Here is a 71,416-nt window from a genome sequence, read left to right on the forward strand (position 1 = left end):
TGCGACCACGGGAATGAGGAAGCTCTGGGCAGCAACCAACAGCTTTTGGAGGATGTGGGACAGTCTTCAAGTGATGACCTCTTTGGGCCTCAGTTTACCCATCTTTTGAATTCCAGGACTACACCGCTGAGTATACCAAGCCAGCTGACAAATTTCTGTTGTTGTTGTTGTTGTTGGAGACGGGGTTTCTCTGTGCAACCCTTGTCCTGCAACTCCCTCCGTAGACCGCAAACTCAGAGGCCGCCTGCCTCTGCCTCCCTGGTGCTGGGATTAAAGGTGTGTGTCGCCATTGACTAGCTGGATCTAGGTTTCAGACCCAGGGCCCTTATGCCTGCTTAGCAAGTGCCCTACCGCTAAACTGCACTGCACTCTTAGCCCCTGGTCTCAAGTAGCCCAGGCTGGCCTGGAATTCACTGTGTAGCTGAGTATAACCTTGAGATTCTGAAGCTGGAGAGCGTCTGCCTCAGAGAACGGGGAGTACAGGTGTGTGCTGCCACGCCTGCTTCATGTGATGCCGAGGATTAAATGCAGAGTTCTGTGCGTGCTAGGCAAGCACTCAACCAGCTGAATTACAGCCACAGGCATTTCGTTTTCTGGAAATGTCTTATTTTTGTCAGGCAGCGGTGGCGCACGCCTTTAGTCCCAGTACTCGGAAGTCAGAGGCAGGCAGATCTCTGTGAGTCTGAGGCCAGCCTGGTCTACAAAGCGAGTTCCAGGACAGCCTGGGCTCTTACATAGAGAAACTCTATCTTGAAAAACAAAAGAAAATTATTTTGAATTATGTGCCTATGTGTATCTACGTGTGTGCATGAGCACCACAGGGCAGGAGGACTCAATTCCAGACAGATTCCTGGAGCTATAGACAATTGTGAGCCACCCAACACGGATGTTGGGCACAGAACTCCGGTCCTCTGCATTTCCCCAGCCTCCTTTTTAAAATTTTTACTTGTTTTTATTTATGTGTATGTGAGTTTACCTGCTTGTCTGTGTACCACATGTGCACACAGTGCCCACAGAGGCCAGAAAAGGGCGTTGGAGTTCTTGGAAGGGTAGTTACAGGTACTGAACTGCCCAATCAGTGTGGGTGCTGAGAAACAGACCCAGGCCTCTGCAAGAGCAGTAACTTCTCTTAACTCCTGAGCCATCTCTCCAGCTCTGCAACTTTTCTTCCTCTTCCTCTTCTTCAAATTTTGAGGCTACCCTCTTTTATTAATTTAATTTTATTTTATGTGATTAGTGCATTCATGTCTGTGTGAGGGTGTCGGATCCCCTGGAACTATAGTTATAGACAGTTGTGAGCTGCTATGTGGGTGCTGGGAATTGAACCCAGGTCCTCTGAAAGAGCAGCTAGTGTTCTTAAACCACTGAGCCATCTCTCCAGCCTTGCATTTTGCTTTTTTGAGATAAGATTTTGGTATGTAGTTCAGGCTGGGCTCAAATTTGAAGTTCTTATGCTATCAATTCTCAGCTTGATTGAGTGTGAGGGTTTTCCTGCCAAAGACTCGAAAGTGCTGGGATTCCAGGCCTGTGTGTACTGCCACATCCAGCTAACTTTATCTGCTATGTAAAGTCTAAATCTCTGGACCTTTCTCCAAGCCTCAGTTTTTCTATGTGTACATTAGGAGTGAGTCTCACTTTCTGGCTATTTGCCTGTGAACTGATGACCCTGGAGTGTTAACGGTAAGGTTTTTGTTTTGCAATTTGCTTGTTTGATTTTTTGTTTGTTTGTTTGTTTGTTTTTTAGAGACAGGGTTTCTTTGTGTAGCCCTGGCTGTCCTGGAACTAGTGCTGTAGACCAGGCTGGCCTTGAGCTCACAGAGATCTGCCTGTCTCCTGAGTGCTGGGATTAAAGGTGTACGCTACAAGCCGGGCGGTGGTGGCGCACGCCTTTAATCCCAGCACTCGGGAGGCAGAGCCAGGTGGATCTCTGTGAGTTCGAGGCCAGCCTGGGCTACCAAGTGAGTTCCAGGAAAGGCGCAAAGCTACACAGAGAAACCCTGTCTCGAAAAACCAAAAAAAAAAAAAAAAAAAAAAAAGGTGTACGCTACCACCACCTGGATGGCTGTTTGAATTTTGAGACAGGGACTCTCATGTGCCCCAGGCTGACCTTGGACTCATTATGTAGCTAAGGATGACCTTGAACTAACTCCTAATCCTTCTGCCTCCACGACCACCACCACCCCAGCACTGGACTAACAGGAAAGCCACTACTCCCAGATTAACAATCTAGCACTTTGTTAAAACTCTAAGTCCGTTTTCACCACATACCACCAAACAGTATAGATTTTACTCTTGATAGGTTCAAGGCCAGTGAGGTGGCTCAGCAGGTCAAGGCACTCACTTGCAGCCAAGTCTTGCAACCTGCGTTTGATCCCTGGATTCACACGGTGGAAAGGAGAGAACTGACTCCTGAAAGATGTCGTCTGACTTCCATGCATGCACCGTTGTGTGAGCACACAAACACAATAAATAAATAAATAAAATGGTAAGTTTTCTGAACTCTTGCCAGGTGCGGTTGTACATTCCTGGCATCAGGGAGGCAGCTGGAAGCATCAGGGCAAGTTCACGGCCAGCGTGGTCTACGTCTGGAGTTCCAGACAGCAAGCAGGACCACATCATGAGACCCTGCTAATAAATCATGTGCACACATGATGTTGTTGTGTGCTCCAGTCTACCATGCATGGGACACTAGGTTCCCCTCTCTAAAAAAGGAGGAGGGGCTGAGGGATGGCTCAGCACTCAAGAGCACTGGCTGCTCTCCCGGAGGACTTGGGCCCTATTCCCAACACCTACAGGCCAGCTCACAACTGTCTGTAATTCCAGTTCCAGGGGATCCTTGGCCCTCTTCTAGCCTCCATGGGCACCAGGCACACACAAGATGCACAGATATTCACATAGGGAAAACATTCATACACATTAAAAAAGAAAGAAAGAAAGGAGCCAGGTTTGTGGTTTGCACACTTTTAATCCCAGTACTCAGGAGGCAGAGGCAGGAGGATATCTGAGAATTCAAAGCCAACCTGATCTACATATCTAGTTCCAGGTCAGATAGAGCTACATAGTGCAACCTGAAAGGACCAAGTAGATGCCATAACAGGCTGCTCAGTCTTCTCTCAGAGATCAGGCCTCAATTTCAGTTTTTCTGAGACTTGAGCAAGCAGTTTCTGGGAGGGCCATGAACAAAAGACTGCTTAAAGTTCATCCAGATATTTACTTTCTGGGGCCCCTCACCAACTTAGAGTTATGTGCAGTTCGTGCTTGGCTAGCCAGCCTCCATGGTGGCTCAAGGACAAAGCCTGGGACTTGTGCTGGACTGCCCCCAAAGTAATAAATTGTAACCACCAACCAGTAAATTCAAAGGTTACATACCCTCACCCAATTAAAAGAGAACAGAGATAAAAATAAACCAATCCGAGTTGCACCCGTGCAAAATTCCCCCAATCCCCCTGAAGGGCTTGTGGATTTTGCCTTTAAAAAGTTAGCCACACAAAGAAAAAGCAAGTTCCTCCTGGCCTCACGACTACAAGTGAGTGCTTTGGATCGAGCTTCCCTGCCCGCGGCTTGTAAACAAACAGAAATAAACCATGCTAATTGCATTCTGAACCTAAGGTCTGTGGTGGTTATCTTTGGGGTCCCAATCTGGGCATAACACAACCCTATCTCAAAAAAAAAAAAAAAAAAGAAAAGAAAAGAAAAGAAAAAAGCTGGAGCTGGAGAGATGGCTCAGCCGTCAAGACTGCTCTCCCAGAGGTCCTGAGTTCATTTCCCAGCAACCACAAGGTGGCTCACAACCATCTGTAATGAGATCTGGTGCCCTCTTCTGGCCTACAGGGATACATACAGACAGAACACTGTATACATAATAAACAAATCTTTAAAAAAAAAAAACAAAAAACAAAAAAAGTAAGGAACACACACACACAGAAACAAAAACAAGATCTCTAACTCCTTTTATCCTTGGCCTGAAAGCTAAGTTTCTTTCAAAATGTCCTTACCAGCTTTCTGGAGTTTTCTTTCTTTTAGGGGTGTGAGGTAGTAATCAGGCCGTGTGCATGCTAGGAAACTATGTTGCCACTGAGCTACACCCCAGCTCTGACTCACTTTCTGGTGACCTATCTCACCCCTGATAGCTTCTGGCTGACCCCGAAACCCACCAGACAGCTCAGCAGCATCTCACCTCCCCAACCTGCCTAGGTTGATTTTCCTCCACTGTTGAGACACTCACAGATTTATTTCACATGTCCTCTGGAAGTTCTAAGAGAGTTGTACGGTGTGCAGCTGAGATAGGGTCTCATGTAGCCCAAAGCTGGCCTGGAACTTACACATAGCCCTGGATGGCTTTGAGTGATCTCTCTCTCTCTCTCTCTCTCTCTCTCTCTCTCTCTCTCTCTCGGTTTGTTTTGAGACAGGGTTTCTCTGTGTAGCCTTGGCTGTACTGGAACTAGATATGTCTAGACTGAACTCACAGAGATCCATCTGTCTCTGCCTCCTGAGTGCTGGGGTTAATTAAAGTCGATGCACCACCGCCGCCGCCTGGCTGGCTTTGAGCTCTTAATTCTCCAGATTCTACCTCCCAAGTGTGGGTGTCCAGCTGTGCCATCACTCCAGCTTCAAAATCTTTCTGAACTCAAAGACTTCTGAGAAGCAGTTCTGACACCCTTGTCTTATTGAGAATTTAGTGTTACCACATGGTCAGGGTCTGGGCTGGATGTTTCTAGGTTCCAAAGAATTGAAAACAACACTGGGCGGTGGTGGCACACGCCATTAATCCCATCACCAGAGTCATCAGATGTAACCACACTCTCTTCTTCTGCAAATGTAGTAAATATATACTCTTAGCCAATGAGGCATCTCTCCAGTCATAATAGCTTTTCTGCTGCATGTGTCCCTTCCCACAATGCAACTGCTTTTAATCACATGCAGAATTTTCCCTAAGAGTGCACTTGAGGATAAAGCTTGCTTTACTGCACATGTACCCCAAACCAGTTCAGGCCAGAGCAACGTTCTCATTCTTCCTACTAGAGAACATTGGGCATACAATTGAATTGAAACTGTCTAAATCCAATTGTTTGGGGGGCTGGGCAGAAAAACCTATACTATTGTTCAGAGAGAGGGGACGGCCCAGTGCAGATGGGGGCACAGGAAGCCTGATGTTGGTAGGTGTATTATTGAAGAAGGGCAAGTGTGCACAGTACCCACAGGTGAAGGAAGTAGGCTGCCAAGTGCATTATTACAGGGGGGGGGGTGCATAACCAAAACCAAACAGGGTCTCAGGTTACTAGATCACTCCCTGTCCTTGACTGCTTCGACAGCAGTCCCGGCTCCAAATGCCTCAGCAATCAGGAGAGTCGAACCAGAAGCATGAGAAAGAATGTGGGATGGACCTCATAATGTTGAGCAAGAGAGACCCGAAATGAACGTGAACAAACTGTCGTGCACACACTTTAAAATCTGAGAAGCCTGGAGTATGGGATGGGAAGTTGGATTCTCTTTTTTATGTTTGGAAGGGCTAGACAGCAGTGACTGGGAGTGGGCTGCAGATGTGGGTCAGGTGGTGGATGATTGCCTTGAGTTCAGTTCCCAGCCCCGGATAACCCCGGCATGGTGTTACACACCTGAAAACCCAGTAGAAGTTCAAGGTCATCCTGAACTATACAGGTAGTTCACAGCCAGGCTCAGTTATATGAGACCTTGTCTCAAAAGGAAAACAAGCTAACAAATAGCTGGAGAAAACCTATAGGAGGCCTCTGTGAAGCTAGTCACCCCCTATGATATATGAAGATTATTTTTTGTTTATTTAAAAATTTTAATTACGGGGTTGGGGATTTAGCTCAGTGGTAGTGTGCTTGCCTAGCAAGCGCAAGGCCCTGGGTTGGGTCCTCAACTCCGGGGGGGGGGGGGGGGGATTTAATTACAGGGAAGTGGGTGTGGTAGACCATGCCTTTAATCCCAGCACTTGGCGGGGGGCAGAGGCAGGAGGATCTCTGTGAGTTCAAGGCCAGCTTGCAAATGGAGTTCCAGGACAGCCAGGGCTATCACACGGAGAAACCTTGTCTCTGGGGGTGGGGGGTGAGGGGAATTAGTTACAGGGTTCGAGAGATGGATTCTTGCTTAAGAGCACTGGCTGCTCTTTCACGGGACCCGACTTTGATTCCCAACACCCACGTGGCAGCTGACTCAAGGCTCAAGGGATACCCTCTTCTGGCCTCTAGGATCTGCATGAATGTAGTGCATAGACATGTATGAAGGCATAAATACGTCCATACACAAATAAACCTCTAAAAATTAATTGCAATTATTTATTTAGTGTGTGTGTATGTGTGTGTCTCTGTACAGACACTCAGTGGCCACAATGACCTGTGGAGGTGTTGGAGGAGTCTTAGTTAGGGTTTCTTTTTTCTTTTTTTTTCTTTTTTTTTTTTTTTTTTTTTTTTGGTTTTTCGAGACAGGGTTTCTCTGTGTAGCTTTGCGCCTTTCCTGGAACTCACTTGGTAGTCCAGGCTGGCCTTGAACTCACAGAGATCCGCCTGCCTCTGCCTCCCGAGTGCTGGGATTAAAGCCGTGCGCCACCACCGCCCGGCTTAGTTAGGGTTTCTATTGCTGTGAAAAAACATCATGACCAAAAGTAAGTTGGGGAGGAAAGGGTTTGTTTGGCTTATACTTTCATGTCATAGTCCATCACTGAAGAAAGTCAGGACAGGAATGCAAACAGGTCAGGAACCTGAAGGCAGGAGTTGATAGAGAAGCCATAGAGGGGTGCTGCTTACTGGCTTGCTCCCCATTACTTGCTCAGCCTGCTTTCTAATCGAACCCAGGATCATCCTAGGGAGGGCTTCACCCACAATGGACTGGGCCCGCCCCCATCAATCACCAGTTTAAAAAAATGGAGGCACTTTTTTTTTTTTTGGTTTTTCGAGACAGGGTTTTTTTTGTGTAGCTTCGCTCCTTTCCTGGAACTCACTCTGTAGCCCAGGCTGGCCTCGAACTCACAGAGCTCTCCGCCTGGCTCTGCCTCCCGAGTGCTGGGATTAAAGGCGTGTGCCACTGCCGCCGCCACCACCACCCGTGGAGGCACTTTCTTAATTGAGATCCCTCCTCTCACATGACTCTAGCCTGTCTCATGTTGGCATAAAATTAGCCAGCACAGGAGGTAGTGCAGAGGACATCAGGTGTCGGTCCTTGCCTTCCATCTTGCTTGAGACAAGGTCTCTTGTTGGCTCCTGTGCACATCAGATGCATTGGCCTTCAGATTTACCCCCAGCATGTCCAGCTTCATTAAGTTCTGAGAACTTGAACTCAGACTCTCAAGCTTGCACAGAAGCCAGCCCTTTCTTTATCCATTCAGCAATCTTTCCAGCTCTAGGGAAGCCTTTGTTTTGTTTTGTGTTTGAGGTAGGATCTCATTGTCTTGTTCAGGCTGATTTTGAATTTGCAATCCTCCTACCAGAATTACAGACATGTGCCTCCACACCCATATAAGATTTTTTTTTTCAGACAGAGTCTCACGATGTATCACTATATATATCTCACGATGGAATTCACTATATAGATCAAGCTGGCCTCAAAGTCATAGCGATCCACCTGCCTCTGCCTCTCAAGTGCTGGGATTAAAGGTATGCACACCATGTCCTCCCCCAAAATCTCGTGTATCCCAAATTGACCTTGAATTTATTTACTTAATTTAAAAAAAAAAAAAAGATTTATTATGTATACAGTGTTCTGTCTGCATGTATGCCTGCAGGCCAGAAGAGGGCACCAGACCTCATTTACAGACAGATGGTTGTGAGCCACCTTGTGGTCACTGGGAATCAAACTCAGAACCTCTGAAAGAGCAGCCAGAGCTCTTAACCACTGAGCCATCTCTCCAGCCCTTGGTTTGGTTTTTTTTTCAAGACAGGATTTCTCTGTGTAACAGAACCCTGGCTGTCCTGGAGTTTTGTACCACTATGCTCCTAGAAGTCACTATTTAGCTTGGGCATGATTTTGAACTTCTGATCCTCTATCTCAGGAATACTGGGCTTATAGGAGAGTGCATCACCACACCCTTTCCATGCAGTGGTGGGGATGGAGCCAAGGTCTTCACTGGTGCTAGGCAAGCATACTACTAATTGAGCCACATTCTCAGCGCCAACCCCTACCCCTATCCCCTCACCCCCATGCAAGGTTTCTTTTCTTTTTTCTCTCCCTCTTTTTTTTTTTTGAGATAGGGTTTCTCCGTGTAACAGCCCTGGCATCTCCTGGAACTTAATTTGCAGACCAGGCTGGCCTCGAACTCACAGAGATACACCTGCCTCTGCCTCCCAAACACTGGGATTAAAGGCGTGCGCCACAAGGTTCTTGATACATATCCCTGGAAGAGGGCCAAGGCAGTGTTCACACACCTTTCCTGAGTGAGGATGACAAGAAGAGAGTGGCTGTTATGTCAAGGAAGCCGGGAAAAGAGAGCAGAAGCTTGCTCAACACGGGTTGTGCTTACAGTCAAGGGCTCCTAGGATTACCTCACACCAACTTCCCCTTCTTCAAAGCAAACACTATTTTTGAGAGGGGCAGGCATCAGAGAAGCAAGTGTGATTCCTTGAAGGATCGTGCTTCTGTCTCGATCTCACTCCTATCCCCCTTGCTCCCTGCTGCCTGTCAACGAGGCGGTGGCAGCATGCTACAGTGCCCACTGCCCCCTCAGAGAAACGTTAGAGCGCCTGGCCCCGCGACTGCACCCCCATGTTGCCGGCTACAGCTCGGGATGTCCTCTGTCGACTGTCCACCTACCTGGAAGAACTCGAGGCTGGGGAACTGAAGAAATTCAAATTATACCTGGGGACTGCAGAGGAGCCGGGCCAGGACAAGATCCCCTGGGGACGAATGGAGATGGCTGGTCCTCTGGAGATGGCCCAGCTGATGGTGGCCCATATGGGGACAAGGGAGGCTTGGCTGCTGGCTCTCAGCACCTTTGAGAGGATCCACAGGAAGGACCTGTGGGAGCGAGGACAGAGAGAAGACCTGGTGATGGGTAAGGAGCGGGAGGGAGAGCCCAGCCTGGAATACACTCATTCTCTTGACAATATCTGTGAGCTGGATTCAGATTTCAGCCCAGCGGTCTTTGTTCATGCTATCTTCTGCTTACAAACACCCTCTCTTCCTTTTTAAGTGCTGTGGGTGTGTGTGGGTGGGAGGGTGTGCATGCGCGCGCAAACACATCACAGTTTGCAAAAATCCATTGTCTCCTACCATGTGGGTCCCAGGGATCAAACTCAGGTCCTCAGGCTTGGCCATGTCTCTGACTGTAATCACGATATTTTCACGTGTGCATAATGTATGTTGATCATGCTCACCCCTGATTACTCATCTTGTCTACCTCCCTCTCACTCCTGCTGACCCCTCTCTCTCCCAAATGGTCCTCTTCTTACTTTGATGTCTTTTAAAAAACTATTTATGGCCAGGAAATGGTGGTGAATGCTTTAATCCCAGCACTCAAGAGGCAGAGGCAGGTAGATCCCCAAGTTAGAGGCCAACTCTGTCTACAAAGTGAGTTACAGGGTGACTAGAGATACACAGAGAAACCCTGTCTCGAAAAAAACAAAAAAACAAAAGCAAAATTATTGTGTATAGTGTATGTACGGCACGTGTGAGTGAGTGCAGTCACTTGAGTGCCACCGCCTGTGTGTGGAGTCACAGGACAGCTCTAGTTCCAGGGGCTCCAACACCTCTGGCCTCTGTGGACACCTGCATGTATGGGGTGCATGTAAACTCATGCTGCCTCACACACACACACATAAATGAGAATACTTTTTAAAAGCAAAAGCTATTACCGCAGAGCTCTACCTATCTATCTACCTATCTGTCCATCCATCTGTTCATTCATGTATCTATCCGTCCAGACTTTTGAGATACAGTCTACCATGTAGCCCAGGATGACCTCAAACCCTTGTTGGTCCTCTTGTCTCAGTTTCCTGAGTGCTGGGATTACAGGAGTGAGTCACCACTGTAGGCTTATGTACTTATTTATTTAGCAGCACTGGGTATTGACCCCAGTTTTTTTTAATGATTTATTTATTTTTATTTTACGTGCATTAGTGTTTTGCCTGCATGCATGTCTGTGCAAGGGTGTCTCATCCCCTGGAACTGGGGTTACAGACAGTTGTGAGCTGCCATGTGGGTGTTGGGAATTGAACCCAGGCCTTCTGGAAGAGCAGTCAGTGCTCTTAACCACTGAGCCATCTCTCCGGCCTGACCTCATTTTTTTTTAAAGATTTCTTTTAAATTTTTATTTTTTTTTAATTATGTGTATCTGTGTGTTCGTGGGGGTTGGGAGGTGGTATGTTCATGTGGAGGCCAGAAGAGGGTGACTCCCCTAGAGCTGGAGTTATAGGCAGCTGTAAACCATCAGTGTGGTCCGGGAAACAAACCTCTGGAAGAATGACAAGCACTCTTAACTGCTGAGCCATCTCTTCAGCCCCTTTTTGTTTGGAGGCAGGGTCTCATTCTGTAGTCCAGGCTAGCCTGGAACTCATGGGGAACCTCCCACCAGGGCCTCCGGGATTACAGGGATGAGCCAATGTGCTAGCTCTATACAGTCAAATCTGTAAAGCCTAGTGTAACAGCTGGGCTGGGCTGGCAAGTGTTTAACATCCCTACAGAGGGAAAACTATTTTTAATGTAATGTCATTTCATTGTAATGAACTCGCAAATAAAAACCTCACAGCTGGTTCAAAGAAGCCTCTCAAACACTTGCCCAGCCCTGAACTCTATACATCTCAGTGACATTCTGTACATTAGTTAGAATGGCCATTCCGAAGCCCTGGAGCTTCACTTTTTGTTTATACTTTTCGCTATCAGCTACATTCTAATGTACTTATCCACCACCAAAAAGAAACACTGTGACAGAGTTGAAACCAGGAATACAAAGAGCTTTGTCTCCTCTTCCTGAGTCATGAGTTCTTCTTCCTGCTCCGTCCTTCCCTGTCATCTAATATTAACCTCTCTTGGTCTCCGAGACTTTCTATACGTTACACTATCCCCATATTTACAGCTGTTACACACACAGACGCACACACATAGATGCATACATTATGAACTAGGACCCACATATGAGGGAGAACATAACAAGATTTTTCTTTCTGATGTCTAAATAAAATAAATCTAAATAAATTGATTAATAGTATACATTGTATTCCACCAGTTTTCCTGAAATTTTCATGGTTTCATTTTTCTTTAGAGATGATTAAAATTTCATTTTATATACATATCAGATTTTCACTACCCATTTATCTGCTCATGGATATCTAGGTTGGTTCCATTTCCTTGCTATAGTGAACAGAGCAGCAATAAACATGGAGTGTGAATATCTCCATGGCAGGGTATGGAGTTCTCAGGGTATATGCCCAGGAGTGGAACAGCTGGGTTATATGGTAGTTCCACGTTTTACTTTTTGAGGAGCATCCACAATGATTTCCAATGGCTGTGTTGATTTGCACCCCCTCCATGAGCGAATAAAGGGCACCTCTCTCCCCATCCTCTCCAACATTTGATGATGACAGCCATTCCGACTGGGGCAAAGTGGTATATCTCTAAACAGTTTTAGGGCGGGAGAGATGGCTCAGTGGTTGAGAGCACCAGCTTCTCTTCCAGAGGACCGGGGTTCAACTCCCAGCACCTACAAGGCAGCTCACAACTGTCTGTAACTCCAGTTCCAGGGGATCAGACACCCTCGAGCAGACACACACACAAGCAAAACACCAATGCACATAAAACTAAATCATTTAAAAAAAGTTTTCTGCTGGGTGGTAGTGGCACACACCTTTAATCCCAACACTCAGGAGGCAGAGGCAGGCGGATCTCTGAGTTCAAAGCCAGCCTGGTCAAAAACAGAGTGAATTCTAGGACAGTCAGAGCTACACAGAAAAACCCTGATTCAAAAAACCAAAAAAAATTAATATGCTTCTCTCTGATTACTGGGAATATTGAAAACTTTTAAAAATAGTTATTGGCCATTTCATTCTTTTGTGAACTGTCTGTTCATTTCATTAGAGCAGTGGTCCTCAACCTTCCTAATGCTGCAACCCTTTAATACAGTCACGTTCTGGTGACCCCCAACCATAAAATTATTTTCACTGCTACTTCATAACTGTAATTTTGCTACTGTTATGAATCAAAACATAAATATCTGTATTTTCTGATGGTCTTGGGTGACCTCTGTCAAAGAGTCGTCTGACTCCCAAAGGGGTCGAGATCCACATGTTGAGAACTACTGTGTTGGACCTTTTTTTTTGACCAAGTGCTCAATCCAGACAACCTGAGTTCGTTCTCTGGAACCTACATAAAGATGGATATCATCTCCACTAAGTTGCCCTCTGACCTCCACATGAACTTTCTTTCTCTCTCTCTCTCTCTCTCTCTCTCTCTCTCTCTCTCTCACACACACACACACACACACACACACACACACACACACACACACACACTATACATAGACACAATTACAACAGCAATAATAAAACGAGAGTTTCTTCAGATATCAAGGCACACACACCTACAATCCCAGCACTTTGAGAAACTGAGAGGTGGGGAGCACAGCAAGCTGAAGGTCAGCCTGGATGGCACAGCAGAACCTGTCCCCAAAACCAAACGCATGGGCTGGTGAGATGGCTCAGAGGATAAAGGCTCCTGCCACCTAACCTGATGACCTGAGTTGCATCCTCAAAACCCACATTGTGAAAGGAGACAACTGACTCCCAAGGTTGTCCTCTGACCGTCACACACACCCTGAGGTATGCATACCTCACCCCCACAAAAATGAAAAAACAAATGTAATAAAACTATATATATATGTCCATATATGTGTGTGTGTGTGTGTGTGTGTGTGTGTGTGTGTGTGTGTGTGTGTGTGTATATATATATATATATATATATATATATATATATATATCAAGCTGGGTGTGTTGTGTGTTGGTGTCTACCTTTAATCCTGGCACTAGAGAGAAGGGAAGACAGATCTCTGTGAGTTTAAGACTAGCCTAGTCCATACAGCAAGTTCCAGCCCAGCCAAGGCTACAAATGGGAACCTGTCTCAAAAGAACAAAGAAAAAATTTAAATTATATGTCTGTATATGAAGAAAAGTATCTTTTATGTATATAAAAGATTTTCTTATTTACATTTTTGTTATATTTATTTATATGTATGTGTGAGGGTTCGAGACAGGGTCTTCTGTGCTCCAGGCTGGCCTTGAAATCCTTATGTAACCAACCAAGGATGGCTTGAAATCCTGGACCTTCTGTCCCTACCTCTTAAGTGCTGGAATTCTCTCCCTTTCTCTTTCTCTCTCTCTCTCCCTCTCTCTCTCTCTCTCTCTCTCTCTATATATATATATATATATATATATATATATATGAAAATTATTTATTAGCTATCCCCTAAAATATCTTTTTTTGTTGTTCGAGACAGGGTTTCTCTGCATAGTTTTGGTACCTGTCCTGGATCTCGCTCTGTAGACCAGGCTGGCCTCAAACTAAGAGATCCACCTGACTCTGCCTCCTGAGTGCTGGGATTAAAGGTGTGTGCCACCGCTGCCCAGCACCCCCCTCCCCAAATATCTCACCCCAGACACAGTTCCATTTCTTCACCTTGCTTGACGTTGGACCCATCTCTCATCACTCAGTGTGTGAAACTATACTGTTTATTTTTCATATATTGCTCTGCCCACACCATCGACTGTCCATTTCCAACACAGCACAGTGAGGTGTGTGCCGGACATTCTGGCCTGGGTGAGCAGGAGCTACAGAGCATCTGATGTAACAACAGCTGACATCAGGACTGGAGGTGTAGCTCAGGGGTAAAGTGCTTGCCCAGCACACTCAGGCCCTGGATTTGATGCTGCCCAGTAATAAAAACAGGAAGAATAAAACATAGAGCCGAGTGCTAACTGTCCTCCCAAAATGTCTCTTCCAGTCACTCCGAATAATGGCGCATGCTCCCTTGAAAGCCAATCAGCTTGCCTTCTGGATGTCTCTGCTAGTGCTCCAAGGAAAGGTGAGCTATGAGCCCTGTACCTAGTAGGATGTACTAGCTGCATATAAGCAATTACCTTGCTGAAGGCAGGTGACACAGAAACAGTATTATATTATATACATATATAATAAAAAAACACATAGACACACACATATGTTTATATATTACACGTGAGTGTGTGTGTGTGTGTGTGTGTGTGTGTGTGTGTGTGTATGTGTGTGTTTTGACAGGGCCTCTCTACACAGCCCTGGCTCTGGCTGTTCTGGAACTCACTATGTAGTTTGAATGCACAGAGATCTAACTGCCTCTGCCTCCTGAGTGCTGGGACTAAAGGTGTGCACCACTACACACAGCCAGAAACAATATTTAATGTTGGCATATGGCAGAGTCTTGGGTGAATAGCTGCGGAGTTTATGTGGGTGATAAACAACATCAAAGACTTCGATTCTTTTAAAATTGTTTACACTTTAAAAATAACTACTTGTTTTTATTTTATATGTATGAGTGTTTGTCTGTATGTGCACCACCTTCACACCTGATGAACCAGAAGGCGGCCTTGGATCTCCTGGAACTGGAGTTATAGGTGGTTGTGAGCTGCCATGTAGGCACTAGGAACCCAACCTGGGTCCTCTGCAAGCCATTTCTCTGGTCCCTTAAAAAAAACAACAAGAAGCCGGGCGGTGGTGGCGCACGCCTTTAATCCCAGCACTTGGGAGGCAGAGGCAGGCGGATCTCTGTGAGTTCGAGGCCAGCCTGGTCTCCAAAGCGAGTACCAGGAAAGGCGCAAAGCTACACAGAGAAACCCTGTCTCGAAAAACCAAAAAAAAAAAAAAAAAAAAAACAACAACAAGCAATTAAACTTATTTTGGGTGCATGGTGGTGGGGAGCATGCCATGGTGCATGTGTGAAGGTCAGAGGACAATTTGAAGGAATCAATCGAGTCCTGGGGATTGAACTCAGGTTGTTAAGCTTGGTGGCAAGCACCATCACTGACTGAGGCATCTCATCCCAACTTTGTTTCTGTTGATTCAATCAACTGTTCTATGTCAGCCATTCGGTGTGCCACCACCGCCTGGCTCATGAACTCCTTGATCCTAGAGGCATTAGCTCCTGGAGTCTTATGAGCCTCTCTCCAGGAGGACGTGTTTCAAGGCAGAAAAACCAACCACTTGAGTCCTGTGAGCCTCTCTAGTGGAAGACGTGATTTAAGTCAAAAGAATCAATCGCTGCACAACAGATGCAAGGCGTCTGTCCTCGCGCACCTGAGTACCTCAGCGGCCCAGGAGAAGCGTTGTCAGACTGTTCCCAGACAACTGTTCTGAGGACCTGGCGGGACAAGTAGAGAATTAGACCATGCTTGCCAGTCACTGAACTCATTGTAAATTGCTGGTGGCATCTGGGAGTGGTGGCTCACACCAGTATTCCCAGGGCTGGGGCAGGGTGGGGGTAGGGCAGGGGAATCTATGAAAGTTAAAAACCAGCCTGAGCCACAGGGCAAGACTGTGGCAAAAGAAAGAGAGAGAGAGAGAGAGAGAGAGAGAGAGAGAGAGAGAGAGAGAAAGAAAGAAAGAAAGAAAGAAAAAGAAAGAAAGAAAGAAAGAAAGAAAGAAAGAAAGAAAGAAAGAAAGAAAGAAAGAAAAAAGGAAAGCAGAGTGGGCCAGCTGGTAGTGGCTCATGCCTTTAATTCCAGCACTTGGGAGCCAGAGGCAGGCCGATCTCTGTGAGTTCAAGGCCAGCCTGGTCTACAGAGTGAGTTCCAGGACAGCAAGGTCCGTTACACAGAGAAACCCTGTCTCGAAAAGCCAAAAAAAAAAAAAAAAAAGGGAGGGGAGGGCAGGGAGAAAAGCAGAATGGTTCGAGCATGTAGTTCCCAGAACTTGGGAAGTAAAAGCAACAGGATCAGCAGTTTAAGGTTGTTCTTGGCTATACAGCTAGTTTGAGGCTAGTCTGAACAATATAAAACCCTTTCTCAGGGGTTGGGGATTTAGCTCAGTGGTAGAGCACTTGCCTAGCAAACACAAGGCCCTGGGTTCGGTCCTCAGCTCCAGAAAAAAAAAAAAAAACCCTATCTCAAACAAACAGCAAAAAGTGGAGGGGCACGGGGCATGCCACTCAGTTATTTGAATGCTTGCCTTAGCATCCTTGAAGTCATGGGTTCAATCCCCAGCACTGTATAAACTGGATGTGGCGATGCATGCCTGGAATCCCAGCATGTGTGAGGTAGAGACAGGAGTCATGATTTGAAGTCATCTTTGAGTATATAGTAAGTTTGAAGTCAGCCTGGTCTACACGAGACCCTGTTTCAAGAAAAAAAAGTTTGGGGTCAGAAAAATGGCTCAGTGGTTAAGAACATTTACTGCTCTATCAGGGGACTAGAAGTTCGATCCCTATACCCATATCAAGCCACTCCCAACAGCCTTTAACTCAAGTGCCAGGCGATTTAACACCCTTTTCTGGCCTTTGTGGGCACTGGAATCTATATGCATATACCCACACATAATTCAAAACTAAAACTAGGGGCTGGAGAGATGGATTCAGCAGTTAAGAGCACTCACTGGTTGCCTTCCAGAGGACCCGAGTTCGATTCTCAGCACCCACATGGCAAGTCTGTAACGTCAGTCCCAGGGGATCCAATGCCTTCCTCTGGCCTCTGCAAGCACAGGCATATGTGAGGTGCACAGACATACATGCAAGAAAATCCACCCAGACATATTCTAAAAATTAAACCAAATTAAAAGTGAATCTTTTTCAAAAAGTTGCTAATGGATGTGTTACTGACCTTCCCTTTCTCTCTACTAGATCCCCAGGCAACCTACAAAGACTATGTCCGCAGGAAATTCCGGCTAATGGAAGACCGCAATGCGCGACTCGGTGAATGTGTCAACCTGAGCCACCGTTACACCCGGCCTCTCTTAGTAAAGGAACACTCAAATCCTATCTGGGCACAGCAGAAACTTCTGAATACAGGATGGGGATACGCTAGGACCAGGGGCCACCAGGCTAGCCCTATCCAAATGGAGACCCTCTTTGAGCCAGACGAAGAGCGCCCTGAGCCACCAGGCACAGTGGTGTTACAAGGGGCAGCAGGGATGGGGAAGTCCATGCTGGCCCACAAAGTGATGTTGGACTGGGCCGACGGGAGGCTCTTCCAAGGTCGGTTCGATTATGTCTTCTATATCAGCTGCAGGGAGCTGAACAGAAGCCATGTCCAGTGCAGCGCACGCGATCTCATCTCCAGCTGCTGGCCCGAGCCGGGTGCACCCCTCCAGGACCTCATCCGGGCTCCCGATCGCCTCCTAGTCATCATTGATGGCTTCGATGAACTGCATCCTTCTTTCCATGATGCTCAGGGTCCCTGGTGTCTCTGCTGGGAGGAGAAACGACCCACAGAACTCCTCCTCGGCAGCCTGATTCGGAGGTCGCTTCTGCCCCGACTCTCTTTGCTCATCACCACACGACCCTGTGCTCTGGAGAAGTTGCATGGCTTGCTGGAACACCCCAGGCACGTGGAGATCCTGGGCTTCTCCGAGGCAGAGAGGAAGGAGTACTTCTACAAGTATTTTCATAACACTGGGCAAGCGAACCAAGTGTTCAGCTTCATGATGGACAACGAGCCCCTCTTCACCATGTGTTTTGTTCCCATGCTGTCCTGGGTGGTCTGCACCTGCCTCAAGCAGCAGCTGGAAAGCGGGGAGCTTTTAAGACAAACATCTAGGACCACCACGGCGGTTTACATGTTCTACCTTCTGAGTCTGATGCAGCCCAAGCCAGGAACCCCGACCTTCAAAGTCCCAGCCAGCCAGAGAGGCCTAGTCTCTCTGGCTGCAGAGGGCCTCTGGAATCAGAAGATCCTATTTGAGGAACAGGACCTTGGTAAACACGGCCTAGATGGAGCGGATGTCTCCACCTTCCTCAACGTGAATATCTTCCAGAAGGACATCAAGTGTGAGAAATTCTACAGCTTCATCCACCTGAGTTTCCAGGAATTCTTCGCAGCCATGTATTGTGCCCTGCATGGCAGAGAGACAGTGAGGAGAGCGTTGGCTGAGTACGGCTTCTCGGAAAGGAACTTCTTGGCCCTCACCGTCCGCTTCCTGTTCGGCCTCCTCAATGAGGAGATGAGATGTTACCTGGAGAAGAATCTGGGCTGGACCATCTCCCCTCAGGTCAAGGAGGAAGTGTTGGCGTGGATCCGAGACAAAGCTCACAGTGAAGGATCCACCCTGCAGCGTGGCTCCCTGGAGCTCCTCAGCTGCTTGTATGAGATCCAGGAGGAAGACTTCATCCAGCAGGCCCTGAGCCACTTTCAAGCGGTGGTAGTCAGCAACATCGCAACCAAGATGGAGCACATGGTGTGCTCCTTTTGCGTGAGGTACTGCAGGAGCGCGGTGGTGATCCATTTGTACGGGAGTACCTACAGTCCAGGCACAGAGGACGACCTGCCAGCACCTTCAGGAGCCCCGCCTCTATCCGAACACTTGTAAGTACCCTTGGGGAAGAGTGTTCTGATTTCATGCCTTTGACCGGTGATCTGGCGAGGGGCAGGAGCTTTTGGGTTACTTGGTTTTTGTTTTTGTTACTGTTTTTGGTGTTTTTTTTTTTTTTTTTTTTGGTTTGGTTTTTTTTTTTTTTTTTTTTTGGTTTTTCGAGACAGAGTTTCTCTGTGTAGTTTTGCGCCTTTCCTGGAACTCACTCTGTAGACCAGGCTGGCCTCGAACTCACAGAGATCCGCCTGGCTCCGCCTCCCGAGTGCTGGGATTAAAGGCATGCACCACTACCGGCCGACACTAGCTTGGGGATTTTTTTTAAAAAAAGATTTTATTAGGCGTGATGGACGTGCCTTTAATCTCAGCACTCAGGAGGCCGACCTTGTGAGTTCAAAGCCAGTCTGGTCTTTAAAGAGAGTTTCAGGACAGCCAGGGCTCTTACACAGAGAAACCCTGTCTCGGAAAACAACAACAAAAATCAATCATTTAGGGAGCTGGAGAGATGGTTCAGCAGTTAAGAGTACTGACTACTCTTCCAGAGGACCCAAGTTCAATTCCCAGCACCCATATAGCAGCTCACAGATGTTTGTCACTCCAGAATCCAACATCCTCACACAGGCATACATGCAGGCAAAACATCAATACGCCAAAAAATAAAAATGAATAAAAGGATTTTATTTTTTTAAACCATTTTTTTATTTTTTGAGGCAAGATTTTTTTTTTTTTTTTAGTTTTTTGAGGCAAGAAGACAGTCTTGGCTGTCCTGTAACTCCCTCTTTAGACCAAGTATCCATCTGCCTCTGCCTCCCGTGTCCTGGGATTAAAGGCAAGTGCCACCACTGCCTGGCCCATTTCTATTTTTTAGCGTGTGTGTGTGTGTGTGTGTGTGTGTGTGTGTGTGTGTGTGTGTGTGTGTGTGATGTCTATGTTCGTACCGAAGGAAACCAGAAGAGGGCACCAGATCCCCTAGAGTTGGAGTCATTATGAGCCACTGTGCATGGGTGCTGGAAACTGAAGTTGGGTCTGTGGAAGAGCAGTCAGCCCTCCTTAACCACTGAGCCACCACTCCAGCCCTTGTTTTATTTTTAATTATGTGAGTGTGTGTCTGAGTCTAGGTATGTGCACATGAGTGCACATGCCCACAGAGGCCAGGAGAGGGCATTGGATCCCCTGGAAATGGAATTAGAAACAGTTGTTTGCTGATGTAGGTGCTAGAACCTGAACTCAGGTCCTCTAGAAGAGTTCTATTTTTTTTAAATATTTATTTTTTAATTTTGTATACAGTGTTCTGTCTGCATGTATGTCTGCAGGCCAGAAGAGGGCACCAGATCACATTACAGATAGTTGTGAGCCACCATGTGGTTGCTGGGAATTGAACTCAGGACCTCTGGAAGAGCAGCCAGGGCTCTTAATCTCTGAGCCATCTCTCCAGCCCCTAGAAGAGTTCTTAAAGCACTGAGCCATCCATCTCTCAGTGATTTGGGAATTTTTAGTTTTTTCTTTTATTTAAAAACTTTTATTACAGCCGGGCGGTGGTGGCGCATGCCTTTAATCCTAGCACTCGGGAGGCAGAGGCAGGCAGATCTCTGTGAGTTTGAGGCCAGCTTGGTCCCCAAAGCGAGTTCCAGGAAAGACGCAAAGCTACACAGAGAAATCCTGTCTCGGAAAAAAAAAAAGAAAAAAAAAACTTTTATTACGTTTATTTATTTTGTATGTGTCTCTGTATGTATTTAAGTGCAGTGTCATGGGATGTGGGTTCAGGTTAGAGGACAACTTTTGGGTCTCAGTTCTCTCCACCTACAGGTGGGTCTCAGGGATTGAACTCAGGTCATAAGGCTTGGTGCAAGAGCCTTTATCCACTGAGCCATCCTGCCAACCCTTAAATTCTATTTTATTCATTTTTAGTATCTGTGTATGTCTGTTTCTCTTTGTGTGTGTCTCTGTGTCTCTCTCTGTTTGTGTATCTCTATTGGTATGTGTCTGTGTGTGTGTGTGTGTGTGTGTGTGTGTGTGTGTGTGTGTGTGCCAGAGTCCAGCTCCCGTGGGGTTCAGGTCCCAAAGAGGATGTGTGGAGCTGGACAGAGAAGGAGACTGGCATGATCTGAGGGGGAAGCAGGATGGCTGCCCATTTATTGAAAAATAGGCTGCCCCTTATTATATACTCTATACTTGTTTAACCACCAGAAATACTGAAATCAGACTTAATGATTCTGGCGTGAAAGTGGTCATCAACTTCATTACAGTATTTTTCTTGAAGCAAAAAGCAATAAGTTTAGCAAGAATCTAAATGCCTATTGTTCTCTAATTGTTCAGTAACTCCACCAGGCGTCCTCTTACACTTCCTCCTTCATGATCAGGAGGTGTCAGACATTCAGTCCCGAGTAACAAACCCATAAAGGCAGTTTTCATTCTGCAAGAGGCATGATGTAGTGTTTGTACCGTGTAGCGTAACAAATATTGTGCTGTTTCCTAATTGCATTCCTTTGTGCCGTAGTCTTTTTTTTCCCCCGAGACAGGGTTTCTCTGTGTAGCTTTGCGCCTTTCCTAGAACTCGCTTTGGAGACCAGGCTGGCCTCGAACTCACAGAGATCCGCCTGGCTCTGCCTCCCGAGTGCTGGGATTAAAGGCGTGCGCCACAACCGCCTGGTGTGGTGCCGTAGTCTTATAATATGGGCTTGTTTCCCTCTTAAGCAGGTCCTGTTACCTTACTCTGTATGCTCTGTGTATGGCAAAGGGAGATCAAACCAGTCTAACTTCTTATTTTTCTCAAATGATTTATTTTTACTTTATGTGCATTGGTGTTTTGCCTGCATGTATGTCTGTGCGAGGGTGTTGGATCCCCTGGAACTGGAGTGACAGGCAGTTGTAAACTGGCATGTGGTGGCCGGGAATTGAATCCAAGTCCTCTGGAAGAACAGCCAGTGCTCTTAATTGCTGAACCATTTCTCCAGCCCCCAGTCTAACTTCTTAATGGAATCTGCTCCCCATGGGGCAGACCAGATCTTGCCGTTCATCCAGTAAGCCACTGATCATACTACTCTATACTTATTAACTGAACCTTTGCCCTTAATGGCCTCAGGCTCTGGGTCTGGGGCCCTTGTTTCTCTCTGATGTGTGTTTTTTCATCCCTGGGATCAGATAGGCCCAGTCAGTAAATCTTTAACTTCTCTATTCCTGCTGTGATTGGGAGTGGAGGGGCACCGTGGGGAGTCCCGTATGGGGAGTAGGCCATTTATCAGACTAGATAGTTCCACAGTGGCAGGGATTTTTTTCCAAAGAATTATTTTGTTTAAAGAGACTGCCATTGTATATAGTCTCATCCTATACCAAAGCTCAGACAAAATTCCCAAAGGAAAAGGCATAAGGAAACTCCATAACACGTAGTGAGAACTGTTAAATAGAAAGTAGAAAGGTGGTGGAGGGTTGTGATCTGCAATGTTGAAATGCTGGAACTTTGTCAAGCAGCAATGGTCGCCATGTGGTCCAGGCCATGTGTGTGTCGCCATGTTTCTCTCTCTCTCTCTCTCTCTCTCTCTCTCTCTCTCTCTCTCTCTCTCTCTCTCAAGACAGGGCTTTTCTGTGTAGTCATGGCGGTCCTGGAATTCACTCTGTAGAGCAGGCTAGCCTCCAACTCAAGAGATCTACCTGCCTCTGCCTCTCCTGAGTGCTGGGATCAAAGGTGTGTGCCACCACCTCCGGGCTCTGTCTCTTTCTTTTCTTTTCTTTCTTTCTTTTTGTTTCTGTTTTGTTTTGTTTTTCGAGATAGGGTTTCTCTGTGTAGCTTTGCGCCTTTCCTGGAACTCGCTTTGTAGACCAGGCTGGCCTCGAACTCACAGAGATCCGCCTGGCTCTGCCTCCCGAGTGCTGGGATTAAAGGCATGCGCCACCACCGCCCGGCAGGCTCTGTCTCTTTCTGCATCGTGTGTGTGTGTGAGTGTGTGTGTGTGTGTGTGTGTGTGTGTGTGTGTGTGTGTGTGTGTGTGTGTCTCGTATGCAGGTGTAAAGATCAGAAAACATTTTTCAGAAGCAGGTCCTCTGCCTCCAGGTGGATTCTGGGGATTCATAAAGTCAGGCTTATGTAGCAAACTTTTTTTGTTTGTTTGTTTGTTTTTGTTTTTCAAGACAGAGTTTCTCTGTAGCTTTGGAACCTTTCCTGTAACTCACTCTGTAGCTCAGGTTGGCCTCGAACTCACAGAGATCTGCCTGCTTCTGCCTCCCGAGTGCTGGGACTAAAGGCGTGCGCCACCACCGCCCAGCTGTAGCAAACTTTATTTACATGCTGAGCTATCTCATTGGCCCTGCTTTTGTTTCTGAGTCTCATGTAGCCCAAGTTGGTCAACAACTCAATATGTAGCAGAGGTTGATGCTGAACCCCTGATCTTCTAGCCTCCACCTCCCAAGCGCTAGAATTACAGGCATTCGCCACAACGCCCAGCTTGTTTTGACAGGGTCTTACTCAGTCAGTCCTCCTGCCTCAGCCTCTCGGATGTCGGAATTACAAGTGTGAGTCACCACGACCACCAGCCAAGGATTTTGTTGCCTCTCATCCAAGCCCTCAGACAGACATCCAGGAAATCTGTGGGATTGTTTGGTTACACCGGGAAGTCGGGTGATACTACTGACATCTAGTGGTAAGAAGTGAGAGATGCTTCGAATCGGCCCACAGAGGCAGCCTGCCTTATGGTGGTTCCTGACAAATTTAAGATGGTCCCTAAACACTCAGTGGGTCCATACAAGGTGGTCCCCCAAACATGCAGGGTGGTCCCTACAAAAACAAAAAAGACCAATAGTTCAAGAGCTGGGACCTACGTACGGTTAAGCAATATTCACTGGTACTAAACTGGGGCTCATGATAGGGAGAATCTGTTACTAAAAACCTTTAAGCAGGGCGTGGTGGTGCACGCCTTTAATCCTAGCACTCCAGAGGCAGAGGCAAGCAAATCTCTGAGTTTGAGGCTAGCCTCGTCTACAGAGAGAGTTCCAGGACAGCCAGGGCTACACAAAAAGAAACCCTGTCTTGAAAACCAAAACAAGATAGGTGGCATAGTGGCACATGCCTTTATTCCCAGCCCTTAGGAGGCAGAGGCAAGTGGATTTCTCTCTGTGTGTGAGTTCAAAGCTAACCTGGTCTACATAGTGAGTTTCAGGACAGCCAGAGCTACATAGTGAGACCCTGTCTCAAAACAAAACAATAATAATAATAATAATAAAGTCAGGAAGGAAGATGAAATAGATAAATAAAATGAAAGAACTGTCTCTCTGAAATCAAGCATGATACCTCACATGGCTATAATCTCAGCAATTGGGAGATGAAGGACAGAGGATCTGGAGTTCAAGGTCATCCTCAGGTACACAAGTTCAGGACCAGCCTGGACTACATGAGAAACCACACACACACACACACACACACACACACACACACACACACACGCACGCACGCACGCGCACACTCGCACACGCACACACAACCCATGGCCACACACACACAAGAATAATCTAAGACTGTTGGAGTTTGAGATAAGCCTGAAAATAGCAATGAGGAAAGAAATTATAAAAGGCCAAGACGCTTCCTGCGCTGTTGAATGAAATCTGTGTCAACTGTAATGATTATGTGGACTACTAAACTACACGTCGGCCTTCACACAGACAGGAGAGGAACACACTTCCTGATGTCTACAGTGCGCATCTCTCAGCAGCTGTCTGCACCAACCCAAACCTGATGGAGCTGGCTTTGTACCGCAACGCCTTGGGCAGCCGGGGTGTGCGGCTTCTCTGCCAAGGACTCAGACATGCCAACTGCAGGATTCAAAACCTGAGGTGAGTCTCAGCCTTGGCAACATGATTCTCGTGGTCCCCGCCACCTGCTCCCATGAGGCTCATCCAAGGACACACAGGGTGGTGAATCTGTGAGCCATGGCTCCTGTGGCAGTACGTTACAATGGGCAGCCTCTCCTTCCACTTTTGTTTGTGCTGAGACAGGGTTTCTCTATGTAACAGTCCTGGAACTCACTCTGTAGACCAGGCTGGCCTGGAACTCAGAGATCCGCCTGCCTCTGCCTCCCCAGCGCTGGGATTAAAGGTGTGTGCCACCAGTGTCTGGATTATAGCTTTTAAAAAAATATTTATTATTATTATTGTTGTTGTTGTATTTTTAAAATGGCAAGGAGTCACGCCATATAACACGGCCCACGTGAGAAGTTTATTGAGGGGAGAGGAGAGAGAAGGGGCAGAGAAGTCGGTAGAGACTGGTCCCTGGGGACGAAAGCAACGGAAGAGAAAGAGATGAGAGCCAGGCATGGCCTGCCCTGTATAAGGGAATGTAGCAAATGCACACAGGGGTGCTCTTAGTGGCTGCAGCTGAGGATGTATCCCATCGGGACCCTAAGGGCAGGCCAGTACAGATGCCTGAATGCTAACAATTATTATTATTGTTGTTGTTGTTATTTATGCATATGTCTGCATATGAGGAGGACAGAGGGGTATTATAGATCACCCGGAACTAGAGTTATAAGCAGGTATGAGCTGCCTGACATGGGTCCTCTGTAAGAGCTATATATGCTGCTAACCACTGAGCCTTCTCTCCTGCCCCACAACCTTGCATTTTGAAGCAAGCTCTCAAACTGAACCTGGAGCTTACCCCTGGAATCCACTTGCCTCTGCCTCCTAGGTGCTGGGCAGGAGCTCTACCACTGAGCTGCACCCCTAGCCCCTCACTGGAGGGTTCTAAGCCGAGGCTCTACCACTGAGCAGCACCCTGCTGAGGATAGAACTCAGGTCTTCAGTTTACCCACTGCACTCTCTATCTAGGCCCCCATAACACTGTTATGATTGTTTTTTTTTTCTTTGTTTTTTTAAGACAGAGTCTCACTGTAGCCATGGCTGACCTGGAACAAAAAAATCCCATACTACGCCACTACCACCCAAGCTTTAACAGCGTCTCCTTTATTTTCTTTCCTTCTTTAAAGGTTTATTTTATATATATATATATAATTCTGTCTGCATGTTTGCCTACATGCCAGAAGAGGGCATCAGATCTTGTTATAGTTAATGAGCCACCCCATGATTCCTGGGACCTGAACTCGGGACCTCTGGAAGAGCACCCGGTGCTCTTAACCTCTGAGCCATCTCTCCAGCCCTAATTATTTATTTATTTTTCTTTGTCCTGAGGATAGAAACCCAGGACCAGAAATGTGCAACTTAAGGGCTCTGCCACTGAGCCATATCAGATAAAAGGGGGAGGAACAACCCAGGTATGGTGGTGCACATATTTAATCCCAGCACTCGAGAGGCAGATGCATCATCTGTGAGTTCGAGGTCAGCCTGGTCTACTGAGCCAGTTCCAGGACAGCCGGGGCTACATAGAGAAACCTTGTCTCAAAAATCCAAAAATTGAGAGAGACAGAAACAGGGCGAGAGAGACACAGAGACACGGACACACAGAGGCAGAGAGACAGACAGAGACAGAAATGTAAGGCAGAGAATTCCACAAGAGCTCCCAAATTAATGACTTGGTTCCATCTTCCTTCTCACCTCAGGCTGAAGAGGTGTCAGGTCTCCGGATCAGCCTGCCAGGATCTGGCAGTGGCTCTCATCGCCAACAGGAATCTAATCAGGCTGGACCTCAGCGGCAACAGCATTGGGGTGCCAGGCCTGGAACTGCTCTGCGAGGGGCTGCGGCACCCCAGGTGTAGGCTGCAGATGATCCAGTGAGTGAGTGGTTCTGCACTAGGCAGCGGTGTTCTGCCCCGCCCCCAACTCTTCTTCCTCCCTTTTGCTCCTCCCCCTTCCCTTTAAATCCTATTAGCATATTGTTGCTATTAGCATAATATTAGCATATTAATTGTACATATTTCTGGAACTCAGTATCTCATCCCCCACCACATCCCTGCTCTCTCTGTCTCAGTTTATTAAGACAGGGTCTCGCTGGGCGGTGGTGGCGCACGCCTTTAATCCCAGCACTCGGGAGGCAGAGCCAGGCGGATCTCTGTGAGTTCGAGGCCAGCCTGGGCTACTAAGTGAGTTCCAAGAAAGGCGCAAAGCTACACAGAGAAACCCTGTCTCGAAAAACCAAAAAAAATAAAAAATAAAAAAAAAAAGACAGGGTCTCATGTCGGCCAGGCTGACCTCAATCTTGCTAAGTAGAATAAGCTGGCCTTGAACTCATCCTTTTTATCTGTATATATGCTGGTAGTGTGTTACCTCGCCGAGCCTTCAGTATATTTCCGTGTGTATATCATTTGCACAGATCAAAACCCAATCCCCCTTTTCCCGATATCCCCAAAAGCTTCATTTAAAAAAAAAAAAAAAGAAAGAAAAGAAAAAAAAAACATAGAAAAGGTAGATAGATTTTTTTTTTTTTTAATTTTTGTTGTTAAACTTGACTTTTGGTCTTTTGAGACAGGGTCTCACTGTGAAGCTGTTACTAACCCGGAACTTGCTATGTAGATCAGGCTGGCCTTGAACTCACAGAGATCTATGTGCAGAGCTCTGCCTCCCCAGTGCTGAGATTAAAGGGGTGCATATGATCACACCCAGGCCCAAAAGACTCTTTAAAAGTCGTTTGGCCGGGCGGTGGTGGCGCACGCCTTTAACCCCAGCACTCGGGAGGCAGAGCCAGGTGGATCTCTGTGAGTTCGAGGCCAGCCTGGGCTACCAAGTGAGTCCCAGGAAAGGCGCAAAGCTACACAGAGAAACCCTGTCTCGAAAAACCAGAAAAAAAAAAAAAAAAAAAAAAAGTCGTTTGAAGGCAGGTGTGGTGGTGCACACCTTTAATCCCAGCCCTTGGGAGGCAGAGGCTGGTGAATCTCCGAGTTCCACACTAGCCTGGTGGTACCAAACAAAGCAAAACAAACCAACAAGAAAAACCCAACCACATGGGAAAGAGAAAAAAACCACATAGGTTCATGTTAGGTGACTAAAGAGGACAGGGTATATGGGTCAGGACATGGCAGCCTCTTCACGGTCTCCCAGGCTGAGGAAGTGTCTTCTGGAGGCCACAGCTGGAGGAGCGATCGCCTCTGTTCTCAGCAACAACTCACATCTGGTGGAGCTGGACCTGACAGGAAACCCCTTGGAGGATTTGGGACTGAAGCTGCTGTGTCAAGGGTTGAGACATCCAGTCTGCAGGCTGCGCACCTTGTGGTGAGTTCTTCAAGGGCTGGCTCTTGGTCTTCATGGGCTGACTCCAAGAGCAGGTCGGTCTCTATGCAATTCAAGCAGAGAAATGCCTCAGGTGATGCAGTTACATGCCTTTAATCCTAGCATTTGGGAGACTGAGGAAACACTGTTGCTAGTGGGGTGTTTTCAGGCTCTTGGCACTTTGTTTGTTTGTTTTGTTTTGTTTTTTTGAGGCAGAGTTTTTCTATGTAACCACCCTAGCTGTCCTAGAACTCACTCTGTAGACCAGGCTGGCCTTGAACTCAGCGATTGATCGGCTTTCCTGTTCCCAGAGTGCTGGGATTAAAGGCGTGTGCCACTACTACATGCTCTTGGCGTCTTAAACACGAAATAAAAGGGAATTGAAGAGATGGTTTGGTGGCTAAGAGCACTTGTTGCTCTTACAAAAGGACCTTGGCTCGGCAGTCACAACTGTCTGTAAAGTCTCGGGGGATCCAACACTCTCTTCTGGTCACCACAACCACCAGGCATGCACCTGGTACACAGACATACATGCAGGCAAAGCACTCATAGGCATAAAATAATTTGTAAAATGTTACATATTTTTATTTCATGAGCACGGTGTGAGGGTGCTGGGTCCTCTGTAACTGGAGTTGCAGACAGTTGTGTATAGTTGGGGTTTTTTGTTTGCTTGTTTTGGGGGTTTTTTGTTTTGTTTTATTTTGTTTTTACTCTTTGGGAGCCCACCGCCAGCTCTCAAATAAATACAGAACAAGTAAGAATACTTATTCTTACTTATGAATGCCCAGCCTTAGCTTGGCTTATTTCCAGCCAGCTTTTCCTAAATTATCCCACCTACCTTTTGCCTCTGGGTGTTTACCTTTCTCCATTCTATATCTCTTTCTTTCCTTCTTTCTCTGTTGCTGCTGGCTGGGTGGCCGGCCCCTGGTGCCCTCTCTCCTCTTCTGTTTATTCTCCCTCCTGCCTTGCTATTGGCCTTCAGCTCCTTATTAGACCAATCAGGTGTTTTAGACAAAGTAACACAGTTTCACAGAGTTAAACAAATGCAGCATAAAAGAATGCAACACATCTTTGCATCACTGAACAAATATTCCACAGCATAAAAGAATGCAACACATCTTTAATATTCCACAACAGTTGTGAACTGCCATGTAGATGCTGGGAATTGAACCCAGGTCCTCTGCAAGAGAAGCCGGTACTCTTCAGCGCTGAACCATCTCTCCAACCTCCATAAAATAATAATTTTAAAAATAAAAAAAAAGGAGATTTGATATCAGGGCCCAGAAAGATGTCTCACCAGGTGAAGGCACTGGCCATCAAGGCTGATGACAGAGTTCAACTCCCTGGATCATTACGAAGGAAGGAAAAAATGATCTCCACATACATACCCGTCAAGTACTAGGACTGAAGGCTTGAGACACATGCCAGTCTTATTTTTGTTTGTTTAGCCAATAAAAAGAAGTTTTACTAAAACATAACTGTAGGGGCTAGTGAGATGGTTCAGTGGGTAAAGGGACCTGTCACCAAGCTGTCAATCTGAGTTTAGTGCCTGGGGCCCACACTGTGGAAGGAGAGACGGACTCTTGCAAGCTGTCCTGGAACTCTACCCACAGTGGACTCCTGCATCAATTAGCCATCAGGAAAATGCCCACAGGGGCTGGAGGGATGGCTCGGTGGTGAAGAGCACGTGGTGTGCATGCACACAAGGTACATCCACAAAGTATTTTGAGACGGGGTCTCATTGTATATCTCTGACTAATATGGAATTTGATATGTAAACCAAACTGGCCTTGAACTCACAGAGATCCTCCTGCCTCTGCCTCCTGAATGCTGGGATTAAAGGTGTATGCCACCATGCCCAGCTCACAGAAAATAATTTTAAGTGTAATTTGAAAATCATGTATATATTTATGTAATCCAATACATAATATCATATTTGCATCTTGAACAGGGTTTTTTGTTTGTTTGTTTTGGTTTTGGTTTTTGAGACAGAGTTACTCTGTATAGTCCTGAATGTTCTGGAACTCACTCTGTAGACCAGGCTGGCCTTGAACTCACAGAGATCCACCTGCCTCTGCCTCTCCGGTGCTGGGATCAAAGATGTGTACCACCACCAGAAGACTTAAATAGTTTTTTGTGTTTTCCTTGTTTTTTTTTAGGGGGGGAAGGGGGTGCTAGGAATCAAACCCAGGACCTTGCACTTACCAGGCAAGTACCCTACTTCTGGGCCACACCCACAGCCCCTGGCTTTTTGAGCTAGAGCTTTACTATATATCTAGGCTAGTCTCTAATGGAGCATCCTCCTGCCTCTGTCTACCAAGTGCTGGTGGGTGTCACAGGTGTGTGCCACACAGCTTGCTGAGAACACTGAACTCTGAAGATAGAGGGGCAGAGGACAGATTCAGTGTCCCCAGGAAATCCGCCCATCATGCTTACTGAGCTGGCTCTTTCTCAGGCTGAAGATCTGCCACCTGGGCCAGGCTGCCTGTGAAGATCTGGCCTCCAGCCTCAGCATGAACCAGAGCCTGATGGAGCTAGACCTAGGTCTGAATGACCTTGGGGATCCTGGAGTGCTTCTGCTGTGTAAGGGCCTCGGGCACCCAGACTGCAAACTCCAGACCCTCCGGTGAGTGGGATTCCCCATTCAGCATCCCTGCCCTGTCTTCTTTTCACGGAGGCCATGGTGCCTCCCATTCCACCAGCTCCAGCTACAGAATCTTGCTGTCCAGATTTCCTGCCACCGGGGGCCTTGACACAAGTCACTGACATCCTCGGACATTGCCCTTCTGCTCTGTTGTCCATTTAATTTCTAGGGAAGGTTGACTCATCTTTCAGGTCTCAGAACAAATACTGCTGACCGAGTGTACCCTCTACTCTAGTTGGCTTTCTGTTACTGTGATAAACAGCATGGCCAAAAAGCAACTTGGGGAGGCAAGGGTTTATTTTAGCCCACAGGTTATCACTGAGGGGAGCCAAGGCAGAAGCCTGAATCAGAAAAAAATCACAGAAGAATGCTGTCTACTGGCTGGCTCCCTCTAGCTTGCTCTGCTGGCTGTTTTTATATAGCCCAGGCCTCCTGGCCTAGGGATAGACTACCCACCATGGGCTCCTGCATCAATTAACCATCATGAAAATACCTACCGTGGCTTGAGAGAAGCCTCAGCAATTAACAGCACTTGTTGCTCTCACAGAGGACCTGGGTTCTGTTCCCAGCACCCACATTGTGGCTCACAACCAACTGCCTGTAACTGACCACCTGTAACTCCAGTTCCAGATCTAACACCCTCTTCTGGCCTCGGAGGCACCAGGCATGCCTGCTGATGCGCGTACATGTAGGCAAAATACTCATACACATTAAAGTAAAAATAAATGTTTTTTTTTAAGGTGTGTTCTTAGCCTAGCGTGGTAGCGCATGAATTTAATCCCAGCACTTGGGAGGCAGAGGCAGGAGGATGTCTTTGAGTTCTAGGCCAGCCTGGTCTTTAGAGTGAGTTCCAGGATAGCCAGGGCTATGTAGTGAGACCCTGTCTCTAAACAAATAAATTGCCCTGGTCTACACAGATTGTTGGGCTTCATAGTGAGAGCCTGTCTCGAAATAAATAAATCACCCTGGTCTACACAGAGTGCTTCAGAACATCCAGGGCTGTATGACTCAGAGGGAAAAGGTGTTTTGCTGGCAAGCCTAATGACCTGAGTTCAAATCCTGAGACCTACTAGGTGGAAAAAGAGAACTCCCACAGATTGTCTTCTGAGCTCCTCACAGACATTGTGGCAAGCCAGCATGTGTACAGATGAACACACACACACACACACACACACACACACACACACACACACGCACACACACACACGCACACACACACACGCACACTACTTTGTGTGTGTTAGGCACGTACTCTATCCAACCCTCTCTTCCTTAAATTTAAAAAGTGCTATTTATTTGGCTTTTTGCCTACATGTATGCTTGTGACCAAGTGCATGCCCGGTGCCCACAGAGGCCAGAAGTCCGATTTCCATTGCCTGGGACTGGAGTTTCAGCCAATTTTAATCTGCCTGGGCCCTTGCTTCCGGTCCTGTCTTCCTCTCTGCCTTCTCCCCCTTTCACTCTCAAAGGTGGGCAAAGCCATCCCCCTGCACCCAGCATACAAGTTTGCCACTTAAGCCCAGCCCCGGTGACATTACCAAAAGGCATAGGGCAAACTCAGTTTAGCCATCCCTCCCTTCTAGGTTGGGCATTTGCCGACTGGGCTCAGACGCATGCGCAGGGCTTGCCCGTGTGCTCCAGGTCAACACTTGCCTCCGAGAGCTGGACCTCAGTTTCAATGACTTGGGAGACAGGGGCCTGTGGCTGCTGGGGGAAGGACTGCGGCACCCGTCCTGCAGACTCCAGAAGCTGTGGTGAGTGTTTTCCTTGGGAGGAAGGGGACAGGAGTAGAGCGGGGATACTAACAGAGGGAACAGCTTTTCCTTTTGTGTTCATGTGCTGCTTCCCTGAACCCTTTGGAAAAGGCAAACGTAGATGAAAAGACAGCGTGTGGGTTGGGGAGGTGAGTCCGTTCAAAAATTCCCTGCCTTGTAGACGGAAGCTCTGGGTACCATCCCCAGCACTGCACCAGTTGGTCCTGACGGCTCCTACCCAGTAATCACAGCGTTTGGGAGGTGGAGGCAGGCGAATGAGAAGTGAATAAATAAATGTTTAAATCCTTTTATTTGTTATTTGAGACGGACTTACTATGTATGTAGCCTTACTCATTATGGAACTCACTATGTAGATCAGGCTGTCCTCACACTCAGAGATCTCCCTGCCTCTGCCTCTAGAGAGCTGGGATTAAAGGTGTGCACTACCACACCTGGCCTTTTTTTCTTTTTCTTTTTTAAGTGTGCGAGGCGTAGACCCAACCACTGTGCTTAAGGGGCACAGATTGCTTCTGTTTCCCATCAGGCACTGCTCCCAAAGGTTCTTCCCTTTGAATTGTTATACACGGACAGCCAGCTTGTCTCTGTGCACAGAACTAGGGGACTGAACTCAGGCTTCACAAATGCTGGACAAGTGTTGGCGCATCCCCAGCCTTCTGCTTTGAAACAGGGTCTTACAATATAGCCCAGACTGGCCTCGAATTTGGAGTCCGCCCATTAGCAACTTGACTTTAGATCTCCAGAACCAGAGCTCAGGTGGAAAGAATCAACTCCATAAGGCTGTTCTCTGACCTGAGCCACGGCTCCTATGCACACGTACATACACAGAACAAGAATTTAAAATTTTAAGAGGAGCTGGAGAGATGGCTCAGTGGTTAAGATCATGGTTAAGACCCAGGTTCTCTCCCAGCACACACATACACGGCAGTTTACAACCATCTGCCACTCCAGTTCCAGGGGATCTGATGCCCTCTTCTGGCATCTATGGGAACTACATGCAAATGGTGCCAACACATCCGTCGGGAACAACATCCACATACCGGAAATATAAATAAACCTCAAGGCCATACTATCCTGCATGTGACTGATCTCATCTGATCTCAGGAGCTAAGCAGTGTCGGGCCTAGTTAGTACTCGGATAGGAGACAATGTATTTGCTGGGCAGTGGTGGTGCACGCCTTTAATCTCAGCACTCTGGAGACAGAGGCGGGCAGAACTCAGAGGAGATGACTCAGAGGTTAAGAGCACTGGCAGCTCTTCCCAAGGTCCTCAGTTCAATTCCCAGCAATCACATGGTGGCTCACCACCTGTATGTAATGAGATCTGGTGCTCTCTTCTGGTGTGCAGGTATACACGCAGGCAGAACACGGTAAACATCATACATACATACATACATACATACATAAACAAATAAAAACAAGTGATGAACTTTGGTGGTGTTTAGAAACTTCTAGAAAAAATGAGGCATTTATTAATTTGCATAACTGAAAGACTTCAGGCATGGCTTGATTTGGGCATCTTTTCATCTATGTGGATGTGCATTTGGGCCTGCTGGTGTCCACAGAGGCCAGAAGATGCCATCAGAAGCCCTCAGAGTATCAGCTACAGGTTGTTGTGAACCAGCCAACGTCGTGCTGGAAACTTGGGTCCTCTATAAGAGCGGTTCTTAACCACCAAGCCGTCTCTCCAGTTCCTGCTTTGGGGATTTTGGGTTTCTGTGGTACTATTCTGGCTCCATTCTCAGGCTAACTCTGCTTCACGGTGGAATCCCTATAGTGCTGCTCTGTCCCAATTTACTTTTCTTTTTCTCCTGAAATAAGGTCTCTGTAGCCCTGGCTGTCCTGGAACTCTGTACATCAGGCTGGCCTGAAACTCAGAGATCTGCCTCTCTCTGCTGGGATTACAGGGGTGAGCCACTACATCTAGCCTTCCAAATCCACATCCCTAACAACCTGCAGGCGTTAGACTCATCGTTTAGAGAAGGTGTCTCTCTGGAGACAGAGAACCATTGAGGGCTGGAGCCATCCCTATCTCTGCTCTTTGAGGCCAAATTTGGCTCCAGTCTAAAACTGAGGAGCAATTAACTGCAAAAGGAAATCATTGATCCTTGACTCGAAACCGTGACGGGGATCCCGTCTATAATAACTCACGTTATTATAACTTGTTATTTATTTTTCTGTCCCCGAGTCCTCCCCTCACCCTATAGGGTTATTCTGTGTAGCCCTGAACTCAGAGTTACAACTGCCTCTGCCCACCAAGTAAAGCTAATTAGGATTACCAGCGTGAGCATGGTAAGGAGACTATTTGCTAAAGGCTACACCACTCACTAAGGAATGCATCCAGCAACCACTGGATGGGCTCATGACTGTTTCCTTTAAACTGGGTCACCAGACAGGCAGTGGTGGTACATGCCTTTAATCCCAGCACTCAGGAGGCAAAGAGAGGTGGATCTCTGAGTTCGAGGCCAGCCTGGTCTACAGAATGAGTTCCATGACAGCCAGGACTGTTTCACAGAGAAACTGTATCAAAAAACAAAAAAACAAAAATAAAACCTGGTCACCTATAAAATTGCCACCCACTGCCCTGAAAAGGCCACTTCATCCACCTTCAGCTTGTCTTCCGTAGGCTGGACAGCTGTGGCCTCACGTCGAAAGCGTGTGAGGATCTTTCTTCCATCCTAGGAGCCAACCAGACCCTAAATGAGCTTTATTTGACCAACAATGCCCTGGGGGACACAGGTGTCCGGCTGCTGTGCAAGAGGCTGAGACATCCAGGCTGCAAACTTCGAGTCCTGTGGTGAGAGATGGATCCTGATTGCTTGGGGTGAATGGGGGATTCGGGAATGCTGGGCTCAGATTTGGGAGGAGGAATACTAAATAACTGAAATGCACTAGAAACTGGATAAATAATGCTGGAGAGATAAAGTACTCGCTGCTCTTACAGAGGACCTGAATTCCATTCCCAGCACCCACGTCAGGTGGCCACATCCACCTGTAATTCTAGCTCCCAGGAATCCAACGCCCTTTTCTAACCATCATGGGCATTCCCACACAGACATACACATACATAAATAATAAAAATAAAAGAGACGGGGTAAATAAAAGCTGGGGCTATTTCCCTCCTGGTGCTGGGTGTAATACATGAGCCCAGTACTTACGAAGCACGCTAGCTGGGAGTTAGACACATCAGGTAGTCCTCAAACTCTCCATGCTCCTGCCTCAGCCTCCTGAATGCTGGCATTGCAAACACATACAGTACACCTTTGTTTCCTTCCTGTTCTTTTAAATAGGAATGAAGTCAGTCTCCGCTGGAGTCTGGAAGTTCTATTACCCACTGGACATGCTTTCCACACCATGGTTTCTGCTTCTGTAAATGACAGTACATGTTGGATTGTCCCGTGTTTCTTAAGGGTGTCAGATCCCCTGGAACTAGAGTTACAGACAGTTGTGAGCTGCCATATGGGCGCTGGGAATTGAACCCAGGTCCACTGGAAGAACAGTCAGTGCTCTTAACCGCTGAGCCATCTCTCCAGCCCCCCCGTGTTTCTTATGAGTGACTAAAGACATTTAAAATTGGGAGTAAGGAGCCCATCGTGGTTGGGAACGTATTTGATCCCAGCACTTGGAAGGCAGAGGCAGGTAGATCTCTTAAGAATTCTAGGCTAGCCAAGGCCGCAGAGAGACTCAGTCTCCAACAAGCAAACAAAAAATTGGGATTAAGGAGGCCGGAGCGATGGCTCTGTGGTTAAGAGTACTTGTTGCTCTTGCAGAAGACCCAGTTCCCAGAACTTACTTTGTGGCTCACAACCAGTTCCAGGGAATCCAACTCCAGTTCCAAGGAATCCAATAACCTCTCCTGACCTCCACTGGCACTGCAATATGAGGTTCAGTCATACATGTGTGCAAAATAGTCATGCATAAAACAGAAAAAAAGGGCTGGTGGGCTGGCTCAGCATTTACTGCCAAGCTTAGTGACCAGAGTTCACCCCTCAGGACCCTTGTGGGGTAGGAAGGAAAACATATACAGGCTGATCTCTGGCCTCCACAAGCACACCCTGGCAAACAATAGTAAAAACAAAAAACAAGTAAAAAATCCTGGCTTCACAGGAGGCTGAAGCAAGAGGATCCCAAGTTCAAGGCCAGCCTGAGCAACTTCGTGAGACCCTATCTCAAAATGTGAGCTAGGGGGCTGGAGCGATGGCTCAGAGGTTAAGAGCACTGACTGCTCTTCCAGAGGTCCTGAGTTCAAGTCCCAGCAACCGCATGGTGGCTCACAACCATCTGTAATGAGATCTGGTGCCCTCTGCTGGTCATACATGCTGTATACATAATAAATCTTTTTTAAAAAATGAGCTAGGAAGATGATGCAGCAGTAGAGTGCCTGCCTGCCTGCCTGCCTGCCTGCCTGCCTAGCATACAGAGAGCATGTCAGTCCCAACACTGCAACTAGGATTTAATTGTTTTGCACTTATATCTATCCCTGAATTCCCCAGCACTTGTACAAGGCTGAGGCCAACTTGAGATCAGTGCTCTCTGGGTACCAAACATGGCAGCAAGAGACTTTATCCTGAGTCATCTCAGTTGCCCATACCCTAAGATTTGGATTGCTGCTGGGGGGTGATGGCGCAAACCTTTAATCCCAGCACTGGGGAGGCAGAGGCAGGCAGATCTCTGTGAGTTCGAGGCCAGCCTGGTCTACAGAGAGAGATCCAGGACAGGCGCCAAAGCTACACAAAGAAACCCTGTCTTGAAAAAACCAAAGGGGGGGGGGGGAGATTTGCATTGTTAATGGAGCACACCTTTAATCTCAACACTCGGGAGGCAGAGGCAGGTGTAGCTCTAAATTCCAGGCCAGCCTAGCCTACAGAGTGAGTTTCAGGACAGTCAAGGCTACATAGAGAAACCCTGTTGAAAAAACAAACCAGATAAATGAGATTTTGATGGTTAATGATGTGTGTGTGTGTGTGTGTGTGTGTGTGTGTGTGTGTGTGTGTGTGTGTGTACGTGCATATACATGCATTCTGGTGATACTGACCAGAAAAGGATGTCAGATCCCTTAGAGCTGGAGTTATGGTTGTATGTGGAACTGAATTCTGACCCTGTGCAAGAGCAGGAAGCACTTGATCCAGGCCCAAAGGATATTTGAAAAGGAGTAGGAAAAATTACTCTTTCCGATAGCCTAAAACGCAGGCTACCAGGATGCTGTCTTTTTAGTCACCGTAGTGATGATAGTCCCATGCTTTGTCCCCAGGCTGTTTGGAATGGACCTGAACAAAATGACCCACAAGAGGCTGGCAGCACTTCGAGTCACAAAACCGTACTTGGATATTGGGTGCTGAGCCCTGCTGCAGCATGATGGAAGCGATCGCAGTGGAAGCGATCACGACCTTGAATCCCTCAGACAGCTGTGACCCACCACTTGAGAGACAGAACTTTTTAAGGACAGCTTCTGCTACATGGTGAGGTGGGGTCGAGGATTAGAAATTCAAGGTCAGGCCGGGCGGTGGTGGCGCACGCCTCTAATCCCAGCACTCGGGAGGCAGAGGCAGGCGGATCTTTGTGAGTTCGAGGCCAGCCTGGGCTACAGAGCGAGATCCAGGAAAGGTGCAAAGCTACACAGAGAAACCCTGTCTCGAAAAACAAAAAAAAAGAAAAAAAAAAATTCAAGGTCGTCCTCAGAAACCAGAGGGGGCTACATGAGACTGTCTTGGGGCAAGGAGACCCAGAAAGTGCAGGTTGACAAAAATGTTTCTTCTGCTTAAATCACAAACACTCAACCTTTGACGAAGCTCTTTGGATTTGGATGCCGACTCCATGCACATCATTTAGGATGTGGATTGGCTGGTTAGCAGGTTTGAAGAGCAGTAATAGAGAATACGAGGGGAAATTAAAAAAAAAAAAATCTGGGAGTCCCGGACATTTCCACCACTGGGCTAAGACTCCCACCTGCTGGCCAAAATATGGAACTACAACAGATTAAAATATGCCCAGAGAGGTTTTGGTGGAGTGTGTGTGTGTGTGTGTGTGTGTGTGTGTGTGTGTGTGTCAGAGAGAGAAAGGCTTCTCTGTGTAGCTTTGGCTGTCCTGGAACTTCTCTGTAGACCAGGCTGGCTTCAAACTCAGTTCTGCTTGCCTCTGCTGCCCGAGACCCAGAACTATTTGTGCACGGTGCAAGTGAATTTTCCTGAAGCAATTTAAGAACTAGCAAATGACTCAAGAATCCTTACAGATGGAGGGGTGGCCCATACTTCCCTGCCTGGGTATCAGCTGATACCTTAGACATTTTTCTAGTTTCCCACTTCATGACTCAACAATGTACGTACAACCTGGGAAACTATACACTCTCATCCCCAGAAGCTTAGGGTCCAAAGTGGGCTGGGTGGCAAATCCAAGGTTCCAGAGGCGGTAGTTCTAGGAAACTCCAGAACTGGTTATATCCACTCTGCACAGTGAGGCCTCAGAACATGGAGTGTGCTGGACACATGGATCAGTTGGAAGACTGGCTGCCTGTATGGAACCCTGAACTCTATACTGTCCTTAGGAACTATATAGCTTGAATGAGACGGGCCCATGGTTGAAAAATAACATCTGGGATTGAAAAGTGCTGTGCATAGTGGTGTGCCTTTAGGAGACAAAGGGCAGCCACTCCAAGACCAGGGTATGGAGGCCCAGTCTGAAAACAATTGACCCTAGAGAGGCTCAGAAAACTCCAGTACCTACAGGACCGCTTATAACTATGCTACCCCCAGGCCTGGCAAAGGGCTGAAACCTGTAAAGGAGCAGGCTCAAATTAAAAACTAAAGCCTGTGGCCAGGTATTATGGCACCTACAATGCTAGCAGCCAGGGGGGGCAGTCAGACCAGCCAGGTGGACTTTGGGGGGACGACTTGGCCTAGTAACATTTCAAAAGCAGCGAAACCCATGCATCTGGTCTGCCTGAGTTCCAAGATTGCTCAATCCCCTGGGCCTTTACAGCCTGTTCCAACAGTATCTCACAGGTGGCTTGGAGTCTAGCTCAGTGGGAGTTTTAAGGGCCTTGGTTCACCTTTCCCCTAAATACCTCCCACTCTCCCTAAATACCAGGATGCTTCTCTGCAGGAGCAGATACTTTATCACAGTACCTGCAACCATTCATTTGGTGAGGACTAAACCTTAGCACCTGCAAGGCAAACCGGCCCTTCAGGTGGGAAACAAGGAGCCTGGGCTGGAAAACTAGCCTCAGTCTGAGGAATTGGGGAGCCGTTTAAAAAATGGAAGGGGACCAGAAGTGTCCCTAGCACTGAGATTTAATCCAGATGCTAAAATGGCCAGCCTGGAAGGGTAGTGACTCAGACCTACATAGAAATGAGGCCCATACAGTTAGCTACATACAAATGAGCCAAAAAAACCCTGCAAATTTCCTAAAGTTAGCAAGACCTGGCTGAAACTGGGCCCTTGAGATGACCCAGCAAACAAGCATTATGACTTGAGTACCTAGGAAATCACATGGACGCAAACGTAAGTCATTCCCAACCCTGCCACACGCCAAATAAAATACAGAAAGCCAAGTGCCGAGAACCAGACTTTATTGATCTTTACGGAGTTAAAACGTGGCAACCCAAAATTGCCAACATGAAAATAAAAAAAAAAAATCACCCACATCCAGGAGATCTGATGCCTTCATCTGGATTCATGCTTGTGCTGCAGACACATAAGTTTAAAATAAAGTCTTTTAAAGCTAAAACTGACCACTTGGTTCTCCAAGCCTGGAGTTTGCATTCGTATCCCCCTCCCATCGAATGTATTGATAGTAAGTGAAGGAACACTGAAGAGTTCAAACCTTAAGGGGCAGACAGGGGCCTGTGAATTGGCGCTCACAGGGGAAACTCAAATGTCGTAGCACTTTCCACTGAATCCAGAATAGTGCTGCGCATTTGAGTTCACCAGATGAGCAATTCCTGGTCGACATAAGTTCCAGATGTCTTCTCCACACAGCAACACAAAATAGAATACAAACCTTGACAGGGGCCTGTGAATTGGCGCTCACAGGGGAAACTCAAATGCCTAGCACTTTCCACTGAATCCAGAATAGTGCTGTGCATTTGAGTTCACCAGGTGAGTAATTCCTGGTGACAGAAGTTCCAGATGTCTTCACAGCACACAAAACAGAATGTAAACCTTAAGGGGACAGGTGCCTGTGAATGGTGCTCACAGGGGTAACTCAAATGTCGTAGCACTTTCCACTGAATCCAGAATAGTGCTGCACATTTGAGTTCACCAGATGAGCAATTCCTGGTCGACATAAGTTCCAGATGTCTTCTCCACACAGCAACACAAAATAGAATACAAACCTTGACAGGGGCCTGTGAATGGTGCTCACAGGGGTAACTCAAATGCCTAGCACTTTCCACTGAATCCAGAATAGTGCTGCACATTTGAGTTCACCAGGTTGAGTAATTCCTGGTCGACAGAAGTTCCAAATGTCTTCTCCACACAGCAACACTCAAAACAGAATGCAACCTTAAGGGACAGACGGGACTGTGAATGGCGCTCACAGGGGTAACTCAAATGCCTAGCACTTTCCACTGAATCCAGAATAGTGCTCCACATTTGAGTTCACCAGGTGAGTAATTCCTGGTCGACAGAAGTTCCAGATGTCTTCTCCACACAGCAACACACAAAATAGAAGCACTTTCCATTTAAAGGCTTGGAGAGGGCCTCCATTTTGAGTATGGCTATCTGGAACACTGCAAAACCTGCAATTAAGAGTCTAAAGAATGTTATTTGACTGTGGAAGACAGTGCGTTAGGAGCCAAATTCAAATAAATTCTGGACATACATGCAATGTAGTTAAATATTGTAGCCCTGTGTGGTGGTGCCCAACTTTACTCCTAGGAGTACCAGAGGCAAGCAGCCTCTGAAAACAGGATCCTTAAACACTAACAAGTTAGAGGAAACTCAAGTGGTTGAGGTGCCTTTCCCCATCCCCAATAAGTAACTTCTGCCATTAGACAAATGGCCGCCTCCTGGGCAAGCAGCTGGCTTCCTGCTTCAAGGCTCAGTTATTGCCCCAGGCGCAGTAAGTAGATGACATAATTTGGCCTTGGAAGGCCCAGTAGCTTCCCTATCCACAATATTTTCCCCGGAAGGCTCACAGTGCACACTACATACATTAAGAGCTCAGACCCTCCCTATCCCTGGACAACTTTCCCCAGGTGCATCTTCCCAATCGGCAACACTCAAAACTTGGCGGCACTTCTTCCAAAGAACAGAAAGTGTCCCCATAGTTTGAGTATCGCAGGTTGGGAGCTAAAGGGAACTTGTGGCAAATAACCTGTAGAAAAAAACTGTTAAGTGAGACCCTTGTGGAAGACCTGAAAAAAAAAGAAGCACATTTAAAATCTAATATGGCAGCCACTTGATTTCAGAAGTAGGCTTCTACCCACTGGGTCTAAAGTCTCCCCGCCCCACTACCGGAGATCCACCCTGTTTACCTGGATTACAAGTTCCCGGGCCTTCTGGGCCTTATCTCCAGCATCAAGACTTCATGGCATCTCAGCTAAGTATGCAGTGGAAAAATTCAACCTCCAGCCACCACCACCCCCCCCCCGCGCGCGCGCCCCGAGTCAGATCAAGGAAACTCGTGGTTGCAGTTGGATATTGAGTTTTCCAGATGCCTTGTACACACAGAGACAGACAAAATGGACGCACTTTCCGGACGAGCCTCGGAGAGGGCTTCCACTTTGATCGCCGCTGTGTTCAGACCCCAGGTGACGGATTCCCCTCCTGCGCCAGGTGTCCTGACTCAGCAGCACATGGTGCCCCTGTGACCCCACCCAACATAGCACTTGCCCCCGGAAGAGCTCAGGTTAAAGTCACCCAGCTTCCAGAAACTCTTTTGCAGCTGTGAATGGTTGAGTTTTCTCAATCGGTAACACTCAAAACCTGGCGGCACTTTTCTTCCAAGAAAAAACAAAAGAGCCACCAGTTTGAGTATCACAGGTTGAGGGTCCAAGGTTAGTACCTACTGGCCCTGCACATACCACTGTAATTTGTCCCAAGTACTAAAGGATATTTGCACTAGATGGATTAACGACACCCGAATTTAAATGTTCCTTTCACCCCAATTGTCTCTTGTGCCCTTTAACTGGCCCCCCTTACAATACCAAAGGTTCACCTTGAACTTTATTTAAATTTTATTGGACCGTTTACTGCTTAGCGGTCACCACTAGGCACATACATGAACCGTATTCCCACACACCCGAACTGGTCCTGCTTTTAAGGTGAGGGCAGTATTCATTCCACTCCAAGCCTGCACCGAGTGCCTATGCGAAAGATGCTTCTTCCAGTCGCCGGCCGTCACCTGTTAAGGCCGAGGCTTTCCCCGCACAGTGGCGCACAAAGTGGAAGCACTTTCTCAGTTCTAGGTCAGAGAGGGCCTCCACTTTGATGAACACTGTGTGGGCGGTCATCCCGAGCCTGGGCGCACGCCGACTCCCCAGGGGTACCTTCCCTGCACCGCCGCTTCGGGTGCGCGCTACTGTGCAAGGGATGTCTGGACCCTCAACCTTGCCCACCCCCGCCCATGCCGGGAATCCCAGCTCCCGCCCGGGACACCGCCGTTAACTCAGACACGTGGCACACCACCCGATGGTGTCCCACACCAGACTACTGCCAGAGATGCGCCACCAACATGGCCCGGACCTGACTGGTCCAAGGAAACCGCCGTTTACTCAACCCGTAACGCTCAAACCTGGCGGCACTTTGTTTATGAAAACACAAAGTGCCCCCATAGTTTGAGTATTACAGGCTGAGATGGTTCGGAGTCACACACACACACACAAATTTACCCGGCAGGAACCGAAGAGACTGGATCCACCACTTGAACCCGCGCGGAACACCTGGAATGATGTAAGAAATCAGGGAACAGACTTTAGTTAGTATCCGGCTCCAAACTTGACCAAGTTTTACCAAAAGCTAAGGCCTCCCATTGATTAGTTCAGCTTCTCCAAATGAAGCGCACTGCAGGGCTGCCTGGGGCCCATGACTTTCTCTTCAATGACTCCAACCCCCTGGTCTGAAACATACAGGAAAATCACACTCCTACATTTCTAACTTTGCTGAGACGCCATATTGACCTGCCGGCCTCTACCTCCTGGATTAAAACCAACTGAACTCAAGTGTGGAGACTCAGCTGAACCCACCGTCTTGCCCCCCAAGTCCTAGTTCTGAAAAACGTTCTTGAAAAACACACCAGGCCTTAGTGGTCTCTGGCATGGAGGCAGAAGGCAGATCTGAGACACTCAGCCTGGCTCAAGTAGTACTCAGCCTGGCTCAAGTAGTCGCTCCCAAAAATGAAGGACATCAATAAAGATAACCTTCCAAAGCCAAGAGGGTCCTGGGTTTTGACCACAGAACTGAAAAAGGGAAGAAACCCGAAAGACACACACCTAAAAGAATTACCTTTCCTACGGAGACCGTCGGAAGGTGGATCGGAGGAGAGGCTGAGCAGCACAGGATCTTCAAGGAAGCAGGAGAAGCCTCTGAGAAGGGACTGGGCTCTGGGTTCTTATATAGTCTGAGGGCTCATTGGCCCCCTGGCTAGGGAGGCTCTGGTACCCCTCCCCCACCTGGGGCCATCCTTACCCAACCCACCCTGCTTCCTCTGAGAGGAGATTCCTTAGGGCAGAATGACCTTCACTGTTTTTTTTTTTTTCCCTCCTCCTAGAAGAGGAAATGGATTTATTTGTTTGTTTGTTTGTTTGTTTTAAAACAGCTAGGGCCCAAGTGAATTCTAGAACTTGGTAAGGGAGAGGCTGGGAGCCGGGAATCATTGTTAGTTCAAGGTCAGCCGTGGCTACAGTAGTGAATTCCGGAGTAGTCCGGGCTACATGGTGAGATTCAGTCTTAAAAAATATTAATACAGGCCGGGCGGTGGTGGCGCACGCCTTTAATCCCAGCACTCGGGAGGCAGAGCCAGGCGGATCTCTGTGAGTTCGAAGCCAGCCTGGGCTACCCAGTGAGTTCCAGGAAAGGAGCAAAGCTACATAGAGAGACCCTGTCTCGAAAAACCAAAAACAAACAAACGAACAAAATTAATACAGAGGCTGGAGAGATGGCGCAGCGGTTAAGAGCACTGACTGCTCTTCCAGAGGACCTGGGTTCAAGTCCCAGCACCCACGTGGCAGCTCACAACTGTCTGTAAGTCAAGATCTGATATCCTCACACAGTCATACATGCAGCAAAACACCAGTGCAAAGAAAATAAAAATAAATAAATTATATTTTTTAAAAAGTTGTGCTGGGCTGGAGAGATGGCTCAGTGGTTAAGAGCACTGACTGTTCTTCCAGAGAAACCGGGTTCAAGTCCCAGCACCCACGTGGCAGCTCACAATTGTCTGTAACTCCAAGATCTGACACCCTCACACAAACATATATGCAGGCAAAACACCAATGCAAATTAAAAAATGAATAAATAAATTATATTTCTAAAAAAGAGTGCTTATTGCTCTTAAAAATATTAATACAATGTGTAAAGAAGTAATCAGTACCTGGGAGACTCAGTTTTTTGTTTGTTTTGATTTTCTTACTGAGTTTTGAAGTCCTTTCTCCCTATTTCTCTCTATTGTGTATGTGCAGGCCTCCTTTACCAAACTGGATATGGGAGGGGGCTCAAAAATAACTAGATGGAGTTGGTTTTCTCCTACCTTTTCATAGATCCATGGATTGAAATCGGATCTCCAGGCATACAGGGCCAAAGCTACCGAACCATGTTGCAGGCTTGGGTTTTATGGTTTCATGAGACAGGGTCTCAGGTACACCAAGCAGGCCCTAAACTCACTAAATATCCATGGATGACTTTGGACTCCTTTGTTTCTGTTGCAATCTCCCAAGTTCTAGGATAACAGACACATACCACCATGCCAAATTCAGTCATTAATTCCAGGCATTTGGGGTTTTTTGTTTGTTTGTTTGTTTTTCTTTTTCGAGACAGGGTTTCTCTGTGTAGCTTTTTGGAGCCTGTCTTGGAATTCGCTCTGTAGACCAGGCTGGCCTCGAACTCAGAGAACCACCCACCTCTGCCTCCTGAGTGCTGGGATTAAAGGTGTGTGCCACCACAGCCCAGCTTGAATTCCAGGCATATTTTAGTGTATTTTAGATGTATTGTTTGTTGAACAAGTAAGCCTTGTCAGCACTTAGCAAGGTCTTCAGTTTGGGGAAGCAGATAAAGATATGGATTTGGCCCCTGGTCTCTTATAGTGGCACACACCTTTAATCCCAGCACCCCCCTGGTCCCTTTTAGTGGCACACACCTTTAATCCCAGCACCCGGGAGGCAGAGGCAGGTAGATCTCTTGAGTTCAGGGTCAGGACTACATGGAAAGATCCTGTCTCAACGAATAACAGCAACAAGGATGTAGGTTTTATAGTTTAGAATACTGGATTCCTTTTTATTTTTTTTCTTCCTTTATTTATTTTGAGACTGGGTCTTTCTAGGCTAGGCTAGCCTTCCACTCTAGCTGAGGATAACCTTGAATCGTCCTCCTGTCTCCACTTTCCCAGTCTGGCCTTGGCCATTATGCCTTGTCTGTGCTGAATCTAACCGGGCAAAGCGCTCCACCAACTTACTTTCATCCTCAGAGTATCTTTTTTTTTTTTTTTTTTTTTTTTGGTGTTTCGAGACAGGGTTTCTCTGTATATCTTTGTGCCCGGCCATCCTCAGAATTTCAATTTTATTTTGTGTGTGATAATTTATTTTTGTGTGTGTGTGTGTGTGTCTGTGTGTGTGACAGGATCTTACTATGTAGCGCTGGCTAGCCTAGATTCTCTATGTAGACAAGGCTGGCCTCCAAGTCATAGAGATCCAACTCCCTCTGCCTCCCAAAATAAAGGCTTGCACCACGAAACTAGCCTGCAGTGAGTTTTTTAAAATTACATTTATGAAAAAGAATTAAAAAAATAAAATTACATTTATGATCCGGGTGGTGGTGGCACATGACTTTAATCTCAGAGTTCTGGAGGCAGAGACAGTCAGGATCTCTGTGAGTTCCAGGCCAGCATGGTCTAGGCCAGAGTGAGTTCCAGGTTAGCCAGGGCTACACAGAGGAAACCCTGCCTTGAAGAACAAAATTACATTTTACTTATTTTGGGGGGGCGTGTGTGTGTGTGTGTGTGTGTGTGTGTGTGTGTGTGTGTGTGTGTGTGTGTTGTATCAGGAGGTGTTGGGGGACCACATAGGTGTCAGGCCCACCGAGAGGGCCCAGGGATTGAACTGGGTCTTCAGGTTTGGCAGCAAGCACCTTTACCTGATTAAAACAGCACACAGGCTCTGGGAAAGTCACTAGGGTAAAAGTGGAGGAACATTTCTGCAGGCCTCGACGACGATAAGGCCTATTTTGAGTTTACCTTTGTCCCTGAGGCCTAGCAGGAAACTCAGAAATGGAGGAGGGGTAGAGGTGGAGGGCTGCTCACAGCTTTCCTCATTGCCAGCTGCCTTCTAAGGTGCTGACTAAAGCCCTCCGATGCAGACCGGGAAGCAGACATTTGTCACAAAGGGTCTTGGGAGGAATTGAGTTAGTAATGGGTCCAGCAGTTGGCTAAGAAAGTTGCATCCAACTAACAGCGCCTTGAGGCTAAGGATGTGGCTTAGAATGAAAAGTATTTCTCTAGCACATGCTGAACCCTCCCCTCACCGTATATGCAGGGTGTGGTGACCTTTGCCATCTTAGCACTTAGGGGATGGACCAGAAAATCAGAAAATCAGGACCAGGAAGATTGGCTCTACACTGAATTTCAGAACAACCTGGGATATATGAAAATTAGCAAAAATATTGGTTTTGTCTGCATGTCCTTATCATGGTGCTCCTTCCTACAGCTTTCTTGTGGGGCTGAGCATCAGTGACCCCCCCCCCACCAGGAAGATAATGAGTTGGCTCATAATGAAGCTAGGAAGTGAGGCACCAAGCCAGGCATTGGGTCTGTTCCCCAGTCCCCGTCCACCCCCCTGCTCCAGTCCCAAGATGCATTTTGTTCTCCCCAGTCAAAGGGAATGCCCATCTGCGGAAGAGTCAGTCCTCTTTCCTTATCTGGAGTCTGTGTGGCACTGAGGCTTGCAGAATGATCGTAGTCACGGAGCTGAGTTGATGATGCCTTCACCCTCAGGCAATGACCTCTCTCTCTGGTGCCGCTGGGCTGAACTAATGACCCCCTTTCCCTGGCCTCAAGACTACCAGCTGCCCCTGCTGGTTCCTCACATACTGCTGTTCCTTCTTTGTCATACACTACACTGTACAAAGTGATTCCATTTATGTTTTTATTCCTTTGTGGCTTATAGGGGGTAGAGTGGGTTATTTATTTATCTTGAGACACAAGACTGTCTATGTAGGCCAGGCTGGACTCAAACTCTGAGATCTGCAGGCCTCTGCCTCCCAGGTGCTGAGATTAAAGGTGTCTGTCACCGTGCCTGCCTGGCTTATTTATTTTTTCCCACAAGGTCCCTCTGTACCCACCTGGCTAGCCTGGGACTCATTATGAATACCCGGCCAGCCTCCAGTTCCCAGATATCTACCTCCCAAGTGCTGGGCTTCTCGTTTTATTTTATTTGTTTGGGTTGGGGTGTGTGTGTACATGCCAGGGTGCTCCTGTGGAGGTGAAAAGATTGCTTGCCTAAAGAAATTTCTCCTTCTCTCTTGTGGTCCTGGGGATAGAACCAGGTGGCTAGGCGTACGAGCAGGTGACTTTATTCAGTGGGCCATCTAACCGGCTCTCCCACCACCTGCTCCTTTTTTTCCCTCAAAGCAATTATGAAAGAAGGTACTGGAAATTTTACAGAACTGAGAGGTGAGAGGGGGCAGCTTGCGAAAGAAGGACCCGTTAGGACGGCCATTTTACCCCTTTGGAAATTCTCCTGGCTGACCTGAAGGACTGTCATTTCCAAGTCCTCAGACCTGGCTGTCATGGTAATGACCCAGTCTTGGCTCCCTTCCCCACCCAGCCCTTGGCTTTGTCTGCCTGGTCTGGTCATAACAATAAGGATACTTGCTTCCTCAAAGTTCCCTACAGTGTTTGAAATCCTTTTGTGCACAAAATTCATTGCTGTAATCCCTTGGGCCTGTCAATCAAATGTTTATCCAGGGCTGGAAGATAGTCTTCTTTAAGACATTAAAGAATAAACTGCCATTTTATCCAGATTTTCTTCTTTCTATAAGAAGAAGTGGAGAAAAAGCTTCCTTCGGGAATGGCATACCTGGCCTGGTGTACTTAGGTCAGCATCAGTGAGATTATTGCCAGGCTAAATTGCATGCATTTGAACCAGGTGTTGTAGCACACACATGTCCGGTCCTGGTCCTCCAGAGGCCTAGACCTGAGACACTAATTATGCAGCCAAGGTTGTTCTGAAATTCACTGTACAGACCAAGCTGGCCTTGAACTCAGAGCAATGGTTCCTGTCTCAGCCTCGCAAGTGTTGGGATCACAAGCGTGAGTTACTGCACCCATCTTAATTTCCTTTAAATGTAGACCCTGATATAGGATACCTTGGCCACATGGTCGTTTTATTAACAGGTCACCTCCCTTCCCCAGCCCTGGCTATCAAGCATCAAAGCACGGATGGACGTCTCCAACTCTCACTTTGAGAACTTTATATTTAGCTTTAACTGAAGCAGAAATTCACCCTCAGTAATAACTGCTTGATTAACAATTTTTAACAAAACGTAGCCTTGTGTGGCCTCCTACACCTATAATCCTAGCACTCAGGGAAACTGAGGCAGGAGGCTTGCTTTGAGCTGGAAGCCAGCCTGAACTTCAGAATAAGTTCTAGTCCAGTCTGGAATAGAGTGAGACCCTGTCTCAAGAACAAGAAATGAAGTAATAAAGAAAGAAAATAATAAAAATTAAGCTGGATCTAGCTTAATGGTAGCACGCTTGCCTAGCATGCCTGAAGCCCTGGGTTTAATCCCCAGTCTTGAAAACTCGAAAAATAAAAATAACAATTAAAAAAAAAGAACAAGTTTTTGGCCCAGGAGATTCCAATTTCTGCGTAGTTGCTGCCGGCGGGTGGTAACACCCTTTACAGGCCACACCTATTCCTCTTTCCATTGTCTAAAGCTGCTTTTCTATTCGGATCCCGGAATTGAGTCTTTGTGATGGATACCTTGTGACCTAGGAAACTATTCACTAGCCCGTCCTTCATTGAAAACCTGTCCTGTGGAAGCCAGCATGGGGGGGGGGGGGTGATAGGGGGCTGGGTAAGGACCGCTTGTGTGTGTGTGTGTGTGTGTGTGTGTGTGTGTGTGTGTGTGTGTGTGTGTGTCTCAACCCAGGGAGCTCTCACAAGTCAGACAAGTGTATGCCAGCCCACGCTGCAGTCTTCCAATGGGGCTTATGTTTTCAAGCCTTGTGCTAAATATAATATTCTGTTATGACAATGTGGCTTGTTATTGAGAAAGGATCCTGACACTCCTTCAAGCTTCACAAGGAAAGGCTGGAGGTGTAGAACGGTTGATGGGACACGTGGTCGGACCAGCATTCCTTCTCCGCTGGAGGAAAGAAAGGAGGGGGGAAGAGCGGGAAGAATATTGGAAGTATTTGGAAGGTGGGGGCTGCAGAATCTGAAATTCAAGGACATTCTTTGCTATATCGCTGTTGTGAGCCAGACTACATTATGATGAGACCCTGTCTCAAAAATAAAAGAAGAGATAATTGAGTTGGTACATGCTTATAATCAGAGCATGAGTCTTTAGAAGCCAGCCTGGTCTACATAATGATTTCAAGGCTTGCCTGGGACACAAAGTGAGATGCTGCCTTAAGAAAACCGGGCAGTGGTGGCACACGCCTTTAATCCCAGCCCTTGGGAAGGCAGAGGCAGGCGGATCTTTGAGTTTGAGGCCAGCCTGGTCTACAGAGTAAGTTCCAAGACGGCGAGGGCTACACAGAGAAACCCTGTCCTGGAAAGAGAGAGAGAGAGAGAGAGAGAGAGAGAGAGAGAGAGAGAGAGAGAGAGAGAGAGAGAGAGAGAAGAAAAAAGAAAGAAAGAAAGGAAGGAAGGAAGGAAGGAAGGAAGGAGAGAGAGAGAGAGAAAGAAAGAAAGAAAGAAAGAAAGAAAGAAAGAAAGAAAGAAAGAAAGAAAGAAAGAAAGAAAGGAAAGTTTATCTCAGTAGGGGAAATGGATTGAGTTTATCTGAACGAATCTGCAAAATAGGGACTTTATCCAGAGGAACCGAAAATGGACTGAGGATGGTGGTGGTGGTGGTGGTGGTGGGGGGGGTGTTGTGTGGAAAATTACTAGGAAGAGCCACCAAGACGGCCTGATTCTTGCTTAAACTGACCCAGCAGGAATCTGGAAATGGCCAGGCAGGCTTTTCTCTTCAAAGGCTGGAGACAGAGTGACTCCTGGAGATACCAAAGATCAGATACCTAGAATGGGAGGTAACTCAGCAGATTCTTTGCTGAGACTAAATTGGGCTGGTCAAAGATTGAAGGCTAAGGCCTGCTGGCTAGGACCTATCTGATCAAAATACATTTTCTAGAAAGGTCCTTAAGAAAAGAAAAGAAAAAAAAAGCCAGGTGCGGTGATACCCACCTATAATTCCAGCATTTGGGATATGGAGAAAGATCAGGAGTTTAAGGTCATCCTCAGAGTTGGAGGCTAGCCTGGGATACTTGAGAACCTATCTTAAAGGAAAAAAAACAAAAAACAAAACAAAACAAAACCGAAGCTGGTGGTGTCGGTATCTTCCTTCAATTCCCGAGTTTGAGAGGCACAGGTCAGCAGCCTGGTCTACTTATTGAGTTCAGGGCCAGCCGACCCTAAGTAGTAACTTGTTTTGTAAAATAAAAACAAAATCCAAAGTGACAAACAGCACTGAAAATGCCCAGAGAACACAAAAAGACACCCCCTCAGTTTGGGTTGGAGGAACATGAAGGTAACAACACTAGTCATTGGTCTTGTTTTGTTTTGCTTTTTGAGACAGAGTTTCTTCATGTAGCCCTGGCTGTCCTGGGAAGGACTTTGTACACCAGGCTGCCCTCAAACTCAGAGACCCACCACCTGCCTCTGCCTCCCGAGGGAGGGCTGGGATTAAAGGTGGGTGCCACCATGCCCCGCTCAGCACTAATGTTCTTTAACATTTATTTCCTTAACTATAAAATGGACCTAGGGTGACAAGATAAAAAAGGAAGACTAGCCGGGCGGTGGTGGCGCACGCCTTTAATCCCAGCACTCGGGAGGCAGAGCCAGGCGGATCTCTGTGAGTTCGAGGCCAGCCTGGGCTACCAAGTGAGTTCCAGGAAAGGCGCAAAGCTACACAGAGAAACCCTGTCTCGAAAAACCAAAAAAAAAAAAAAAAAGGAAGACTAAACAGGGCGGTAGGGGTGAACGCCTTTAATCCAGGAGGCAGAGGCAGTCGGGATCTCTGTGAGTTCGAGGCCAGCCTGGTCTACAGAGTGAGTTGCAGGACAGTCAGGGCTACACAGAGAAACTCTGTCTCGAAAAATCAAAACTCAAAAAAAAAAAAAGACTGAGTTACCACAGTGGTTAGGCCTGGGCCCTGGTGGCTCAACAATCTGAGCTTGGCTAAACAATAGGCCAATTAAACAGGCCTGTGATAGTGAACGTGGAGAGAAAGATTCAACGTGGCCACGTGTGGGAAGAGGGACCGGTAACAAGGTCCAGTGACCCCCCAAGTCCAACTTCCTGCCATGAGGCTTAGGTTTAAACGGAAGACCGGAGATGAAATTGTGAAGCAATCATAGCCAGCAGGTGAAGGTGTGATCCCTGATTACTGACACATCGACTGGGCTCCAGTGTCTCCAGCAAGGCGGTCTTACAAATTGACAGAACTGTGTGGAATCTTTTCCTGGGACACAAGTTCCCTTCTCTGGCTGACACTGGGGCTTCGGCCTTTCCCTTTTCCCAGCATGAGATTCCTGTGGATAATTCTGATGATTTCTTTGGGCTCAAGGGAGGGCCGCAAGCCTCTCTTTTTAATAATATCTTCTCTCTTGCCTGGACAGTTACAAGTGACTCATGCCTGTCCCCAGCACTTGGGAGCATGAGACAGGAAGACCACCACAACTTCAAGGAGTCCATATAGTGAGTTTCAGGCCAGCTAGGACTATACATAATAAGATTACCTTAAAACAAAAACAGGGCCAGGCAGTGGCACACATCTTTAATCCCAGCACCAGGGAGGCAACAGCAGGCAAATCAATCCTTGTGAGTTCAAGGCCAGCCTGGTCTGCAGAACGAGCTCCAGGCCAGCCAGGGCTACACAGTTCAGAGTGTGTCTCATTACAAAGAAAGAAAGACGAGAAAAAGGGACAAGCCTGGAGAGGTGACTAGGAGCACTTGCTGCTCTCGCAGAGAATCTGAGTTTGGCTCTAGGAACCCATTTTACACAACTCACAATTGCCAGGCTCAGAACTCCAGCCGCAGGAGATCTGATGGCCCCCGTGGGTACCCATACACTCCCACAGACAGTTTTAAAAAGTCTTTAGGCCGGGCAGTGGTGGCACAGGCCTTTAATCCCAGCACTCGGGAGGCACAGCCAGGCGGATCTCTGTGAGTTTGAGGTCAGCCTGGTCTACACAGGGAGATTCAGGAAAGGCACCAAAACTACACAGAGAAACCCTGTCTCAATAAACAAAACAACAACAAAAGTCTAAAAAATCCACAATAGCTAATAGCTGGGCAGTGGCAGCAGCGGTGGTGGTGGTGGTGGTGGTGGTGGTGGTGGTGGTGGTGGTGGTACACGCCTTTAATCGCAGAATTCGGGAGGCAGAGGCAGGCCGATCTCTGTGAGTTTGAGGCTATCTTGGTCTACAGAGTGAGTTCCAGGACAGCTATGGCTGTTAAACAGAGAAACCCTGTCTCGAACACCCCCCCCCAAAAAAAAACCCCAGAGCATGAAAATCCCTTAAATACAGCCAGTAGAAGTAGACTTGCTTTCCAAGAATTCTTACTTTTTTATTTTGAGAAGATCTCATTATATTTCAGGATAGCTTGTATCTCTTTCTGGTCTCACACTCAAAGCAATTCCCCTGCCTGAGCCTCCCAAGTAGGGTTCCTCCCTCCCTCCTCTGTCTCCCTCCCTCCTTCCTTCCTTTGCAATTTGGGGGACCAAGTCCACGACCCTGACATGCTAGTACTACACAGTGAGGTTCCCAGCCCCTCTGGATTTATTTTGTTTTCTTTTTGAAACAGGGTCTCACTATGTAGGCCTAATTGGCCTAGAATTCACCATGTAGACCATGCTAGGCTCACAGGGATCAGCCTGTCTCTGGATCTCCAGAGTTCTGGGATCAAGGTCATGCTATGTCATTCCCGGCTTGTTTTTTGAGACAGGATTTCCTAGTGCTCAAATTGGCTACAGCAGCTGAAGGTGACCTTGACCTAGGACTTCCTGCCTCCACCCCCAGAATGCTGATATTGCAGGTATGTGCCTCCTCTGAGGGTTTATGAGTGCTGGGGCCTTGATTTAAGGTTAAATGCATGATGAGGAAGCACTCTACACGCTGAGTTACACCTCCATGGACCCTGTTTGGTTTGCAAAGACCCTCTCTTAAGGATTCCCATAGTTTGTCTCGTTAAAGGTGGGGCATGGTCTGGTCTCCAGTCCTGGCCACATTGGTTTTAGTTCCAACCTAGTGGTTGCTGAATGGCCCCAGTTGGAAACCAGAATAGTCTTCAGCCAGGCAAGGTGGCTTACATTTGTAATCTCACCCAGGGGAGCAGGCAGGAGGCTTGTCAGGAGTTCACAGCCTGCTTGGCTATTCCAGAGGATCATCACCTGAAGGTTGGCCTGTGACCTCCACATCTCGTGGGCACATATTGTTAACCAATGTGTTCACATGTCCACACACCACACACACACACACACACACACACACACACACACACTCCTCCTTTTTTAAGAAAAATAGCTTTAAAAAAAGAGTTAGGTACACAGGATGTGGGGTTCTGTTACACCCCCTACCCCCCAGAGATTCTAGCAGTTTAAAAGAATGAGCTATTCTTAACTGCTCTTTGTCATTAAAAAATCTTCAGCGGGGAACAGATGGCTGAGAGAATTCTTTTCCACTCCTAAATGGTTGGCAGGCCTGAAAACTTCACTTACAATGGACAGATCTGGGAGAGAAAAAGATAATTTATTTATGGCTGCCAGAAGCAGCTCCCAGTTTACATACTCAAGAAATGGCCTGAAGCCATACTGTGTTACATCAGTTTAAAGAAACCTGAAGGAAGCCCTGGCTTGCAGCCTGCTGGGCAAGGACTCTCTTACTGGCCACATTTTCAGGCCGTCTTTGGTGGCTAGATAATGATGATCATTATTATTTTTAATACATGGTCTTTGGATGTCATCCTCTCAGGCTTGGAAGTCGCTCTGCGGCCCATGCTGGCCTTGGACTGCAGAGCGGATGGGTGCCTCCGCTTCCAGAGTGCTGAGATGGCAGGTGGGTGCCTCCGCTTCCAGAGTGCTGAGATGGCAGGTGGGAGCCTTGGAGAAGGGAATTCCTCCTTGAGATTGCTGTGAGCAGCAGGACTATGGTTGTCTTCCCCATCACACTGGGAGGTTGCCCCATGAAGGGCAAAGCATTGTTCACAGTCCTGATCCCAAGAAAGATATTCTAAAGAGACACCTGTGCCCTTCCCTCTGACTATCAGATCATTGAGACAAAGGTCCCCAAGGGAATGGAATTTCCCCAGGAATCTCTTGCTGGGCGAAGGGAAAGGTAGCCGGCTGGCGTCAGCCAGAGGAGGGAACCCGTCTCCTAGAGATTCCTTACAGCTCTGTCAGCTTGCCAGGCCGCCTTGCAGGAGCCACGTCAATGATGGGTTAGAGATGGTGGGGGTCTCACCTCTTCTAAAATGGCTGCTCTGCCTGTTGAGTTCCCCTGATTCAGGCATGTAGTCATTCTCGCTTGTTTGTGGCTGCAGGGCCCAGGGTCTGGCCTTAACAGCTCCGGTAACGCGTTGCCTGAGTCACGTAGAGGGGTGCTGTTGGAGTGGACAGATGAGAGAGTTAAGGAGGTCAGAAGCAAGCAGCCACGGAAGCAGAATTAATTCGACTTCCCATGATCCAATATGGGACACCCATTCTGTTATCGTATGTGTCTTAGTGAACACCATTTATTTCGTCTTCTTTAAAATAAAATCTATGATTATTTACGAGACAAGGTCTCACTAATGTGGCTATGGCTGTCCTGGAACTCACTATGTAGACCAGGTTGGCCTCAAATCAAGAGATTTTCCCACCTCCCACCCCTCTTCTGCCTATCAAGTGCTGAACTAAGAGCATACCTGCCTATTTCTTGATCGGTTAATTTTTTTAAGATTTATTTTATGTGTGTGTGGGAGTGGCTTCATGTCCACGTGTCTGGTGACCCAGAGCCCAGAAGAAGACATCAGATCTCTTGAAACTGGAGTTACAGATGGTTTGGAGTTGCCATATGGGTTCTGGGAACTGAACCGTGGTGACTGTTTTTAACTGCTGAGTGGCCATTTCTCCATCTCCATATTTTTGTTTGTTTGTTTGTTTTGTTTTGTTTTTCGAGACAGGATTTTTCTATGTAACAGTCCAGGCTGTTCTGGAACTCGCTTTGTAGACCAGGTTGGCCTTGAACTCACTGTGATTGCCTGCCTCTGCCTCTCAAGTGCTGGGACTAAAGGTGTGTGCCACCACCGCCCGGCCATCTTTGTTTTTTTTTGTTTGTTTACTTCTGGTTTTTGAGATGGGTTTCTCTGTGTAGCCCTGGCTGTCCTAGAACTGACTTTGGTAGACCAGGTTGGCCTCAAACTCAGAGATTCTCTACCTCTGGCTCCCAAGTGCTGGGATTAAAGGCATGCACCACCATGCCCGACCCAACTTTGCTTGCTTTTTTTTTTTAATTGCGTGTGTATGGGGGTCTGTGTATGTGTAAGTGTGGGTGAGTACCCCTCAGAGGCCAGACGAGGGTTCAGGATCCCCTGGAAGTGGCATTACAGACTGTTGTAAGCCAGTATGTGGGTGCTGGGACACGAACCCAGCTCTTCTGCAAGACCAGCAATCACTGTTAATTGCTGAGCCTTTTCTCCAGCCCCCTATACTGTTAGTGTTTGTGAAAACCGTATAAGTAGATAGGTACAGAGAGCTCGGTCGGGGCAACCAGGGTTTGAACCCACGAATCTTATCCTAGCTGCGTTCCCACCTGAAGCCCCCACGCTCCACCAAGAGCGGGCCCCTGACTGCGGGATGGAGAAAAGTGAAGGCCGCTTCCAGGCTTTTCCAGAGACGGCCTCATTCTGTCTGCCCCCCTAGTGTTGGAATGAAAAACTGCGTCTCCTTGATAACTGCTTTTACTGTAAGGTAAGGTTCGGAAGGAAGGAAGGTAAGATTCGGAAGGAAGTAAGGACTTTGGATCTGGATCAAATTTCAGGTGTGCATAGAGTTTTTCATTGAAAAAAAAAAAAAGGCCTGAAGAAGGTCTTAGATCCAAAATCGTTTGGGAGGTGACCGTGAAGCAGCAGATGAATGTACCACCCTCCCACCCCTTACACACCTTGAGAATTGACTCCAAACACTCAGGGAAATGGAAATAAAACTTTGGATAATAGAAGGCATCCAATTCTGGTTAAACACCACAAGGTGTTAAACACCCGTCTTGAACAGAAATTCTCTGCAGCTTGTGTAGATTTTAGACTACAATTTTTGTAGAGAGACACGTGTGCCGTCACCTGTAAATCATTTCCAGGTCACAGTCCCCAAGTAACACTTTGAACAATGGAACATGTTCCACAGACACAGAAACTGCAAGGTTGGCCATTCTGGACAAATGGGAAATTTACATAGCAAAGATATTGTAACAATTTGTTTTTTGGGTTTTTGATTTTTCCACACAGGATTTCTCTGTGTAGCCCTGGCTGTCCTGGAACTAGCTCTATAGGCCAGGCTGGCCTCAAATTCAGAGATCCACCTACCTCTGCTTCCTGAGTGCTAGGATTAAAGGCATGTGCCATTACTACTAGGCAACAATATATATTTTAAACGGACCAAAGTTCTTAGTGTCTTTGTGTAGGTGGCTGTTAACCAGGGTTATCCTTCCTTATAAGAGGACCAGGGCCTTTCTGCCTGGCTGGCAGGCAGAATCACACTGCTTTTGATATGGAAACAGAGCCTAATAGGTCACAGTCCTGGTAACCAAATCTTGCAAAAAATACATCTTAGCAGGGTGTGGTGACACATGCCTTTAGTTCCAGCACTCTCCTCTAGGGAGGTAGAGGCAGGGGGAATCTCTGAAGGCAGCCTGGTCTACAGAGTGAGTTCCAGGACAGCCAAGACTACACAGAGAAACCCTGTCTTTTTTTTTTTTTTTTGGTTTTTTCGAGACAGGGTTTCTCTGTGTAGCTTTGCGCCTTTCCTGGAACTCACTTGGTAGCCCAGGCTGGCCTCGAACTCACAGAGATCCGCCTGGCTCTGCCTCCCGAGTGCTGGGATTAAAGGCGTGCGCCACTACCGCCCGGCGAGAAACCCTGTCTTAAGGGGAGGGGGTGGGGGAAGATACATTAGTGGTAACCATAGACTGATCCAGACTGTCAGTTCTGCTTTTTTTTTTCTCTTTCTCTAGTTTCTAAGAAGTCTGGTTAGTTCACGATGCTATGTATCTTGCAGTCATATATGAGGCTCCTCAGTTGAATTCTACTTCCTAAGCAAGTTGATTGTTAAATCCTTTACAACACGCGTTTATTACTTCCAGCTCCTTCATCAACAGGACAGGGTAGGGTTGGGGTGCGGCTCCGGCTCCGTTGGTGGTTGGTGGAGGCATGCCTAGCATAGGTGTGATCCCAAGCATGGCAGAAACTGGACAGGGTATCTATGACTGTCATCCCAGAACTCTGGAGGTGGGGGCAGCGGGGACAGAAGTTCAAGGTCGTGGCTTAAGTAGCCATTTTTCAGGTTTGCTCATGCTACGCGAGACCCTGTCTCCTGTCCCCCTACAAAACAGGAGGGTTGTGACTGAAGAGGTAACGTGTGAGAAACTATGGTAATTGAGCATTTTTGTTCGACAAAGTGTGTCTGATATTGACTACCAGTTTCTGTGATCCAAATGCTTAATGGGACATCCCTCTCCAGCCCGATTTTTAACTTTTTTTTTCCTCCAGTTTTTTTTTTTTTTTTTTTTAACGCAAGGTTTCACTGTGTAGCCCTGGTTCGCCTGGAACTGGCTCCGTAGACCAGGCTGGCTTAGAACTCAGAGATCTGCCTGCCTCTGGCTCCTGGGCTTAAAGACAACACGCCACCACCCCTGGAGGTTTGCTGTTGTGGCTTTGCTTTGTGTCTGTGAGAGGAGCTCTCATATAAATCTGCCTGGCCTCAAACTAGCCGAATGCTGGGATTACAGGCGGCACGTGCCACCATGCCTGCTGTATATACTTCATTTCAGAGAAGGCCTTACTCTGTAGCACGGGCTGGCCTGGGACTCACAGCAGTCCTCCTGCCTCAGCCTGTTGAGTGCTAGGATCAAAGATAGGAAATCACCGAGCAGTTATTGTAGTTTGGTTTCCTTTTGAGACAAAGCCTCTCTGTGGAGTCCTGGCTGTCCTAGAATTGCTATACAGAGCAAGCGGCCTTGAACTCACAGAGATTTGCCTGTTTCTGCCTCCCAAATTCTATGAAGGCATGTGCCACCACACTTGGCCCCATGTTTTTTTTTTTTTTAAGATACGAGGTCTGTCTCATTATGTGATCCAGACTGGCCTCAAACTTATTTTCTGCTAATTTTTTCCTTCTGGGTCCCCTGGTCTCTGCCTCCCAAGAGCTGGGGTTACACCTGGAATCACCTTGCAGACCACAGACTCAAATTGCAGCGGGAGGGCTTTCCTTCATTCTCTCCGACCAGCAGGCAGCCCTGCCCCCATCAGCCCTGCGGTCGGGAGTCCTGTTACCTTAACTCCACACTTCGGGAAAGAATCTAGGCATTTGGTCTCTCCACAGGGCAGGGTTTCCTGCCAGATCTCGACTCTGCAGATTTCAGAGCTGATAGAGAAGGCGAGCAGGGCCGCAGGCAGCTTTCTCTGCCGCCAGATTGCCCAGGTTCCCGAAAATAAAGGAGGGAAGTGTGAGGCCCTTGGCTCCAAAGTCCCAGTTCAGTCCGGTCTGAACTGACTCAGAGAGGCCTCCTGCTTCTCCCCAGGGTCCCTGCCACCGGGTCAGAATTTCACACCTGTCATGGCCCCGGGAGGTCCCCTCACAGTTTCCAGTCAGGAATGCTTTGTGTGATTGTGACCGGATCTCACTATGTGGGTCTGGCTGGCCTGGAACTCACAGAGATCCCCCCTGCCTGTAATTCCCAAGTGGCAGGAAGAAAGTCAAAGGCGGCGACCACATTTTTAAAAAGCGCATTGGGCTTGATGTCCATGCTGAAATCTCTCTCTCGTTTGTTTGGGGTCATTTCTCAGTTGCTTTAACTTAAAAACTGGAGTTGCAGGCCGGCTCCCCAGTCATCTGGTGTTTAAGTGCATGTTGGGGTTCCCGTTTGTGACGTTTTTGCTGGTAAAGTAGGTTCTTGAACGACAGAGCCATCTTCCCAACACATCCTATCATATATAGCCCTGGCTGGCCACTACCCCATATATGCCTGCCACCTATGTGCTGAGATTAAAGACACTAGGCACAGGCAGGCCCAATCCTGTTTCTGTTTTTTTTTTCTTTTTTGGTTTTTGAAGACAGGGTTTCTTTGTGTAGCTCTGGTTATCCTGGAACTCGCTCTGTAGACCAGACTGGCCTGGAACTCACAGAGATCCTCCTGCCTCCACCTCCACCTGAATGCTGGGATTAAAGATGTGTGCACCATCATCCTGCCTCACACTCCATTTTTTAAAAAAGATTTATTTATTGGCTGGGCAGTGGTGGCACACCCCTTTAATCCCAGCACTTGGGAGGCAGAGGCAGGCGAATCTCAGTGAGTTTGAGGCCAGCCTGGTCTACAAATCGAGTTCCAGGACAGCCAGGGTGGTTACACAGAGAAACCCTATTTCGAAAAACCAAAAAAAAAAAAAGATTTATTTATGTGTAAGAGTGCTCTGTCTTCCTGTAGGTCTGCACAACAGAAGCGGGCATCAGATTCTATTACAGATGGCTGCTGGGAATCGAACTCAGGACCTCCGGAAGCGCAACTAATGCTCTTAAACTCTGAGCCACCTCCCTAGCCCACAACTCCATTTTTTTTTAATTGGGAGTTTTATCATGCTGAAGCTGGCTTCAATCTTGCATTACAGGCCAGGTAGCTCTTGAAATTGCTGTTCTTCCACGAACAAGGTCCAGCTAGGGATCTAGGCCCCACGTCTGGATTCCCAGGCCAGCTCACAACTTTTCATTCCCGGGAATACGGTACCAGGTTTTTCCTGGCTGCTGCTTTATTGCAGGGACCAGGGTCCACTAAGTGTTCACAAAGTTGGTTTCCAAAGTGTAGCAGAAAGGAGAATGATCAACAACTTCCTTAGAAATTACGTTTATGCCGGGTCTCAATATGTAGTCTGGAAGGCCTGGAACTTGATACATAGATCAAGCTTCAGGAACTTGATGTCATGCTCCTGCCTCTGCATCCCAAATAAATGGACTGCACACACACACAAACACACACACACAAGTTTAACATTGCATAGGATAGAACACATAGACTCACTGTGTAACTCCATGTCTATAGGGAAAAAAAGAAAGAAAGGAAGGAAGGAAGGAAGGAAGGAAGGAAGGAAGGAAGGAAGGAAGGAAGGAAATGGCCTCTTCAAAGAATAACTTCTGGGGGTAGTGACTCTTGCCTGGGATCAACACTTCCCTGAGCTGAGGCAGGAGGATTACCAGGTGACCAAGAAGAGTGTGGTCACAGAGAACAAGGAAAATAACAACATAAGAAGCAGAAAGAAAACCCAAGTGACAGAAAACCTGGGGACTGGGGAGATAAGCCCATGTCTTAGAGCACTTACTTTTTTTTTTTGCAGAGAAACTAGGAATCCTAGAACCCAGGTAGTACATCACCACAACCCAGAACTCCATCTCCAGGGGTTCCAATGCCCTGATAAGACTTTTGGGAAAACCCAGGGTGCATTTTCTGTGCTTGTGTACATGTGAACATGGAATCTCCAACATACTAAAAATGATTAAACTGTAACAACGCACCAGAAACACTGAATTCTTCAGATTGGTGGTGAACCCATACAATCCAAGCCCCACATTGGGAGAAGGTGGGCTGTATCGGAGTCCAGGCTGCAGAGATCAGAGAGACCCATTTTTTCTGTTTCACAATACGGGCAATATGGCTTACAGAGGTCTTGACACCCCCCTGGTGGTGACCTGAGTTTCCTGCCTAGAAGTATTAAATGACTGTGATGTAGTCACCTGACATTCCACGTGCACTAGAAGTCGCTATGACTGTAGTATTGTCAGCTCCTCATGTCCCAGTATCAGGCTGTGAGTCTCTGTAAATCCACAATCCAAAAAAAAAAAAAAGCCACACAGGAGAGTCCTCTGCTCCTTCCCCCCACTATCACTCAGCTCTGATACCTGGCCTTGCTCAAGACTTCTAATAGTGTAAACACAGGCAAGTCCTGAGCTGGAACTTAATTGCTTGCCAATATTGGATTCCAGGCTGCTGCTTTAAAGGGTTGACACTCCAGAGGGAAGTCCTTTATCCCCAGAGAAGCAAAGGGGGCACTTCCCACTTGAGGGGCACACCCTGACAGAGTCTTCTGGCTAGGACCATCTGCTGGATTGAACCCCAGACGGGAACAAAAAAAGGGTTCAGAGATCATGAAGAGTGACATTTTGCCTCAGATTGTGAAGTCCAAGCCTCAGAGGTGTTTTCCAAAGCAACAGAAACATCCTCCCTGCTTGAAATCACAGCCCGAGCCAGGCTCCTTCCCAAGCAGAGCACCAGAGAGTCAAGAGCCCCACATACACCCCATAAGCATGCCCTGCTCCATGGCTTCCTTGGATGTAGACTGCACCCCAGACATGTGGGCAGTCACCCCAAAGCAGCCTCCTGCCTGAGGCTGTTTCACCAGCAAGGTCTTGGAGGGCCGGCAGGTGGCGCACGTCTCCACATTCCTGGCAGTTTTCCTGCAGTCAGAGGCACTCAGCTGGGTCAGCACTTCTGGGTCCTGATAACAGAAAGTTCCAGCAATGGGGAGTGTTCCTGGCTGAGCTCTTCTTGTTCCTCATGACTGCAGCACCTTTAAATGCCAACCACATTTTTGTTAAGTCTGGGTCAGAGTAGCACAGGTCATTTTTTTCTCTCCCTCTTTCTTCGGGACAGTGTTTTTCTGTGTAACAGCCCTGCCTATCCTGGAATTTGCTTTGTAGACCAGCCTGGAATTGAAACACAAGATCTACCTGCCTCTGCCTCCTGAGTGCTAGGATTAAAGCCACGCAGCACCACACACCAGCTAAGAGCATGGATCTTTATAACCACTTCTGGAACAGAATCTTGAACACAGAGCTCACTGAACTCGAGGCATGATTCCGGCATAAGCTTTTCTGTCCTCTTTTATTTTGACTCGGCTATCAATGTAGATCTTAACCAGCCGACTTTCACCTCATAGCCCTCAAGCTTCACAGTAGCACACCCTGTAATCACCTGATATTTCTTACTGGCCTGAATGGTGTAGGCTGGTACAATTTACCTTCTCAAAATAGCCCTTCAGAAACTTTGTCATTGGCAGACAGAGTTGCCCTAACCTGGGGAGATCTGTGACCAAAGTCCCTTCTGAGGCTGCATGCTCTCCCTCCTTCCATCCTGAGATCTAAATCCTTTGTCAATGTTGGTGTTGGGTGTGAACTGTGACCCCTGGAGATGGCATGTTATAGATAGGTTTTATTGCTGAGGGACACTCCCAAATGGGGGAAAGTCTCCCATTTTCTACCACTGAGACATCCTTTTCTTCCATTAATGACATTTTGGGTTTTTGAGAGGGGGCGTCACCTTGAAGCTGAAGGTGGAAGCCTAAAATTATTCTTGGAGACAAGACAGGGCTTGACCTCAGAGTTCTGCCTGTCTCTGCCTCCCTCCTTCCCTGGGTCCTGTGAGGAAAGGTATGTCCTGACAGTTAGGAATAGCCCACACATTTTATTTTTTCAACATAATATTTTTTATTGATTCTTTGGGACTATGACATCATACATCACAGTCACACTCCCTCCCAGTCCTTCCATGTCAGTCCCCCCCCAGACTCCAATAAAGCATCAAAAAAAATAATAATATAAAAATACAAGCCGGGTAGCGGTGGCCCACACCTTTAATCCCAGCACTCGGGAGGCAGAGCCATGCGGATCTCTGTGAGTTTGAGGTCTACAAAGTGAGTTCCAGGACAGCCAGGGCTGTAACACAGAGAAAACCTCTCTCAATCTCCCCTACCACTAAACAACAAAAAATTCCAGGCCGGGTGTGTGACACACGATTTGATTTAATCCCAGCACTCTGGAGGCAGAGGCAGGCAAATATCAGTGAGTTTGAGTCCAGCCTCGTCTACAAAGTGAGTTCCAGGACAGCCAGGATGGTTACACAGAGAAACCCAGTCTTGAAAAAAAAAACCAAAACCAAACCAAACCAAAACAAAACCTGAAAAACCAAACCAAACCGAAGAAATCCAATTTGTGTGATCTATATTCTTTCTGGCTGGTGGTCGAACTCTCAGTAGCCTGCCTGTGAAATAGAACTGAGTCATTTGTTTAGCTCGCCCACCTGAAGCCATTGATTGGAGAGCCACACTTTAATATCCTTTTTTTTTTTTTTTTTTTGGTTTTTTTGAGACAGGGTTTCTCTGCGTAGTTTTGGTGCCTGTCCTGGATCTTGCTCTGTAGACCAGGCCGGCTTCAAACTCACAGAGATCCGCCTGGCTCTGCCTCCCGAATGCGCCACCACCGCCTGGCTAATATCCTGTGTGTGTGAGTGTGTGTGTGTTTGTGTTTGTGTGTATGTGTGCATTTTTTTTTTCTATATGTATGTCTGTGTGAGAGTGTTGGGTCCCATAGACCCATAAACAGTTGTGAGACACCATGAGGATGCCAGGAATTGAACCCAGGTCTCTTGATTGCTAAGCATCTGGGGGGGGGGGGGAGGAGGGAGGGTGGGGTGTGGGCTATCTATCACACTTTCTTTGATGGCTTCCTGTTTAGGCTCTTACTTTTTCAGGAAGGTGGGGTGGGGTTGTCACAGAAACCTTCCAAGTTCTTCTTTCTCAAATGTACATTTGCAGTCCCGGATATCACTACTTGATGAAGAACTTAATACAGAAATAAAAAATAAAGCATTCAGAGATCGCAGAGAGTGGCATTTTGCCTCAGATTGTGAAATCCAAGCCTCGGAGGTGTTTCCCAAACCAACAGAAGCATCCTCCCTGCTTGAAATCACAGCCTGAGCCAGGCTTCTTCCCAAGCAGAGTACCAGGCAGCCAAGAGTCTTCAGAAGAGGTGAGGAACTGAGCCTCCGACACCTCAAACACAGCAGCACCCCTGCATTCCCAGGATGCAGCACAATGCAGGTTCACAGGACCCCAGAGGCCAGGGCCAGATTGGGCAGAACTGGATCAAAGGAGAAAGCAGCTCCTGTGGGAGAACACTCCTGGAGACGCTGATCCTCAGGAGCACAGTGCAGAGCCAGGCTCTCCTGGTGACTCTAGACTAATGGTTCACACTGCAGGTCAAGAGTGAAACCCTCTCTTGCAGGTCAAAACACTACTGCTTTAGGGCCCTCCGGGTTAGAGCCTTTGCTGAGAGAACACCGCAGCCCAGCCAGGAATCTTGGTTCCATCCCATGGCTTATTGAAAATGGTCCTTAGTAATGACTCCTGGACCTTGTGCATGTCCCACCACTGAGCTCTGTACCCAGCCCCCATGGCTTCAGTGGTCTAGACTCCAAGCTTTCTCCTGCCTCAGAGGCCGCATTATCGGTGTTGTCCTGAGGTGACAGCAGGGGGCGCACGTCTCCATGTCCCTGGAAGGCCTGCCCCAGTCAGGGGCACTCAGCTGGGACAGCGCTTCTGGGTCCTGACAACAGAAAGGGCCTCCAAGTGCTCCTGGCTGAGATCTTGTCCCTCACGACTGCAGCACCTGAAAATGACAAACATATTTTTGTTAAGACCGTTCCTTTTTTTTTGGTTTTTCGAGACAGGGTTTCTCTGTGTACGTTTGGTGCCTGTCTTGGATCTCGCTCTGTAGCCCAGGCTAGCCTATGAACTCACAAAGATCCTCCTGGCTCTGTCTCCCCAGTGCTGGAATTAAAGGCATGCACCATCACTGCTTGGCTAAAGATACATACTTTAAAATTTTTTTTTGGATATCTGGGGTTAGAACCCAGGACCTTGGACATGTTGGGCAAATGCTCTAACCACTGAGCAACGCCTTCAACCAAGACCCTGTCTTAAGAGCACAGATTTTTTTCATCAACTTCTGTGACAAAAATCTTGAACCCATAGTTCCCTGAATGCTATGCAGGAGTGTGGCAGAAGCTTTCGTGTTCAATTTTATTTTGACATGGGGTCTCACTGTGTAAATTAAGTCAGGTGACTTTCATCTCACCACCCTCCAGCCTCACCGTGGCACACCCCACAGTCAGCTGACATTTCTTACTGGCCTGGAGTGTATGGCTAGTTCTGTTTTCCTTCCCAAAATGGCACTTCAGGAACCTTGTCATTGGAAAACATAGTCTCAGGAACCAAAGCCCCACTTGAGGCTGGAACCTCTCCCTCCCTCCACCCTGAGACCCAAAACCTTTGTAAACCTTCTTTTTTGTGTGAATTCAGAACCCCATATATGGCATGTGCTAAATACAGGCTACATTGCTGAGCTATCCCCCAAATGCCTTACACCCTTAGTTTCCCAATGAGTACATGGTTTTGTTTTTGGTTTTTTTTTTTTCTTTCTTGAGGCAAGGTATTAGTATGAAGCTTTCAGGGTAGCCTAAAACTGGTTTTGGACAGCAGACAGCCTTGACTTCAGAGTTCTACCTTCCTGTGTCTCTCTTCCTGAGGGCTGTTGCGAAGTGCTGTGCCACTTAGATTTAAGTGTAGGGTCACAAAAATGAACCTACACTTAAATCTAACCGATATTTTAGCATTCTATTAACCCCAAATAGCCTCATTCCCTTGTGTTCACTTGCACTGGGTACTCCTATTGGCCACTTCTGACCAAGAATTGCAGCACCCTCTTGTGGGTGCAGAGTGTTCTGACCTCTGGGAAGAAAACAATCCTGCCCCCACTTTCCACAGTCAAAATGGTTAATTGACCAAGACCTTCAGCAGCTGATGGTCTTTGGCTGGGCCTTTTTCTCCCTACCCCCTGACCGTCCCCACTTCCAAATGAGAACCCCAAACAAGGAGAATGGAAAAGACACTTGGATTTTATTAAAGATACATGGCCAGGGCTCATAAAAGATGGTTCGATTGCAGGCAGGGAAATTCTGAGTTTGGGACCAGATTTGGCCAGAGCCAAACCTGTTGCTATTCTAAGGCCTTGATTCAAAGCTCTCCCAAGAGAAAATGTCCTCTTCAAAGAATAACTGCTAGGGGTAGTCATCCATGCCTGGGATCACCACTTCCATGAGCTGAGGCAGGAGGATCACGAGGTGACCAAGTCCAGTGTGGTCACAGAGGACAAGGAAAATAACAACGTAAGAAGCAGAAAAAAAACCCAAGTGACAGAAAACCTGGGGACTGGGGAAATAACTCCATGGCCTAGAAAACTTACTTTTTTTTGTAGAGAACCTAGGAATCCTGAAACCCAGGTGGTACATCACCACAACCCAGAACTCCATTTCCAGGAGTTCCAATGCCATGATATGACTTTTGGAAAAACCTAGGGTGCATTTTCTGCACATATGTACATGTGGGCATGGAATCTCCAACATACTAAAAATGATTAAACTGTAACAAGGCACCAGAAACACTGAATTTTGTAGATTGGCGGTAAACCTGTACAATCCGAGCCCCAACATGAGAAGGTGGGTCCAGGCTGCAGAGCTCAGCGAGACCCACCTTGTGTTTCACAATACTGTCAACAAGGCTAGTAGAGGTCATGACACCCACCCGGTGACCTGAGTTTAATGCCTAGAAGTCATTATAAATGGCTGTAATGTTGTCAGCTCTTCTTGTCCCAGTATCAGTCTGTGAGTCTCTATAAATCTATAAATCCACAACCAAAATGGGAGAGGGTGCACACAGGCCAGTCCTGTGCCCCCTTACCACTCAGCTCTGAAAACTGAGCCTGGATGAAGACTTGTAATAGTGTAAACACAGGCAAGTCCTGAGCTGGAACTTATTGATTGCCAGTATTGGGCTCCAGGCTGCTGCTTTCAAGCAGGGTGACACTCAAGAGGGAGTCACTTTCTCTTGGGGGAAGCACAGAGGGCACTTCCCACTTGAGGGCCACATCCTGACAGGATCCACTGGCTAGACCCATCTGCTTGACTTTTTGACAGGAAGGAAAAAAAGCGTTCACAGCTCTTGAAGAGTAACATTTTTGCCTCAGATTGTAAAGACCACCCCTCACAGGTGTTTCCCAAAGCAACAGAAACATCCTCCCTGCTTGAAATCACAGCCTGGGCCAGGCTCCTTCCCAAGAAGAGCACCAGAGAGCCAAGAGCCTTTAGAAGAGGTGCAGAACTGAGACCCTCACAAACACCCCATAAGCACGCCCTGCTCCATGGCTTCCTTGAATGTAGACTGCACCCCAGACATGTGGGCAGTCTCCCCAAAGAGGCCTCCTGCCTCAGAGGCTGTTTCACCAGCAATGTCCTGGAGGGCCGGCAGGTGGGGCACGTCTCCACATTCCTGGCAGTTTTCCTGCAGTCAGAGGCACTCAGCTGGGTCAGCACTTCTGGGTCCTGGTAACAGAAAGTTCCAGCAATGGGGAGTGTTCCTGGATGAGCTCTTCTTGTTCCTCATGACTCCAGCACCTGGAAATGCCAAGCATATCTTTGTTAAGACCTGGTTAATGTAGCACAGATAATTTTTCCCTCTTTCCTGGAGACAGTGTTTGTCTGTGTATCAACCCTGACTGTCCTGGAATTCACTTTGTAGACTTGGCTGACCCCCAAACTCAGAGATTCACCTGCCTCTGCCTCCTGAGTGCTGGGATTGAAGGCCTGTACCACCATGCCTGACTAATGGCACATATCTTTACAACCACTTCTGGGACACAATCTTGAAGTCAGAGATCCCTGGATGCTAGGCAGGCTTCTGGCATATGCTTTTGTGTGCCATTTCATTTTGGCTTGGGTTTCACTGTGTACCTTAAATCAGGTGACTTTCAAATCTGAACCTCAAGCCTCTCCATGGCACACCCTCCAGTCAGCTAATATTTCTTAGTAGCCTGGGCGGTGCAGGGTCATACAATTTACCTTGTCAAAATAGCCCTTCAGGAGCCTTGTCATTGGCAGTCAGAGTTGCCCTCATTTGGGGGGAGTCTGTGACCAAAGGTCCCTTCTGAGGCTCATGCTCTCCCTCCTTCCATCCTGAGATCTAAATCCTTTGTCAGTGTTGGTGTTGGGTGTGAACTGTGACCCCTGGAGATGGCATGTTATAGGTAGGCTTTATTGCTGAGGTCCATCCCAAAATGGGGAAGATCTCCCATTTTCTACCACTGAGTCATCCATGGTTTTCTACTATTAAAAACAATTTGGGTTTTTAGAGGGGGCGTCACCATGAAGCTGAAGGTGGGAAGCCTAAAATTATTCCTGAAGACCAGCCATGTCTAGATCTCAGAGTTCTGTCTGTCTCTACCTCCTTCCCTTCCTGGGGCCTGTGGTGAAAGGTATGTCCCGACAGATAGGTATAGCCCACCCATTTTATTTTTTCAACATATTTTTAAATTGATTCTTTGGGAATATGACGTTAATATCCCAGTGACAATCACTTCTCAGTCCTTCCATGTCAGCCCCCACCCTTGAGACGCCCCAATAAAGCATCAAAAATTAATAAAATAAAAAAAACAAGTCCAGGCCAGGATTGTGGAACACCATTTAATCCCAGCACTTGGGAGGCAGAGGCAGGCAAATCTCAGTGAGTTTGAGGCCAGCTTGGTCTACAAAGTGAGTTCCAGGACATCCAGGGCTGTTACAAAGAAAAACCCTGTCTTGGAAAACCCATTCAAACCAAACCAAACCAAAGAAAAAAGTACTATCTGTGTTACTATATTATCTCTGGCTGGTGGTCAAACTCTCAGTGGCCTGCCCCTTAAATAGAACTGAGTCCTTTCTTCCTGCTCACCCACCTGAAGCCATTATGGGAGAGCTACACTTTAGTATTCTTTTTTTGGTGTGCATTTTTTGCCGGTATGTATGTCTGTGTGAGAGCGTTGTGTCCCCAAGAACTGAAGTTATAGACAGTTGTGAGACACCATGTGGGTGCCAGGAATTGAAGCCAGGTCTCTTGACTGCTAAGTAACTCTTCGGGCCCCCGTATCTATCACACTTTTTAAGAGTTCTCTTTGATGGCTTCCTGTCTAGGCTCTTACTTTTTCAGGGAGGTGGAGTGGGGTTGTCCTAGAAACCTTCCAAGTTCCTCTTTCTCAAATGTACATTTGAAGTCCTGGATATCACTACTTGATGAAGAACTTAATATACAGGAATAAAAAAAAAAGCGTTCAGAGATCTTGAAGGTGGTGTTTTCCAAAGAAACAGAAACCTCCTCCCTGCTTGAAATAACAGCCTGAGCTAGGCTCCTTCCCAAGCAGAGCACCAGGCAGCCAAGAGTCTTCAGAAGAGGTGAGGAACTGAGCCACCCCACCCCTCAGACACAGCAGCACCCCTGCATTCCCAGGATGCAGCACAATGCAGGCTCACAGGACCCCAGAGGCCAGGGCCAGATTGGGCAGAACTGGATCAAAGGAGAAAGCAGCTCCTGTGGGAGAACACTCCTGGAGACTCTGAGCCTCAGGATCTCAGTGCAGAGCCAGGCTCTCCTGGTGACTCTAGACAAATGGTTTACACTGCAGGTCAAGAGTGAAACCCTTTCCTAGGTCAAAACACTACTGCTTTAGGGCCCTGCTGGTTACAGCCTTTGCTAAGAGAACACCGCAGCCCAGCCAGGAATCCTGGTTCCATCCCATGGCTTATTGAAAATGGTCCTTAGTAATGACTCCTGGACCTTGTGCATGTCCCACCACTGAGCTCTGTACCCAGCCCCCTGGCTTCAGTGGATCTAGACTCCAAGCTGTATCCTGCCTCAGAGGCCGAATTATCGGTGTTGTCCTGAAGTGACAGCAGGGGGCGCACGTCTCCATGCTCCTGGAAGGCCTGCCCCAGTCAGGGGCACTCAGCTGGGACAGCACTTCTGGGTCCTGACAACAAAAAGGGCCTCCAAGGCTGAGTGCTCCTGGCTGAGATCTTGTCCTTCATGACTCCAGCACCTGAAAATGCCAAGCACATTTTTGTTAAGACTGTGTCTAAACAGCCCCCTCCTTTACAACCAGTTCTGCGACAGTATCTGAACACTCAGCTCTTCCTGAATGCTATGCAAGAGAGTTGTAGAAGCTTTCGTGTCCAATTTTATTTTGACATGGGATCTCACTGTGTAGGTTAAGCCAGGTGACTTTCCTCTCATGACCCTCCATCTTACAGTGGCCAACCTCACAGTTAGCTCATACTTCTAACTAGCCTGAATGGTCCAGGCTGGTTCAGTTTTCCATCTTAATATGGCACTTCAGGAACCTTGTCATGGAAGGCATAGTTTCAGGAACCAAAGCCCCCGATATAGGCTATAACCTCTCCCAGCCTTTGCCCTCAGACACAAAACCTTTGTACACCTTCTGTTTTGTGTGAATTCAGAATCCCCGAGATGGCATGTTCTAAACACAGGCTACATTGCTGAGTTACCCGCCAAAAGCCTTGCTCCCTTATTATCCAGTTTCTACTGCCAATCTATCTTCTTCCTGCCCTTGAATAAATTTTGGTTTTTGAGACAAGATCTCAGCATGAAGCTTTGGGTTGGTATCCTAAAACTGATTTTGGCTGCAGACAGGCCTTCACTTCAGAGTTCTGTTTTCCTGTGTCTTTTCTTGTGGGCTCTTCTTAAATGCCTGTGCCCCTTAGGCACCGCCCAAATATACATGTAATATATACATATTATATATGTAATATATATTATATTTGTGTCTATATATGTTTTACACACATGAATATCTTATGTTCAAGTTGGACTCAAACTAGGTCTAAAGTTGCAGGATGTATTTGAAATTCACAGCCCTTCCTCCTGGAGGTCGGGCTAATCATGTGTAGCCCAAAGCCTCAAGAGGCCAACATCTTTCCCTTCCCAGGGAGATGATTTCCCATCTCTGCCTGGCTGACACTTTGCCCCAGCCTCCCCTGTCCACGAACTGTCCACAGTCCTGGTTTCTGCAGTGTGCCAAAGGGGACAATGACCACCAGAAACTGC

General features: G+C 47.4%; 1 protein-coding gene across 1 annotated transcript; it reads left to right on the forward strand.

The window, feature by feature from the left end:
• Positions 1-8,247: 8,247 nt before the first annotated feature.
• Positions 8,248-38,056, forward strand: Nlrp12 (NLR family pyrin domain containing 12). The gene is made up of 10 exons (XM_052713831.1): positions 8,248-9,007; positions 13,943-14,023; positions 16,802-18,482; positions 24,136-24,306; positions 26,025-26,195; positions 27,460-27,630; positions 30,083-30,253; positions 31,855-32,025; positions 34,669-34,839; positions 37,294-38,056. Exons 1-10 carry the CDS (start codon positions 8,719-8,721, stop codon positions 37,379-37,381), a joined length of 3,165 nt encoding a protein of 1,054 aa, XP_052569791.1. The 5' UTR covers positions 8,248-8,718; the 3' UTR covers positions 37,382-38,056.
• Positions 38,057-71,416: the final 33,360 nt, after the last annotated feature.

The sequence above is a fragment of the Peromyscus californicus genome, unplaced genomic scaffold, assembly GCF_007827085.1.
Source record: "Peromyscus californicus insignis strain IS unplaced genomic scaffold, ASM782708v3 Scaffold_4__1_contigs__length_199733344, whole genome shotgun sequence".
NCBI classification, from domain to species: domain Eukaryota; kingdom Metazoa; phylum Chordata; class Mammalia; order Rodentia; family Cricetidae; genus Peromyscus; species Peromyscus californicus.

What these genes read in the sequence shown, in the direction of transcription:
- Nlrp12 (XM_052713831.1), top strand. Translation starts at nt 8,719, where the DNA reads ATGTTGCCGGCTACAGCTCGGGATGTCCTCTGTCGACTGTCCACCTAC. An exon ending in TGCAGGATTCAAAACCTGAG is followed by an intron (nt 24,307 to 26,024) that starts GTGAGTCTCAGC and finishes TTCTCACCTCAG; the next exon opens with GCTGAAGAGGTGTCAGGTCT. An exon ending in TGCAAACTTCGAGTCCTGTG is followed by an intron (nt 34,840 to 37,293) that starts GTGAGAGATGGA and finishes CTTTGTCCCCAG; the next exon opens with GCTGTTTGGAATGGACCTGA.